This window comes from Zea mays, chromosome 3, assembly GCF_902167145.1.
Source record: "Zea mays cultivar B73 chromosome 3, Zm-B73-REFERENCE-NAM-5.0, whole genome shotgun sequence".
Taxonomy (NCBI): domain Eukaryota; kingdom Viridiplantae; phylum Streptophyta; class Magnoliopsida; order Poales; family Poaceae; genus Zea; species Zea mays.
Genome location: NC_050098.1, coordinates 234,928,035 through 234,988,982, shown reverse-complemented (window position 1 = coordinate 234,988,982; position 60,948 = coordinate 234,928,035). Strand labels below are relative to the sequence as shown.

Here is a 60,948-nt window from a genome sequence, read left to right as displayed (position 1 = left end):
TGATGGATACATAGGTTTTGGAACCGAGCATAACTAGACACATAAATGTGGTTTATGGGAACTACCTTATGTTAAGGCATTGATTCTGATGCATAACATTGACGTCATGCATCAGGAACGTAATGTTGGTGAAAGCATTCTAAGTACTTGCATGAATCTAGGTGACAAAACAAAAGACAATTTAAAGGCCAGAAAGGACTTAGCAAAACTTTGTAACCGACCAACCCAGGAACTCGACGAAAATGGAAAAAAGCCACGTGCTCAATTTTGTCTAAAACCTAAACAGAAGAAAGAAGTAATGGAATGATTGAAAAATTTGAAATTCCCATATGGTTATGTGGCTGGGTTTAGGAGAGCTGTGAACTTAAAGACAAATAAAATAACTGGATTGAAGAGCCATGATTATCATATAATGATGGAAAGGCTCCTCCCTATAATGTTCTGTGGGTACTTGAAAGTCAGTATCTGGCAGGCTTTAGCTGAGTTAAGCTACTTTTATAGGCAACTTTGTGCTAAAGAAATAAACAAAGATGTGATGGAGAAGTTGGAGGCAGAAATTCCTGTCCTTATATGCAAGTTGGAAAAAATATTCCCCCAGGATTCTTCAATCCAATGCAACATCTACTTGTCCACCTTCCATATGAAGCTAAGGTTGGTGGTCCTGTGCAATACAGGTGGATGTACCATATTGAAAGGGCATTAAAGAAGCTTAGTTCAATGGTTGGTAACAAAGGAAGAGTTGAAGGGTGTATAGCTGAAGAATTCAAATATAAAGAGGTAGCAGCCTTCACGAGTGTATACTTTGCAGACGAGCACAATATCAATGCCCCTACATTGAGGTATCATGATGACAAAGTAGGGACCCGCAGCAATCTCCAAATTTTTTAGATTGAGGGCAAGACTGTCGGAGCATCCACAGAATATCATCCTGAGCGCGAAGAAAAGTTGGACGCTTTGCTCTATATGTATGAAAATATGGATGAAATGACTCAATATTTCAAGTAAGATGACTCCATATTTCAATTTGTTTACTTGTAGTAATCGTGTTCCGCACCTCATTTGTTTACTTGTAACAGAGAATTCCAATCGCATCTTAATGAGAAATTGTCCTCGAGGCAGTATGAAAACGCGCTTCGAGGAAGACATGGGAAGCCCAATTTCATTAATTGGTTTTGAAATTATGTAAATAACCTAACACTCTTGTTCTACTTTATATATTTTGTTTTAGAAATCTAATTTCACCATCTGATTGGCAGTGTGACAAAATTCCAAATTTAGACGAGGACTTGCTTCAGATGTCTTACGCAATCGTAAAAGTCAGAAGCTACGGTCGTTACGACATTAAGGGGTTTCGTTTTCGTTCGACCAAATTTGAATGTACTCGTCCATTTGCGGCGACAAAAAATACTAGAGTTGTATGCAGGGCAATCGATGATCGTGGAAGAGAGATGAATTATTATGGAGTTATTAATGACATACTTGAGTACGACTTCGCCGGGAGCAAAAATCTTAAGGTGGTGTTTTTCAAATGTGATTGGTTTGATCCCAATCAAGGGACTGTAGAAAACTAATTTGGCATGGTAGAAGTCAAACATGAGCTCAAAACAAGTGCATGTAGCAAATTTGTTCTTGCTCACCAAGTTGACCAGGTGTACTACATACCGTATCCATCTATAAAGCTGGAAGCCACATGGGTAGTGTACAAAGTAAATCCTTGTGAACAGTTACACACCAAGGGTGAATGGTTCGAGGCGGAAGTTGAAGAAATTTACCAAGAAGATGAACTTCCGACCAATTTTAATATAGATACTGAGGTTTTGCCAGAATCATTAGTGGGAGATCCTGAAGATGTAGTAAGTCCCAAAAAACGGAAACGGAAGTCAAAGAAAAAAACAAATCGAAGAAAACAATTTGATCCTGATTTTGAATACGACTAAAAAGTAATTATATATTTATTGTTCATTTCAATACATTATGTTCATTTATATTATGTTCATTTCAATACATTATGTTCATTTACATTATGCTCATTTACTAATTTGATTTTGTTTTAATAACAGGATGTCTAAAAAGGTTAAGCAGCTCGCTAAGGGACTAGCGAGGAGAGCCTCCATTTTTGGGAGAAAGGAGGACTTAGTGTTCCAGGGCACTAGTTCAAGCTCGAGCAGGCGTAGAGCTTTGTTGGAGCATGTTCCAGAGTTGCAGGGTCAGGCAGTCGACGTACAGAGGAATGAGGTAACCAATATATTTGTTTTGTAATGTAATATTTGTATGAGTTCGAATAATTAAATTATTAATTTTGATCTATAGGATGAGCCTGAAGATGAGGAAGAGACAGAGGAGTGGAGACAAGTGGAAGATGTTGAGGATGTCCAGGGTAGGGAGGTGGAGACAGGGTGGGGTGAATGGCCCAATGATGGAGGGTCGGGAGTTGGGGGAGCTAGTGGGTCAAGTGAAGGGGAAGCTGGTGTTTCAGGAGGAGGTTCTGGAAGCGAGGGAGTTGGAGGGTCTTCACGGGTCCGGAAGCCGCGGAAGACTAGTTGGGTCCCCCCTCCTAAAGAACCAGTTAACAAGGTTGAGATAATCCCGAGTGGAGATGGGTAAGAGCATCTTTGCTTTGTTCTTATGTCTTACACATTGAGGATAAACAATTATTTTTTGAATTTAACAATTGTGCTTGTGTTGTTAGGGCTTGGCTGGATAGTAGTTTCACCGACAAAGATCGTGTAAGGCAAGTAAATAAACTGTTGGGCAATATCTGTCGTATGAGATGGCCTGGATTGGTGATTGAGGATGGTATTGAGGTCCCTGTCACAAGATGGGATCAATACGGCCTTGCGGTTAACTCGCAACATGGGAATGCGCAAGGTGCACTTTGGCACGACTTCTGGGTATGTTTATCTATCTTCTTGCCAAGTTATCAGCTCAATGATTGATTCATATTATGGATTCTTGACTATGTTTTTTTCAGAAACATTATAAGTTGCCTGATGGAGATACTCATACCGAGCATGCACACTCTGTGTTCCATAGGAACGCGGTAGATGTTGTTGCGGATATGATGTACTATGTTCGAATCCAGGTGATTAATCAAGCTATGTTGAGTAGTGAAGGACGACGTGCAGCCACTAAGAGCGAGGCGTCACAGTATGGACTTTCTATGACTGAGCAAGATTTTCTTCAGGTAATTGATGTTTGTGCTTGTGTTAGAAATTTTTTTGTTGCTTGTATATGATACAATTACTTGTAGTAAATGAATTGTGTTTCCGTAGCATTCGATTCCATGGATAGCCGCCAATGATGCTGCTTGGCGTGCCTTATGCCGTTATTGGGCTTCTGATGATTTCAAGGCAAAGTCTATGCGACAAAGTTCCAATCGTGGAACCGAGTCGTATCACAAGTATGGAGGTGATGATCACTTTTGTTTGGCAAAACGAATGGTAAGTGCAATTTATTTCATTTTTTGTTGATTGTAGTTGACTTGCTGTAATTTCTGATTATAATGTTTGTCAAATGTACGTACAGGAAGCTAGCAGTGGTGTAGTGCCCAGTGATGTTCAAGTATACCTGAGGGGGCACAGAGGACCAGATCCTGCAAACCCAGATGTGTTGTGTAGCCAAAAGGCAACAGATCGTCTCGTGAGTGTTTTGAAATGCTTAGTAGATTTTGTTCATATGAAATTTTGTATGTATGATGACATTGTTCTTTTGTATGCAGGCTGCATATGGTGAGGCGATGTCTAGTCAGCATGGATCGGACTATGACTGGAGGACCGCACCTATTGATCCTCAGGTTGTGTTGCGAGTGGTGGAAAACCCCATGGAAGGTATGGACTCTACATACCTTATCTTGTTTCATCGGTTTAAGTACAATACATTTATTTTAAATCTGTTGTGATGTTACTTGTTTGAAGGTACTCGATGATCGATAACGTCATCGACTCGAGCCAGGTGACGGTTCAGAGGGGAGGTTCGTCGAGGTCTGCTGCTCGTAGCTCCCGTCGCTCTACTCAGGATACTGCAGAAGTTGAGCGACTACGAGAAGAGCTTAGGCAACATCAGGAGCGGCAAAGGGTTCAGGAGGAATACTTGAGGCAACATGATGCGCAACAAGAATACTATGCTACTCAGTTTCAACAACAGCAAGCACTGATACAAGTAAGTTCAAAAAGATCTTTCATTTTAAGTTATGTATTGATTTAAAACACTGACATTAATGTGTTCGGCGATTTGATAGCAACTAGCACAAGCCCAAGGGATACAAGTTCCGATGGCCCCCCACCTCCACCTCCCATACATTTTCCTTGGCCTTCACCTCCACCTCCACCTACCAAACATCAGGTATGCAAATTTTTCATTATTTACTTGTTATATTATGGTGTAACTCCATGAATGTCATTTGTACAGGTATATGAGACCCCTCCAGCTACCTTGTCGGTGCAGCAACAACATGATGGCTTAGACTTTGTCGATGCGTTGTTCGCCAGTGGAGGTAGCGAGCATCACTTTTCGCTGATTCCTGATGTTGATCGACAGTAGTGGACTTCCATTCTATGTGTTTTGTGAGACTTGAAACTTGTGTCTTGTGAGACTATTATGTGGATGTAACTTGTGTCTTGTGAGACTTGAAACTTTGTGGACTGTTCTGGCCAGACTATTATGACTTTATATGTGACATGTGGTATATTGTGGCTTTTAAATATATTGTGGTATATTGTGGCTGTCATTTTTGTATATTGTGATATATGTGGCTGTCATTTTGATATATGTGGCTGTTATTTTGATATATGTGGCTGTTAATGTGGTGAATAATGAAAATTAAATTGCATTTTTGTGCTGGTCATTTTAACTTCCGAGAGGACAACTAAAAAGGTCGGAAGTTAGCCTTCACACGGCGTCAGCGCAAAATGAACGACGTCAAACTTTAACTTCCGAGAGAACTGCTTTGGCTCTCGGAAGTTAGCGTAACTTCCGAGAGGGAACTTTGGCTCTCGGAAGTTAGCGTAACTTCCGAGAGGCTCTCGGAAGTGAGCGTAACTTCCGACTAAAATCTTACGAGAGGATAACTTCCGACGGAATTATCTATCTTCCGACGGTTTACATAACTTCCGAGAGTTTAGCTCTAACTTCCTACGGTTTAGGCCCTAGGAAGTTAAGCATTTCGGTGGCTATTCCTTCTTATGTATTATTTTGCCCTCTTGGGGCATCTTGTACCTCCTTTTAAAGTTCAAGGAGGGAGACATTTACAATAATTTTATTTGGTAATGCATCAGATTTGCACTAAGATCCTTGCTAAATAGTTTGTCTTACCATCTAGGATATCTATATCTATATTTACATGTGGGTTCCTCTTGTCACTTGTTCTCAAATGTTGTGAGTCAAGAACAATACAACACAATTGTTAATCATTAAGGACCTTCGTCATTCGAAGCATTACTTCTTGGCGGATATAATGCTTCTCATACAAAGGTCAAGAAGAGCGTACCTTCATCATATCAATATAAGGATAGGAATGCAATAGAATAAGTATGATAATTATATCTTAGTAATTCATTTATTCTTGCATTCCATAAAACATATATGAATAACAACAATGTTAATATTACATTAATACCTTCGGCTTGCTCGAAGGTGAGGATGCGAGAGAGTCAATATAATCCAGCGTGAACAGTATGGGGGTATTGTTCATCTATTTATAGACACGGGACGCAACCCAGGTAAAATTACATTCATGCCCTTGAATATTTGTTTACAAACAACTCGAACTAATAAGGTCTATCTAGTCCTTTTTCATTCTTTACTTGGTCTGGGCTAAAGCTATTGAGCTTCGACATTCTACATTGTTGCTTCTACGCAGAGTCTTCGTCTTGAGGGGCTAGACCGAGCCTATGTATTATCTTGCAGAAGGTGTTTCTGCCTTAAGGACCTTCGGCAGAGAAGAAGACCCCCAACAGTTCCCTTAAGACGTGAGAATACAATAACTAGAAATCGTCTTGTTAGGAAAATTTAAACCTCTCTTGTGGGTTTTGGTGGGTTGGACAACCCAATTAAAGAACTGATGAAAGTCGCCTAGAGGGGGGTGGATAGGCGAAACCTGAAAATTAAAACTTTATCCCCCAACTAGATCCCTTGATTAGTGGTTAGAACAAGATATACAATTATCGGAGTATAAAAACTAAGTTCTTGCTTGTAAAGAGTATTGCTCTTAAATAATGCGGAATTGATAAATCAATACTACTAACAAGTCTATGAGAATAAAGCAAGAAGGCTTAGATGAGAAGAGTGATGACACGAGTTCTTTCTTGCAGTGTGTTTCTTCACTAAATGAGAATTTAACTTAAAGCAACACCAAATAAGGTTAGCAAAGAATAGTGCAAGAAAAACTTAGAGTGAGGGAAAACAAACAAATCACAAGCAATAAACACAATGGACACGGGTGATTTGTTTTACCGAGGTTCGGCCCTCGAAGGCCTAGTCCCCGTTGAGGAGTCCACTAAGGACGGGTCTTTTTCAACCCTTTCCCTCTCTCCACCGATCACTCAAGATCGCGAGCTCTTCTTCTTCTCAAGGATCACTTAAGACCCCGCAAGGACCACCACACTCTTTGGTGTCTCTTGCTAGCTTTTACAGGCCTCTAAAACTTTGGAGGAAGTTCAATGGGAGTCAAAACTCCACGCACAAATGATCACAAGATGTAGTGCTCACTAACTCTCAATAATTCTCACAAGGCACTCTTGCTAGATTCACACTAGAGGCTTTCTTTTGCTAGCTCTCTTTTGTGGCACTTGTGTTGGTTGTAGTGGCCTAAATCTTGCGCATAGGATGGATCAATGAATATATGTGGTTGGGAGGGCTTGAGTATGTCAACTAGATGACTTGGAATGTTGTTTGGGCTCCCTCTTCATTGAAGTGGCCGGTTGGGGTGGTATTTATAGCCCTCAACCACCCATATAGCCGTTGGGGCGCATCTGCCAGAAATTGCACTGGCGGACGGTCCGCGGCTAGGGCCCGGACGGTCCGCGACCCTCCTGAAAGGGAATTAGGCTTACACCTATTTCCTAAATGATTTTGGTGGTTGAATTGCCCAACACAAATAATTGAACTAACTAGTTTGCTCTAGTCTATAAGTTCTACAGGTGCCAAAGGTTCACAATAAGCCAATAAAAAGACCAAGAAAAGGGTTCAAACAAAGAGAGCTAGGGATAACCGAAGGGCTCCCTGGTCTGGCGCACCGGACTGTCCGGTGTGCCACCGGACAGTGTCCGGTGCACCAGGGAACTCCAAGCTGAACTCAACACCTTCGGGAATTCTTAGAGGCGCCCGCTATAATTCATCGGACTGTCCGGTGCCCCAGGGGAGAGCAAATCTGAACTCGCCAGCTTCGGGAATCCGCTCCGCTATAATTCACCGGACTGTCCGGTGAGTCACCGGACAGTGTCCGGTGCACACCGGACTGTCCGGTGTGACAGCGGAGCAACGGCTACTTCGCGCGCAACGGTCGACTGCAACGCATTAAATGCGCGCCTGCGCGCGCAGAGGAGCAGAGCACGCGCGGGTGGCACACCGGACAGCCAGGCGAACCCACAAGACAGAGCTCCAACGGTCGAACACCAACGGTCTGCTGACGTGGCTGGCGCACCGGACAGTGTCCGGTGGCGCACCAGACTGTCTGGTGCGCCATGCGACTGCAGCCTTCCAACGGCCACTTTGTGGTGGTTGGGGCTATAAATACCCCAACCACCCCACATTCATTGGCATCCAAGTTTTCCACCTTCCAACTACTTACAAGAGCTAGTATTCAATACAAGACACACCAAAGAGATCAAATCCTCTCCCAACTCCACACAAAGCTTTAGTGATTAGTGAGAGAGATTTGTTGTGTTCATTTGAGCTCTTGCACTTGGATTGCTTCTTTCTTTCTCATTCTTCTTGCGATCAAACTAATTTGTAAGCGAGGCAAGAGACACCAATTGTGTGGTGGTCTTTGCGGAAACTTTGTGTTCCGATTGATTGAGAAGAGAAGCTCACTCGGTCTAGGTGATTATAGTTGTGATTAACCCGACTTATAGTTGTGATTAAGTTTGTAAATTTCAGATTCGCCCTATTCACCTTCCCTCTAGTCGACTTTCAATTGGTATCAGAGCCGGTTAACGGATTTTTTTTAGACAAATGAAGTAATGCTAACAAAGAAACCAGTTCCCTATTATTATACCATGGGTAACACTAGACTTTCACCAATTCCCTTAATCAGCATAAACTATGCAAAACAGGAGGAGCTGCAAACAAAACAGGCAGGAAGGAGCAAGGGCAACCACTACAGGTTAATGCAGCCACCGTCGATCACAAGTCATATACAACCACCGACCAATATCATCATGTACAAGACACAAGAAAAAACAAGCTGCCATCAAGCCAAGCCCACCTAATCTTCTTCATCTCTTTCGCTCGCAAGTCACACCACATCCCATAATAGACATATCTCTATCTATTTCAACTTCAGCTGCCTTGTTCTTCTCAGGCACGTAATCTTTCTTTTCATTCAAGCTTCACAAATCATAGACGAGAATGAACCTGATCATCAACAAATAAACCAAAAGGAAGGTCAGTTTTCAACTTGTCTGTGAACCACCTGCTCTCACTAACCAAAAAAAAAACACTAATCAATGGCATGCATACCTGGTAATTCCAAATGGATGGACCAAAACTAAGGTTCATTTTGGTCAACTCCAACAGCAATAAATAGTCGTGTGCCAGCTCATGAGCACAACACCATTAACCACCTCAGGTATACTATGTGTTGTGCAACCAGTTACTTGCACAAAACGCCCCAAGTTGAACATGTCAGCTCAAAGTCGCACATTATCCCAGGAGACGATCACATTCCAAAGGCTCTGTTATGGACATCATTTGAACCCAGCATATGCAACTTGTTCACTTCACTTGGATATAATATCCTGGACATGTCTGACATAGGAGCGTTATTCCCTTGTCTCAAATCACTCCACCCGTCCCAGTGACCATTTATAACCTGCGAGTTTCTGGGTTGTTGCGGAATCTGCACATAAGGAGATAGAGGACCCTGGTTCTGAGCTAAAAATCTGGATGCCAGGTAATTATCGTTCATATGGTTCAAACCATCTTGCATAGGGTCTGTGAATCTCATGTTTTGACGAGACTGCACATTTGGCTGTACATGTAACTGAAATCTTGGATCACTACTTGCTGGTTGCAACTGTGCTTGAAAAGCAGGAGTATTTTTCATCTCCAGCCCTGAATCGCCAATTCCAGGCATCAGCCCTTTGCCCATGGCTAATATAGCAGGATCATCAAACTCCATGTCACTTGAGTGCCTTCCAAACTGAGATTGATAATGATTACTGTTGCCACCCTGAACAGTACCCCGGAGAAGATTTTCTGCGAAGCACCACAAAAGGCATGATGAGAAATCAAACTAGTTCTAGGAAAATAAGAGGCAGGAAACAAACCTGGGTTCGTTGAGCCATACGACTGATTAGACCCATCATGTGATGAAAATCCAGAAGAAAAAGGGAATCTAGAAGAGGGGTCAAGACCGTCCTGTGATGAAAATCTAGAAGAAAATGGAGAAGGCGGTCTAGTAGGAGGCTTAGACACTTCCTGAGTTGAAATTCCAGAAGAAAATGAAGAGAATCTAGGAGGGGGGATAGACCCGCCATGGCACAAAATTCCAGAAGGAAACACAGGAGTGGGGTTCAAACTATCCTGGGATGGAAATGCAGTAGAAAATCCAGGAGGGGGTACTCTTGTTGGTGCCGAAAATCCTGGGGGGGCAGATATTTTAGACATCGATGTACCTGAGAAAGCAAATTCTTCATAAAAAATAAATTTAACAGTGGGAAAAAATACATAATAAGCACCAATAGATCAACAATCCATTTGCATGAGTCAGAATATCTTTACCAATGCTCAATGAAAAATAAGTGTGGCACACAGAGTAAATTCATTCAAATTGCAGTACTTATCATTCTGCTCAGTCAGGCAAAGAAGTAAAAAGGTATAATAGCACTCACCAGTAGTTGCCATATCTAATACACCAGGAGAGTTATTGTTTGAAAATTCATTCTCTAGAGATTGGAATGCAAGGCCATTCTGGTAAATATTTCCTCGAGAATTCTGGGGTAGCAAACTGAAATTCTGCTCAGTACCAGTACCACAGTTTCTGAGAGATGAATCAAACAAGTTTCCTTGGTTATCCTGTCTAGCAAATGAAAATCTGGACTCTTTGATCCCGGTTCCTGATTTCCATGAAGGCGCAATGCAATGGACATCATTATTTTTAGATTCCCTAAGCATCCTAGCAAAATTGTTAGCAGTCGAATATGAATCATCCCATGGATTAAACTCTGACAACGTATCAGAAATTATTCTTCTTTCATACTTATTTACGCTTATGGTCTTGTCAAAACTTCCTATACTATTGTTTCTTAATGAACCCATTGCTCTATGGTGATGACTTCCCATTCCAGGATGTCCAGAAACATTGCCATGTGTATATACAGAAACATTATCATGTGTATATACAGTACCTAGCCCATCTTGACCTCCATTTAGCAAGGCATAAGTGTTATCAGTTGAAGAAAACCCTGGCTGCATCTGTGAAGAAGTTATATTGTCAATCGTCAATGCAGCGTTATTTTCTGTATCATTCCACAATGAGGTATCCACTGTACTAGGAAATTCAACAAATGATGAATATGATGATTGCTCTGAACCATCCAGCTGTCTACTATGAATTTTGTCAGTGAGCAGTGCAGAGTCCATTCTATCATTTAAAGGAGTAACGCTACAATTTTGCATCTCCAAACTCCAATCAAGACGCTTATCAGAACTATATTGACAAGAAACAATACTATCCTTATTTTCAGAAGGCAATAAGAGCTCGTCAGGATTGGGATGAGCTAGGTCTCTGCCAAAATTCTGATCCATGAGCACATCAACAGATGTGCATGGCATTACATCTGGTTGTTGATTTCCTGCCATACTCTGAATCTCGTCGTTGCCACCTAATGTTACTGAAGATATCTGAGCAGATAGCTTCTCCATGTCAGTGTCCTTGGATCCAATATCCTCCAACATTTTCTCCACAGCAGTATGACTAGATTGGCATTCTACAGCATTTGAAGCAAGGCATTTAGGAGTAATATTGGTGAGTGAGTGGTCACCATCACTAGTACTTACATCTGATTTAGATATTGCTGGACTTGATACAAAATCTGAAGGAGTTTTGCTGGTAATGTTCATTTTTATGTCTTTCTTAGATAAAACCAGTGACTTGGATGCTGGATGGGTTAGCTCACCATTTTTATTTGCAACTTGATTTTCATCACTTCCTTTTGGCATCACATCTGGTACTACAATGTCATCGTCATTCCAAGCTGAAGGTATTGTTGAGAAGTCTATGTCCAGTGATGACTCCAGTGATGATAAAGCTTGTGTTTCCTTTGAAATACCAGGCTTATACGGCTGCAAGGTTCTAGACTCTTTTTCTGACAGTTGCTGTCCTTCAGATATTTTTGCTGCTGTACTTGTATCATCATTCCATGAAGAGGGTGTTTTTGTACAGGAAAATACTGAAGAACTTGAAAATGGATTACTTTGTGATTCTGATTTTGGTTTTGTATGAGATTGTGACGATGTCGCTCCAGTAGCTGTTGTCCTGGCATTCAAATCACGCTGCCCCCTGCAGATAAAAATGGGGGGGGGGGGAAATCAGTGCATGGAAAAAAGGTAGCAGAAGACTTTTAGAGGTATCATACCATGAGGCAGCTGATGGAAGCGTGGACCTCCCAGAACTACTGTTTGGAGGTGAAAGTCTGGGCTGACTGGTGGTATTCTGCATGACAGCCAATTAATGGAGTATGTAAGCCAAAAACGTGATGAAATGCAAGAGAATAAACCTAGACTAGAAAGCAGCGTAGAAGTATAAAAAATTGACATGTCTTCCAGTGCATTTTGAATTTTCAGCATAAAGAACATACAAGTGTTCCATTCTTAAATGTATGCTTGGCTGAAACCACCGCACTGTAAGAGAAATCATCTCCTGGAGGAGGCAACACAGTGCCTGTGCGTCTTTGCGAAACACCAGATGCCATCTGAGGGACTCTAGTCCTGACAGAAATATAGAAGAGTGAATGAAAAGTAGCAATTGAAACTATCAAAATCGTTTTAGGCTTTAGCACAAAGTCCATCAAAGCATTACTTAATTTAATATAATAAAACATCCACATTGAAGCACACAAGAAACTAAGGTTCCACAACATATGTTAAAAATAGCTCAGTACTACCTTGTATATGCTGAGATGATCTCATCTTTAGTAAAACTATCCTCCTGACTGCCTACATCATGCAAATAGAGACAATCTGGATTCCCACATGTCTGGGAAAAGTCAAGAAATATTCAGGATAAGTGAACTGGGTAGTAGAGTAAGTAAATGAAGCTATGAGAACGAAGCAACAATTGTACCATGTTTCGCAGCCATGCATGGCAATACTTCGTAGTACCAAAACATGCCCTGCAACAGTCAACAACCATTTGAGTTACTATGTTGTGTAAAACTTAAAGAAGAGAACAAAGTATAGAAACTCACCTTAACACTTTCCCTTCCAAGACAAAATTGTGTACAGCTTGAATACACCGGATGGCCTCTTCTTCTTTGGCATAAGTAATATAGCTGTACACATTTGATCAGAATCAGTCGTTGCTTAAGCAAGAGCAGAAATTCTGTATCTAACTCTTATACAAACAGAACACTCCCTACCGTCACAAATAAGACGCTCACAGTCATTAATGTGTACCTTTGACTGCTAATTTCCATTGCTTGCAACAATTACAATGTACAGAAATATCACAACATTATGCAACTACTATTTGAGACAGATATGCTCATACCATTTTCACATATTCAATCTAACTGTCAAGAGGTGTTGATGATCAATGTTTAAATACTTTGACTGCACACAGTGCAAAAGGTCACTTATCTGTGACTCGAGGGTATAACTTGTGCAACAACATGCAAATAACACTAATGGTCCTTAAACAGTTTAGGACCATGATTACTAGATCCTCAACAAATCAGTAGGTAGTGTTAGCAGTATCTGCCGTGTACTAGGTCAGGATAGCAATCTGTGCTATTATGGATATAAACCAGGCTAGTTATGGTAGGAGAGATCCTGATTGGTGTAGGGGATCAATCTGTATCAGCCCACACTAGGAAGGCCTGATACTGATTGATAGAGGAGATCAATCTGGCACTATTTCTATAAGCCACACATGATCTCCTCTTCCTATAAATATTGTGACCGACTGGCACTCTATTCATTCAATACACAATAGCCTACACAGCATATCTCTCTCACATGGTATCACGAGTTCGGGACATTCCCGTTCCTTCCACCTTCCGCTGAAATCTGCAGTCTGCTGCAACTGCGCGCTGCACGTCTGCAGCTGCTGCACCTTTGCGCTGCTCCATGGCCAGCGACCAAGTTCCGCCCGCCCCACCCCTCGGCGCCCCAGTCGGCGCTCCGACCACCCCTGCTGCCACCATCACTGGCGCGGAGGAAGCCCAGCGTCTTCATGCGGCGCAGCTCGCACGTGCAGCTGCCCTTACTCGCACTCGCGACGCTGACACGAGGCCGCTGACGCTACTAGGGAGCGCGATGTTGCCGATGCGCGCATCCGCGACGCCCTGGTACGCGCCGCTCAAGCCCGTGTCGCGGCTGATCTCGACGACGACGTCGGGTCTCACCAGTCCGACCTCGACGCAGACTAGCACGACCTCGACACCAATCCTACAGTTCCTGATGCTCGCGCTACCCTTCTCATCCACGAGGCAGCAGCGCCCATCAACCTCCACGCTCAGGCGGTCGTCGTCCAGAACATTCGGGCCCTTGTCCCTGTGGTTCTGGACATCTCTACACTCTACACCAGATGGCGCGACTCCCTCCTCCTCGTCGGCAAGTACACTCTGGAGGACCATGTACTCACCGACACCTTCGCGCCTACTTCTCCTGACTGGGTTCAAATAGACTGTGTCGTCAAGTCGTGGATTGTCGGCACCATCACCACTGACCTTGCTGATGTTGTCCTCATCCACGACGCTATTGCTCGTACCGCCTGGCTCGCAATTGAGTCTCAGTTCCTCGGGAACCGCGAGACTCGGGCACTCTTCCTCGACGCGGAATTCCGCAATTTTCGCCAAGACGATCTCTCCATCACCGACTACTGCCGCAAGTTCAAAGGGATGGGTGACGCTCTCGGCGACCTTGGCGAACCCGTTCATGATCGCACCCTCGTCCTTAACGTCATCCGCGGTCTGAACGAGCGCTTCGCCAACATCGGCCTTCACCTTCGGCGCGGACGACCTCTTCCTACCTTCCTCGAGGTACGGAACGATCTGCTTCTTGAGGAACTCGCCTTCACACATCATTCCTCCCTGCCGGCCACCGCTCTTCTCGCCTCCGGCTCCGTCAGGCCTCCGCCCAAGCAGGAACAGGCGCCCCTGCAGCGGTCCTCCGGCAGCAACGGCAAGCGCGGCAAACGCGCCGAGAAGAAAGGCGGTCATGCTCCCAAACAAGCTGGGCAGGCCCCCACGTCTACCTGGCCCAGTTTCTACAATCCTTGGTCTGGGTCCATTCAAATGTGGGCCGGACCACGGATGGCGTCATCTACCCGCCCGATCATTCCTGCGCCGACTGCACCAGCTCCTCAGCTGCCCCAGTCCCTGCTCACGGGCATCCAGGGCCCCTGGCCAGGGGCGCAGCAGCAAACATGGACGTCGCCACAACCTCAACTGTGGTCTGCGCCACCACCAGGCTCCCCCCATCAGGTTGTTCCCATGCCATCATGGGACCAGCAATCGCTCGTCTCCAACTTCAACACCATGACGCTCCAACCCCTCAACAAAATGAGTGGTACTTCAACTCCGGGGCAACCACCCACATGTCCTCTGATGCCGGTACTCTCTCCCATTCCACTCCTTTACAACACCCTTTTCCCTCCTCTATTATTGTCGGTAATGGGAATTCTATTCCAGTTACATCCACTGGCTCTGCTGTTCTTACAGATTCTCTTCGTCTTAATAATGTTCTTGTTTCCCCAAGTCTTATTAAGAACCTCATTTCTGTTCGACAGTTTACCTCTGACAATAATTGTTCTGTGGAATTTGATCCTCTTGGTTGCTTTGTGAAGGACCTTCACTCTCGGAGAGAGATCGTCCGATGTGATAGCTCCGGTCCACTCTACCCTCTGCGGTTTCCGGCATCTACCTTGTCTCCACCACTCCGTCGCTCTGGCATCAACGCCTCGGGCACCCTGATCGTGAAGTTTTGTCCAAATTAGCTCACTCAGGGAACCCATGTAATAAATTTGCTAGTGATACTTTATGGCATGCTTGTAAGTTGGGTCGACACACACGTCTTCCTTTTCATGTGTCTTCATCTCGTGCCACTACAAATTTCCAGTTAATCCATTGTGATCTATGATCGTCCCAAGTATTTCTGGTTTTTAATATTACCTGCTCATTCTTGATGATTGCTCACATTATTTGTGGACGTTTCCTATGCGACTCAAATCTGACACTTTTTCTACCCTCACCAATTTTTTCTCATTCGTTCACACCCAGTTTGACGCCACCATCAGAGGAATTCAATGCGACAATCGCCGCGAGTTTGACAACTCCAGTGCCCGCACCTTTTTTCTCACCCATGGCGTTCACCTCCGGATGTCTTGACCCACCGCACAGCCACGTGCGGCCAATACTGCTCCCTCGACGCCCAACAGTCCTGACTGGTTGCCTGCTCCCGCCTCAACCCCTGGACGTACCCAGGCCCAGGCGTCCGTCGGCCCTGCATCACCTCTGGAGCACACCCAGGGCACGATCGTTGTTGCCCCTGGGAACACCTCAGCCTCGGCGTCCCCTCCTGACGACACTGTGCTTCAGCAGCCCTCCCTTGCAGCGGTCCAGCAACGACCATCTGCTAGGGCTGCAAAGGTCCAGCATCGACCACCTGCTGGGACTGGCCGCACCACGACCCAACAGCTACATCCACAACGTTTCGACGGTATCGTCTACTCCCACAAACAACTGCAACAGCATCCCCCTCACCGGAAGTGATTGCTCCTTCTCCACCGACAGCCACCTCTTCATCATCGGCTCCTCCTCAGCTGCCACTTGGGGCGATTCCGGTATCCCCGGTGGTCAATCATCACCGTATGACCACCCGTGCTAAGTTGGGATTTCGACAACTCGCTTTGTTTCATGCTGCAGCATAGTCTCCAGTGCCACAGACTTATCGCACTGCTCTTGCTGATCCTCATTGGCGTCAGGCTATGGAGGAGGAATTCTCTGGTCTACAGAGTAACAACACCTAGGACCTCGTTCTCCGTCCTCCCTCCTGCAATGTTGTTTCTGGCAAGTGGATATTCAAACATAAGTTCAATGCTGATGGCTCTCTTGAGCGCTACAAGGCGCGATGGGTTCTCCGTTGTTTTTCACAGCGTCCTGGAATTGACTTTGATGAAACTTTTAGTCCTGTTGTGAAGCCTGCTACTGTTCGCACAGTCCTCGCTTTGGCTCTAACTCGCAACTGGCTGATTCATCAGCTCGACGTTAAGAACGCCTTCCTTCATGGGACTTTGTCAGAAACAGTATACTGCTCTCAGCCCTCTGGTTTTGCTGATGCTGCTCACCCAGACTTCGTTTGCAGACTAAACCGATCTCTATACGGTTTGAACTAGGCCCCACGGGCTTGGTACAGTCGGTTTGCCACGTTTCTGCTCTCGCTGGGGTTTGTAGAAACCAAGTGTGATGCCTCCTTATTTGTTTTTCGCCGCGGTGATGATATGGTATATCTGCTGCTATATGTGGATGATATTGTTTTGACAGCTTCTTCCACCAGTCTTCTACGACGCACCATCACATCCCTCCAGAAGGAATTCTCAATGAAGGATCTTGGTGAACTCCATCATTTCCTGGGGATGCAGGTTCAGCGCACACCAAGTGGATTATTCCTTTCCCAACAGCAGTACATGATTGACATTCTTGACCGCGCTGGGAAGACTAAGTGCAAGTCCTGCTCCACTCCAGTTGATCTTAATCCAAAGCTTTCCAGCATCGTTGGGGATCCAGTGGCTGATCCTACAGATTTTTGCAGCCTTGCCGGGGCACTTCAGTATCTCACTTTCACTCGGCCAAACATTGCATATGCAGTACAGCAGATCTGCCTTCACATGCACGACCCTCGAGAGCCTCACCTTGTTGCACTGAAACGCATTCTTCGTTACGTCCGTGGCACTCTTCATCTGGCTTGTTGCTTCGTCCTTCTGCACAGACCGAGCTAGTGGTTTACTCAGATGCTGATTGGGCTGGTTGTCCAGATACCCGCAGGTCTACTTCAGGTTTTGCTGTGTTCCTGGGTGATAGTCTCATCTCCTGGTCCTCTAAGCGTCAGCAAACAGTATCCCGCTCTAGCGCTAAGGCTGAGTATCGAGTTGTTGCCAACGTCGTCGCGGAAGCTACCTGGCCGCGCCAGTTATTACAAGAACTCCATGCCCCACTGTGTCGCGCCACCTTGGTTTACTGTGACAACATCAGTACTGTCTACATGTTAAGCGTCAGCAAACAGTATCCCGCTCTAGCGCTAAGGCTGAGTATCGAGTTGTTGCCAACGTCGTCGCGGAAGCTACCTGGCCGCGCCAGTTATTACAAGAACTCCATGCCCCACTGTGCCGCGCCACCTTGGTTTACTGTGACAACATCAGTACTGTCTACATGTCATCCAACCCTGTTCAGCACTAGTGCACCAAACATGTGGAGATTGACCTTCATTTTGTTCGTGCGCGTGTGGCTCTTGGTGATCTTCACGTTCCGACATAGTCACAGTATGCTGATATCTTCACCAAGGGGCTACCTTCCTCGGTCTTCACGGAGTTCCGGTCCAGTCTGAACGTATATTCCCACGACGCTCCGACTGCGGGGGGGGGGGGGGGGGGGCGGGGGGGGTTTTAGCAGTATCTGTCGTGTACTAGGACAGGATAGCAATATGTGCTATTATGGATAGAAACCAGGCTAGTTATGGTAGGAGAGATCCTGATTGGTGTAGGGGATCAATCTGTATCAGCCACACTAGGAAGGTCTGATACTTTTTTTCTCGAATACGCAGGAGGACTGCGTATCATTATATTAAAGTAGAGGGAAAAAGGCCTGAGGCCTGGGACAAACAGAACACACAAAACACACACTCCCACCCACAAAACACACACACAACACAGACGCATACGACACACTGTTAGACATATATGGATAGTGCAGCCGTACATAGACTAGTATAGACTGATTATAGTCTTCCTTGTATAAGATTATAGTCTACGACATCATCCTCACCGCCTCTTCGTCAACTTTTCTCCAGCGCATCATCGACAGGCTCCACTCCGAGTTCGCCATGACAGATCTTGGGGATCTTCACCACTTCCTCAACATCTCCATCAAGCGCCTCCCCACCGGGATCTTCCTGTCCCAGCGACAGTACGCCGTCGAGCTTCTTCAGCGTGCAGGCATGGCCGAGTGTCACTCCACGACGACCCATGTCGACACTCATGCCAAGATCTCCGCGACTGTTGGTGCTCCAGTCGTCGACCCTTCCATGTACAGGAGCATCGTCGGTGCTCTCCAGTACATCACGCTGACTCGCCCTGATTTGGCATACGCGGTTCAGCACTTGTGCCTTTTCATGCATGACCCGCGCGAGCCACATCTGACCTTGCTCAAACGGATCTTGCGCTACTTAAAGGGCACGCTTTTCTTCCGGTCTTCATCTGGGCATCGGCCCCATTCAGTCTCTCACCGCTTACTCAGATGCGGACTGGGCTGGGTGTCCTGACTCTCGTCGCTCCACTTCGGGCTACTGCGTCTACCTCGGCGACAACCTCATCTCTTGGTCCTCCAAGAGACAGACTACCGTCTCCCGGTCCAGCGCGGAGGCTGAGTACCGGGCCGTGGCCCACGCTGTTGCTGAGTGTTGCTGGTTGCGGCAGCTTCTTGAGGAACTCCACGTGTCGATTACTTCTGCGACGGTCGTCTACTGTAGACAACGTGAGTGCTGTCTACATGGCAGCCAATCCCATTCATCACCGCCGCACCAAACACATTGAGATCGACATTCACTTCGTCCGTGAGAAGGTTGCTCTTGGACAAGTGCGCGTGCTTCATGTCCCATCCTCTCATCAGTTCGCGGACATCATGACAAAAGGCTTGCCTGTACAGCTCTTCAACGAGTTCAAATCCAGTCTTTGTGTCCGGGACCCTCCCGCTGCGACTGCGGGCGAGTGTTAGACATATATGGATAGTGCAGCCGTACATAGACTAGTATAGACTGATTATAGTCTTCCTTGTATAAGCTTATAGCTTTCCCTGTTTAGGAGATTGTATACTTGTACTCCAAGTTACTTTGGCTATATATATGAGAGATCACCCCCCCCCTCATTGGGTGTGGTGTCTTCCCAATTCTATCTCTCTACACACACCATCACCCCAGTCTTTCAATAGGCTACAAGACTTTCCTTTCTCTAGCCAGGGTCAAAAAGGGAGCGCATGTTCCTGACTCCAGCAGAAAACCACAATCTCATCTCGTCTTTGAATCCGTCCTCTAAGGTAGAAAGGCTGGGTCGAGCTCCTTCAAAAACACACCTATTTCGCTGCTTCCAAATACTCCAAGCCCCAAGGATTACCATACTATTAAACCCCTTTCTTTTGCTTTTAGGAATCTTAGTTGAAGCCTTTCTCCACCATTCAGCAAAGTTTGAATCTCTTCTCTTAGGACCCACAGAAGAGAGACCAATTGGAGTTAAAATATTATGTCAAAACTGTCTTGTGAAGACGCAATTAGATAGAATATGCTGCACAGTTTCGTCTTCTTGATCACATAGAACACAATTTTCAGGATGATCAAGCCCCCTTTTGAGTCTATCGGTTGTCCAACATTTGTTGTTTATGGCCAGCCAAACAAAGACCTTACACTTAGGGGTTGCCTAGCTCTTCCAAATTCTTTTCCAGGGCTCAAAGGATTCTGCTCCAATGAAAAAAAACTCTGTAGGCAGATTTGGAGGTGTACAGACCATTGCTGCTCAATATCCACACATGTTGATCATTTGAATTTCGAAGCTAAAAAGTTTCAAGAACCTCCCATAATTGTAGATATTGCTCAATCTCAGCCAGAGAGAGATTCCTCTGGATATCATGAACCCAGAAGTGAGAGGTAAGGGTCTGCTGCACAGTCCTTACTTCTTTAATCTTCTTCGGAACTGCAGCAGCAATAAGGGGAGCTAAATCCATAATAGAATACCCATGAATCCACTTATCTTTGCAAAAGAAAGTTGAAATACCATTACCAATGGTGGTAGACACTGCAACCTGAAATAAAGCTCGGGTCTGGGACGATATTTTAAGATCAAGGCCACTCCAAGGCTTAGAAGGAGCAGTTTTTTGTAGCCAAAGCCATCGCAATTGTAGGGCCCAGTTCATCTTGTGGAGATTAGGAATTCCAAGGCCCCCCAAATCAAGAGGCCGAGAGATTTTATCCCAAGATATAAGGCAATTACCTCCTCTAGCCTCCTTTCTTCCTTTCCACAAAAAGTTCCGTTGAATTTTATCAATGGCTTCGATAACCCATTTAGGAGCATTGAGAGCAATAAATAAGTAAACTGGGATGGCAGAGAGTATACAGATTTGATAAGAGTGATTCTCCCCGCAAGATTTAAAAGCTCAACCTTCCATCCTGGTAAGGCCTAATACTGATTGATAGAGGAGATCAATCTGGCACTATTTCTATAAGCCACACATGATCTCCTCTTCCTATAAATACTGTAACCGACTGGCACTTTAATCATTCAATACACAATAGCCTACACAGCATATCTCTCTCACAGGTAGCATAATCTCTTCAGGGAAAAACAAATTGGTTTATGTAACAGCATGTATTACAAGGATAGCTAAACCAAGGAATCACAGCAACATATCAAAACATGGAAGCATTATGTATAGAAAGTAAACCTGAGGAACAGTGTGTGTTCTAGAAGACTAGAACTCTAATTTCACATGTTCTTTAACAAAAGGACCACTCAAATACAATCCATATTAGACATGTTGCAAGCATGCACATTCAATATACACATCAAATTCTACACTAGAAAAAAATAGGCACCCTAACTACGTATTGGTTAATGTCTTAATGATAATCCCTAACTCAATTCTGGTTAAATATAAAAAATGCATTATGCATGTTTCTGGCATAACACAGTTTCCTAATACATCGAGGCACTCTTGGAACTTCCGAGAAAATCACCCAGAAACTAAAAACATCCCAGGAGAACAATATAAAGTACTCAAACCAAGAAAATCAGGCATTTCATTAAGAGGTGCATTTCATCTATATCTGGTATCTGCACATGCAGGATTAGAATCTGAACTTAGCCCAGAACAGATAACTTGCATCTATCTGATTCTTAGAATTTCACGCCAATAATACAATACATATCTTAATGTTGGCAATGAGGATACAAATGTTACTTTCAAGCACAGAGGCTGCAGGCAAATCACACAGCCGAGTAAACTTATATGACTGAGCTAGTTGCAAGAATATGGGCATAACTATCACATTTTCACTAAGTTCACTGGAAAACGAGTAACGAGATGGAAGTCTGGAATTTTTTTATAACACCAATGGTCTGGTATAACAAGGAAGCATTAGAAACTTGAAACATGCAATTGCATGGAAGCAGTGGATAAATATTTGATATACGACTAATTAACCAGTGAGGCAGTGATGACTGATGAAAGTAGAAATCTAACTGCATATGAAGTATGAACAGATCATGCATGTATAGTGTATGGTTCAGAGAGACATACACACTAATATTGCTGTTTGCTGATGCCTGCTGAGAGGGAGGCCCAGTCGGACGGGAAACTGAAACCTTCAAAATTTTCCCATATTGGCCAAAGTACTCCCTACACTCAAGTACCTAAACAAGTAATAATAGTAGAGCTGGTATGAGAAGTAAAATTTAAACATATCACACAACTTGATCAAATTTGGATGTGAACTCACGCTCTCATTGCATAAATGTGCAGGTAGCCCAATTATATACACCAGATTTCTCTGGATAACCCTGACACTAGCCAGATGCTTCTTAGATTCTACAGTTGATGTTGCTGCTGCTGAAGGTGCTGCCTTTGGCTTAACCTTTTGGGTCCTGTGCTTCTTCTCTGCATTTTTCTCTGCCACTGTCCTGCTTCCATCATCAGTGTAAAGTTAAGTTTGAGATACCTAGTGGCAAGGTCAACTTCAACAGATGGGACCAGTTAACTGAGACAGAAATAAAGGCTGAGAAGACCTACCTATTCTTATATGATATGTAAAAGGGTAATCAATTGCAAATGTTGTAGTATGCTGAAGTAAAACACAAATTGATTGGCAAAAGAGAAGCATTGTGATGGACCTGTCACAAGTGGCAGCCATCTTGACGATCCTGTCCTTGTCATAGCATGTGCGGCATGCAGGGCAGCGGCCCACTGTTTCCTCCTTCTCAGCCATGTCTATGATGTGGTGCCAGCACCAAACACAAATCTGCAGAGTTATGGCAGTTATTGTTAGATGATGGCACAAAGTGCATGCAAGGCAGGCTGCAATATGATTGATAGGATAGGAAGAAGATCAGTAGACATACATCATAACCGCATTTGCATGGCTTGAGCTGCTGGTCAGTGATGTCCATCTCCTCGGCACAGAGCGGGCAGGTGCGGTCACCATCGTCGCTCATGGTCGTCCTGGTGGATTGCAAGTCAGCCAGCGTGAGGAGAAACAACCACCAAGTCCCAAGTATTATGCACGCAGAACAATAAGAAGACGACCTAGACTCGAACAGGTAAGGCATCAATCAACAAATCCTTGAGGTACAGTGTCAGGAACTTGAGATGCCAAATATTCGAGCACACAGCACAGGAAGGATAGACTGTTCGAACCTTGTCCGATTCTAACAAATCAGCCATCCAACTTTAAATCTATCGGCAGAAAAAAACATATGACAGTCCTAAATACCACCGGTTGTTCTCTGCTACGGGGATACGCGCACGGGTCTGATATTATTAATAACAGCAATAATTACAGAAAAAAGAGGGAGAGGGCAGTGCAGCGAAATTCCCATGAGATTGTAGTGAATCGAGCCGAAAAGGGGAAGGTGGAGTAGCGGGAAGGAGAGAAACTCACATTGGAGGGCGGTCCGGGGGTCTCCGATTTCGCGATTCGCAGGAGCGGCAGGGAGAGGAAGGAGTGGGCGGTTGAGACGACGACGGCGGCGGCGGGATAAAGCAGGAGGGCAAGCGGAATCAAGGTCCGATGGCTTGACCCCGACCTGTTCGGCTGTTCCTTGTGGTTGGGGCGCTGGAAAGGGAGGGGGACGATGCGTTGTGCCTGTGCCTGTGCCTGTCGGGTGTAGAAGAGGGAGAGGAGGAAGAAGGGAGAGACGGGTGCGCCTGCGACCTGCGTGGTGGGAATTTGGGATTTTCTGTGCTCTTCCTTGTGGTGTGCCGCACCAAACTCATCCATACTTTTCTTTTGCGCTGATTAAGACTGATTCAAACATATCTCTATCTTATCTACCTCATCTCAATCTGAATCTCAACATAATATCCCTTCGTCCTAAAATATAGTTCTTTCTAGCTCTTTTTCTTCCACCTTAAATGTATACATAGATGCAAACTAGATTCATAAGTTAATTAATAAATATATGTTTAGTCTAAAACAAATTATATTTTAGAACCGATAGAGTATTAAAAAGGAAAAGGTTCCTTCCAACTCAGATTTTTTCTATTTCATAAACTCTTTCTTTATCTTGCCTTCTTACTTTCTAAAAATCTATAATCGCCTTCTCTATACCTTATACTCTCTCTGTCCCAAATTTAAAATTCGTTTTAGATAATTAATAAGTTTATACAATATTTGATATATGTGTTTTATATATGTCTAGATTTATTATCGTCTATTTATATAGACATAAAAATTAAGAGCTAAAACAAATACTATTTTAGGATGCGGAGAGTATATAACTTAGATTCATAATCATGCATGACATGTTTTACATCGTTATTATTTTAAAACAACAATCTTTTTTTTTTGTGCTACATCCAAGAGGTCTTAACTTTTTCTAGTGTCAATGGACCATAAAAATGCACATGTAAAATTGCATTGGTTCTAGGTTAGAAAGAAGAAAAGTGGTGGGGTATGTATTGGGGAGGAATAGAGGTTGGATTTAGCCTATGGCTAGGTAGAGGCATCAATTTAGCAAGGCTCTCTCCTTGTATTTTGATGTTAGGAAAGAAGGTGCATAGGGTTATTGTTTGTGATGATAGTAGTGGTTGTGGACACATCCATAGGCAGTGGCAGATTGACGCATGATGGGTCAATGGGTGGAGCCTATAACATGGGATGGTGAAAAAGGCATGGTAAGAGAAATATTTTCGCTTCAGATTAAAAAGCAGTTGTTTGGACTGCTACAGTTATAATCTATAGAGACAACGTTGTAGAAACAGTAGAAAACCCATATGGATTAAAGCCAGTCCTACTTGATCATGGGAGGAGTGGGAGGATGTATACTTGCATAGATTAGGGGCTTTCTTGATTTTGAGGGGTTAAGTAGAGGCCTTACTTGATCATCTATTTTTCTAGTCAAAAAATAAGGTGGGTTTAAGGCAGTTTTAGTAAAGTTTCAGGAGCATTAAATAAGCTACTAAACAAATATACACACATGATGAAGCGAGTGATGATTAAATAATGTTCTACGGGAATAAAATGAGCTTTATGACGATGAAACTAGTCCACGCAGTTCCAACATGAGAGCTTTGAAAATTGCAACATGAAACTAACACTAAAGTTGTTTTGTTCGTTACAAGACAAACACGCATAACCAGTTTACCACTTCTCTAAGATAGCAGCAATCCAAGCATCGTATCACTGCAAATGATTGGCATACAAATTACATGATACAGGGTCAAGTCAAGCAACCAGCTCCAAAGCCTTGTTGTTACTCGGCGCCATCCCCTGAATGCCTGCAAATTGAAGGCACACACCATACACGCATTCCATCACATGGTGTTTCCCGGCCAAAATAAAAGGCAATCACATTGGACACGTACACATTATTATGAGGGAGGGGCGATTAATCAAACGATGGCCCCACCTACCTCCAAGATGTTGGCAGATTCCGAGATTTGCGGTCTAGCTGAACACTTTCTAGAGCAGTCGATGCCCGTAGCACCTCTTCAGATATATCATCGGTGGTATCGTATCTCCAGTTGTACTCATCTTTCCTTGTGTTGGAAGCTGAAGATCCCCCTCTGCGATCTGAAAGTACGCACGTAGCAATTGTTTCAGAATTTGGAACAACACAGCTACATATCATAAACTGAAACAATCAACGGTGCACAAACCTGATGCCTGCTGCGACGAAGAGATTGGCCTGGCAATTTCAAAGTAATATGTCACACTCGCATCTAAATATATGATGGCCAAAAACAAATACATGCACATAACTACAATGGCACAACAGTATGGCATCATATGCTTACCTCCCCATAGGAGGCAGGTTCCCAGCTGACGATAATGGTGCCCTCCTCATGCTCCGATGTTCAACATTTAGTGATGGATCAGATTCTGAACTCATCATCCTCCTGCCGCCCATCCTTGTTTGAGACAAATTCTGACCAAAACAACACAATTAGATGACCAAAGCATGCTGAAGAAAACCAAAAAATTTAAGCTAGAGCATGTTGACTATATTTGGAGGTTAATAATAAAAGATGTTATTAATGAAGTATAATAGGAAAAAGCAACTTTACTTGCTCGAGGACAGTGAAAGTCAAGCTGGAAAAAAACAAGTTTTGTGTGTGCAGTGAACTAAGGTCCTGTTTGTTTCCTTCCAGGATTATATAATCTAACTTATGGTCATGGATTATATAAGCACCTAATGACCTGCCTATGGATTATATAAGCACCTAATGACCTGCCTATGGATTATCATAATCTAGGTATGTAGATTATATAATCCACCTAATAATTTGTGTTGTTTGTTTGTCTCTTATTTAAGCTGCATTATATAATCTAGAGGGTAAACAAACAGGGCCTAAAGGTCATAGGCAGAAAGCAGCATAAATGCAGCTCATACCCCAAGCATCACAGACCATCAAAAGGAGGCCTTGAGTACAGGCCTTCCATCAATAAGTTGAGATTGAAAAATCACATGTAAGCAGATCTCAGTACAATGATAATGATGATGCATTGTAAATATAAATCACATGCATGCAGTGTATCCATTCTTGAAAAGAGCATATCAATGTATATCCATTCTTGTTATTCCAAGAATCATTATCTACATTGCCAAAATGTTTCAGCTTTTAGAAAAATTACAAATTGTGAAGATGTGCTTGATCTTGATAAACCTATCTCCTTAATCTTCCAGAATAACAACACCTACTTTTTGTTCTAAGGTAACGCCTTGATGCGTATTGTAGTTTTGGCAGACAATCCAATTTTTGGACAGTTTGATTAAGCAAGACACCAATAATATGAAGGATTATTGCTCCAGCTCAATATAGTAATATACTATCTTTTCTGCATACAAAACATAACGCGTCAGAGGATCCATACTAGTTGCAGAGTTCCCATAAGGCTAATACCTGGCTATAGCAGGCTAAAACAGGGTAAGATGAATGGGGGTACAAATGGTGTAGTGCCTAAAACAGCTAGAACTGACTATAGTGGCAGCTATAGCTAGAGATTTGTTACCTTAATCCATACAGGACTACACAGTTTTCTAGGGACAAAAGAATTGGGCACACTACACCAGAAACTTTCCCCTTTTTTCTTTATTGGGAAACATAAAGAAACAAAAGGATGATTTTTGCTTCTGTTAATGATCATGCAAGAGATAAACCTCATATTTCAGATAACCTTCGAGAACATCTAAAAGCATTGGACCACTTTCAGCACTCCTGCTCCCTTCAGCTCCACTTTTGTTAGAGAAGTCTTTCAGTTCATTCTTCCAGAAGTCCTTGGGCTGATTTACAAACAGACAGGGAGACATTAATGGATGTTGATTTCCAAAATGCAAAAACGAAATATTAGGAATGGTCACCAGTTATCACTTACCAGGTTACACTCTGGCAAGTAAACTTTCATTGTGTGACTTAGTTGCGCCCACTCCAAGTATTCGCATACAAGTGCAGTTAGTAACCTACCTGCAAGCAACAGAAATCCTAGAATGAAAAACCATTCCATGTGATGTGCAGCTTGCAGAACACATGGCTAAACTTAGTACTGAAAATCATTTAAGGCCAGCCTAACAACCTTAAACATTTGAGATACCCTTAATGGGACTTAAAAACAACACAAACATTAACAACTAAATACATTAGGGGAATGCTTCTTTGAATTATCACCGGTACAGAAGTATTCAAATCCAAAGACTCATGCTAGTCATCAATCAGGAGAAAAAAAATGTGTATCTTTCAGGTTTAGTCCTAAATTGCTTGTTCAAAAATGACAGAATTTCCAGCAAGGGAAAGAATTATCATGCAGCAGAATATCAACCTTTGTCCTTCTGGAATATTCCAGAACTGTAGTATAAATTTCTACAGGTCAGTATATGAGAGAAAAGGTGTATGTGCATAGCAGCATCAGAGACAAGCTTCTCTCTCTTTTGTTTTCTTTTGTTTTGATAGCGAATCAGAGACAAGCTTTGCCTTCTTCAGACATATTCGAAACAAATGATTAGCCAGCACATTCGAAAAGCAAACCTGAAGGTGAAGCATGCAGTTGCTTAGCTCGGTCATTACAGCTACCAAGCAAAGCAGGGTTCCCTCCATCATCATTCTCCACCCGATCCTCCTCTTCAATGGCTTCAAACACGCTTGCTCTTAGCTCAGCCTAGTCATGCAGCCAGAAACATCATCAAGAAAGGTGGCGGAAGCAGAAGTATGTGCATTCGGTGGAGAATAGCATGATTCGATAGAGAAAAAGATTAAAAAAAAACCATGATAGCTGTATTTATCTATGTTATACACAATCTTTTGCACCCCCACCAAAAAAAACTCTAGACTGTTGTCGATTCTAGTAAGATTCCCTGACAACTGACATCATACCATTAGAGCCGAAACTCAAAAGAGCACTATAAATATAGGTACAGTAGTCACAACAAAAGATTTCCAGTAACGCAGACGTGTTTCCTCCTAACGACTGTGCCAAGAACGAGCACACCAATTGGTGATGACAACCAGACAACAAAATAATACGATGTGAGTCTTTGCTTCAGCATTGTGAGAACAATCTCATATGCTCCAAACGAGTTTTTTTGCCAAAATGGGCATACGAATTGGTAATGGCGACTAGGACAACAAACTGGACGTGGTGAAAAAAAAAACTTTTCTAGAGCAATGCGTGAGCATTCTTTCATATTCCTAAACAAGAACCTACCCAACAGAGCCAAGGCGCTCAGAATGTGCACACTAGAAATTGGAAAAAAAACATATGCGATGATTTTGGGAAGGAAATTGCGGAAGCGGAGGTGTAGATCCCCAAACTGGAGGGGATGAAAAGCTAGATCCGTGAGGCGTGGGTGAGGCACCGGATCAATGAAGGGATGGCGGAAACGAAGAAAATAAGTTGGAAGTACGAACCCTAATCTTGGCGAGGACGCCCTTCTTCTCGAGGGTGCGGGTGACGAGCGTCTTGAGCTCCATCATCTCCCGGGCGTAGTCGTCCATCCCGGCCTGAAATGAAGTCTGGGGATGGCGAGCGGGGCGCGGGGAGGAGCGGAAGAGGGAGCAGGGGCAGGCAGTTCTCCTCAAACAGCGAGAGAGAGGATGAAGGGAGATGGAGGAGATCGAAGATGAACAAGACTACGCCAGAGGTTGGGGAACGGCGTACATGCTAGCTAGAGGTTGAGTGGTTGACTGACATGTGGGCCCGACAATTTTGCCTTTCTATTTCATTAATCTCCGACAAATTATGTATATGGTTGAAAAAAATAATGTATTATACGGTAAACATATTGTTTACATAGCGAAGTTTTTTAATAGTGAATAGGGAGCAGGGGCCGACCAGAGGCGAGTCTCCCCGTGACGTGAGGTTGACGCCGAGGTTCCACCTTACCTTACCACCAAGTGATGTTTGTTATTTCGTATATATGTTTCATACTAATTTTTTACTCCCGTGGCAACGCACAGACACGAACCTAGTGAGCATCATAAGTCACACAAGTTGTTTACTAATGATAGAATCTAGTCGGTCACAAAAACTCAGAGAAGCAATGTTAATATAAGTGTAGGGAGAAATGTGTTCACTAAAAAATGACTACGATAACAATGATCTAAATGCATGGACGGCTACATCTCCACCTCTAACCCCCGCGTGTAAAAAGCAGAGTTGTAGCAAGAGCAAGATAATGTTTGAGAGCCTATTAATTTCAAAGCGCAGGTATCAAGGCTCCCAAAGCAATAACACTTTGTGTTTACCTTTTTCATGTACAATTCAATGACATTGCAGAGGTTAGTGTGACATATGTAGTTGTCAACGAAGGTCCCTTTAGCCTTTAGGTTCTCATTTGAGAAATCTATTTGACGAGTCTTGAATTGAGCATCCTTGTGTGGCATACCCATCAACAAAATAACACTTGAGCTCTAGATTTAGATTGAGCAGAACTATTAAATAAAATTTAATCTAAATAGAAGGGACTATAAATGATAGCAACAATGGATGTGTTTATTCATACGTCATGCCTTGCATCATGAAATATTTAAATTTCTCGGCTATAGTGTTGATGCTACCGACACGCGACACACTCCACACTACAGTTAACCTATGCATTAGTAATCTCAAAAGTACCTAAAACGTCACTAATGTGTTGTTTGGTTTATAGGGACTAATTTTTAGTCTTTTCATTTTATTCTATTTTTGTCATAAATTACTAAATATAGGAACTAAATTATAGATTTAGTTCCTATATTTGGTAATGTAGGACTAAAATGGAATAAAATAGAGGGACTAAAAATTAGTCCCTAAAAATCAAACACCCTCTAAATTAGATATTATAGTCACATTTTGCATAAATCATCGTAGGTTAGCTCAGGTAAACAAAGAAACTTTCATTGGATTGTTGGTGTCAGTGTACGGAGAAGGTCAGATCCTAAGATATTGGAAATACTCTTTTCGATATCCTGCAATTGAAAATTGATAGAAAAATCATTCAAAATGGTTTAAAATGTTAATTAAGGCTTAAAGGTGTCGGTCATCCCGTGAAAGATCACCTGGAGTTGGCATACTTTGGAAAAGGATTTTCCGCTGTGCTTTTGAATTATAATTGTGTTTTGGATCACCTATTAAATGGATTATGTAGACCTTTGAATAAATTTTCCGGAAAGTCCAAGATCATCAAAATTGTAGTTTAGATGCAGAAGTTATGGATGTTTTAGGTTGAAAAAACATGATGTGTGTTGCTCGGAAATCTCGACCACCTCACAAAAAAATTGAACCTTGATATTCTAGCATTGTTTCCGTCTCCCTCAGAAATTTCACCCCCTCGAAAATTTTTTACCAACGATGATTGGAAAATTCGAACCACCACATTTTGCAGAGATAGTTGTTCTTAAACTGACAAGCGCTTTCTACGATGATTAGGTCTTACTAACCTTCAGAGTTTTCAAATGATGGATTATTACTCTTAGTTACCCACCAAGGTGTTTTTTATGCACGAGAAAAAGTCCATTAGGGTCCACCAGAGAAAAATGCAATGCAACGGAGAAAGGAACAATTAACCGTTGGTTGTTTGCAAATGATCGGTCAGACAATCAAGATAGACCGGTTCGATCACTAGGGTACACAACAACATGATGATGGGTGTACTGGATATATTATCTCTCCCTTCTATATGTAGTGGGTAGCTCGATCTGGGATTCTATTTTGGCACTCCATATGCTTCATACACCCACTAAAGAACACCTCTCTATAGCCATCCGCACTTGAGGTCAACTTTGTATGATATTGTGAGGTCATCATTGGCTTGCTCTCTATTACACTTGCAATTACTTTATTTTACTTATGTCTGCATAAGAGCTTGTGTAGTTTATGCCTTTGTAGTGTAGCTCACTAGTCGTATTTAATGCCTCTAGTAGAATGAGTGCTTTAGTTTTAGTTGTTCAACTTTATCGGTGTTTCATAACTCGACTAGGAATTCTAGTCTTTGCGTGTCTTGTTGCAGATGGTGTGCAAAGTGAACACAAGGATTTTATACTAGTTTGGGACAAATGTCCCTACATCGAGTCGAGTAACTGTGTTATCCTACACTAAGTTTGCGATAGGGGGTTGCAAACAGTCAAGAGAGTGAGGAGCTCCCAAGTCTCTAAAGAGTAAGCAAGCAAGGTGGTGAGTGCTCCATGTGAATACAAGTGTTCTAGCTACTTGTGTGACTGGTTACCCCTGCCTTAGACCGAGATTCTTCCCTCCCTTTTATAGTCTAAGGCGAGAGAAGGACTCATAATCTCTACTACTTATTAAGGCGGTAAGGGGTAGACTGTCATTCCGTGTTCACGCACAAAGCTCATTCCCATTCCCGGCTGCCATTCCGTGTTCTGCCAGTGTTCTGTCATTCCCATTACCCCCTCCCCGCTTGTCTTTCACATTCCCCCCTCCCCGCAAATGTGGCTCCAATGGGATTAAAAAAGAGCTACCACTACATCACACGTGCATCCCACGCCTAGCTAAAATTAAATTAAAAAAACACAAATGTGGCTCCAATGGGATTCGAACCTCTCAAGCAAATGTGCTCGTAGCTACCACTACACCACATGTGTGTTTATGTCAATATATGTTACAGTAAAAATATATACTACATCTCTCCCAAAGTCCACCTGCTACCTTTGCACAATGTGTAGTAGTAGATAATTATCAACGAGATTACTGAATTATATTTTTGGATGGAGGGAGTAGTATTTAAAAAAGAGCCTTGCATGCAATTTCTTTTGTTTGAATAATATTTTTAACTTAAATTCTTTTTTATATGTGTGACATTTATTCTCCGTAATATTTTCCATGGCTCTGACTTGTGAGTCATTTTCATAAACCAACGTCATAGATTAATCCATGTTTCTTACTTGGAAACCCCAAACAAACACCACTGGCAGGAGGCGCTCGCGTTGGCGTCGCTCATCGACGACGGAAAGAAGCTTGGCGACTGCCAGTTCGACCTCTGGAAGCAGTACTACGTGACTGCATGCGTCGCTGTGTTTGGCAAGCTCCGGCGCAGCCGCCGCTTGGACGCGGTCCAGAGCGGCTGCACCGCGCTGTCCATCTTCAAATAGGGGGACCTCATGGTCGTCGTCAACGCCGGCGACTCTCGGGTTGTTCTGGGCACCGCATCCGACAACGACGCCGTCACACCGTCCAGCTCATCATCCACCTGAAGCTCAACCTCCCACGTAAGTCACTACTGACCGGCCATGAATTCTTGTGCGCTGGGACGACGGTCGTTGCTGACGTTGTGTGAGTGTCCTCGAACAAGATTTATGTAGAGGAGGGGGTGCACTTCGTTTGGCAGCCCAGCCAAGAGTCATTGGTACTTGCCATGTCGTGCGCGTTCGACGACTACTATATCAAGGACTATAGAGTCATCTTGGCACCAGAGGTGACGCAGAGGAGGACCGACAACAATGACCACTCGCCATCGTCAGGGTAGCTTTTGTGTCGGCCTGCCTTTAATTCTCTTCGCAAACACATACACTTGCTTTTTTTGTTTAAGCAAGCGTGTATGGTGGTGCGTACCTAATGACTGACAATGTATGAGAGAACTTCTACCGGCATGTGTGACACGTGATCTTCAATGATGAGACCATACAAATCGTGGCATATATCAAAGTCTGCATGATACTGATGGTTGCAATGGAGTAGTGAAACAGCTAAATTAAAATAACAAAATTTATGTATGGCTAGGATTACAAATGGACTATGAAATATTTTTTATAACAATATAAGACACATTTTGTATATAAGTTATTATGTTATTATATGTTCCCGTTGCAACGCACGGGTATTCACCTAGTACAAGTTATAAGGGTCGACCGAAATGAGCAAGGGTCAAATCTTGTTGTGTGGCTCCTTGTCCTCCGGAGTTCTTGCTGATCGAAGGACCTCTTGGATGACTCCTTCTGTTAGGGTACTGTAGCGACATTATTATTATATTGTAGCATATTGTTATGGGTTGTCTTGTCTCACGGCAGTTGATCCAATGTCCTTTGTTGATTTCCCTATGTTAGGGTGGTTGGACCAGTGTTAGGTGTCATGCCATAATAGGTGATGCATGCTCCCCAACACACCAAACCCCATGTCATCATTTAGGTCGCACGCTTTGTAAGAGTTTGACATGCATGCTCCTACGTTCGTGGTGTCAAAGGTAGTGCTATCCTGACAAATCAAGAACCCGTGGGGTCAGGCAAAGTGTCTGACCCCGTGGTCAGGCAAGACAGATTTCTGCTCATATTCCTATTTTAGCTCAAACTAGCTCAAAAAGTATGACTTTCTAAATATGAGCTCTCCAACCTCTATAAGGGTATCAAATATGTTCCTAGGGGTGTTTAGACTTATCCAAAGTATAGAACTAGACATATTTCTTCTATTCCAAGTTTTACCCCTTTATGGTTGAAGTTGAGCTAATTCTGGCATAGAAACTAAACTTATGAACTTGAGAATCAAAGACTAGACAAACTAGTTAGTCCATAAGGTTGTGATGATCATCAAGCACCAAGATCAATATAAGAATGGATTAAGGTCGTTAAAGGCCATTACCCTTTTAGAATAGTAGCCAATGTCACAAGATTTATTACATATCGAAAATGTCTTACAAAATAACTGGAATAAAATAAATTGAGCTAAGGTAACTGCTCCATAGGCGCAATTGAGTGGGAGATGATGACCTAGATCTCATCGAACTCATCATAGTAGTCCTCCTCCGGCGGTACCTGCTCTTGACTAGGGTAGTGATTATAGCAAGGGTGAGCTCCTATACGGTCATCGCTCAACAAGTGTGGACTATAGAGTAAAAAGTGTAGTGTAAGGTTTACCAAGAATAAGTGTGAAGGCTAAGGATATGCTTTTAATTAAGTTGGTCAAAATTTTATTAGCAATTACTAAGTATAAGTAAATATCAACCTAATTAAATAAGAGATCATAAATGTAACTCTGCAATGCAATGCATGCCAGGTTAAGTTTAGTTCCATCATTTAATCATGCGAGAGGTCGAGTCACTCTTGACCGTGAGCACGACTGAGATATCAGTTTTACATCCTGCAGAGGTGGCACAACTTAACCCACAAGTCGTGTTTTTTGCGTTGGATTATGCAGACCCTTAAAAACTTCCAAGTGAGTAGGCAAGGGTTCATTATGAGGCCTTTACAAAGTTTCACTAGCATGAGAAACCCCACTATGATTTTAGGTAGAGGGGATATAGGAATCCCTCGTCTGAAAATCTATCACAGATAGATCAACCCAAGAACCTCCCTATACTTGCACAACTCCTCCCAGCTTGCCCCTTTAGGGTAAGGTTCTCACACACCGGCTTTCTAATTGATTATCCAAGACCAAAGCCATAATAGTCTTGTAGTAGTACTATTTTCTCGGGTTGGCGCTCCATGTACCAATTAAACATAATAATCATATCATCCATAATAATAAGCCAACAATAATAGTAAATCAAGATCATAATTCAAGTGTATCATTAATCCCAAAACCAAGTAGAGCAATAGCAATTATGCCCAACAATATGTGCCATATATCAGAAGGCATAGGGTAAACAAGACTAGGTAACCTATTATGTTCCCCAACATTTTAACTGAAGAGTTCATGCATAGTGATAGCATAAAAGTTAATATTATTAGGTCAAGAATGTGATCAAGGACACACTTGCCTTCAAATGTGATAACCTGTTGAAAGTCGCCTAGAGGAGAAACCTGAAAAGTATAAACTTTGAACACAAACTTCACCCGAGGTTTGCATTAGAACGAGTAATAATAAAATCAGAGTGCAGAAGATAGTTCTTCTTGCCACGAGTTTCTCAATCAATGCGAACAACTTTGGTAGCTAACTCAAAATGATTGCAAGCAAGCAAACTTAGAGAGAGGAGAGAGAAAGAATCAAATCGCAATGAAGATTAACACAAAGACATGAGCGATTTGTTTCTCGAGGTTCGGTTCTGAAGAACATACTCCCCCGTTGAGGAGGCCACGTAGGCCCCTTTTCCCTCTCTCAAACGGTCACTCAGACCAGTTGAGTGCTTCTTCTTAATCTCGAGGTCACTTACACCCGCAAGGATCACCACACAATTAGGTGTCTCTTGCTAGCTTTACAAGTCAATGAGAATTTAGAAGGAGAGGAAGAAAGCATGATCAAGAAAACCAAGCAAGAAGAGCAACGAGAAAATCACAAGGTCGCACTCTTTCTAGACTTTCCAATGCACTAATCACTAATGATCACTAGTCAAAATTATGGCACTTGGAGGAGCTTGGGAGCTTTAAGTGTGTCTTTGAAAGGGAAATGTGCCCTTGGGACAATTTCTATTGGTGATTAGATGCCCAACACATACTATTTGAGTTCCTATATGCTAAATGTGTGAGAAGTGCAAATCAAAGAACAAGGTATGTTTCTAGACTTAGTAAACTGTTTTTTGAATACTAACATGTTTATCTAAGTTCTAGAAACAGTGCCAAGAAAAGAAGAAAGGACATGGAGAAGAGTTGGCTCTGTTCAGCCAAAACCAGCTCGAGCCTGGCACACCGGACTGTCCGGTGATGCACCGGTCCGGTGCCCCAGGCTGCTCGACAGTGAACTGGCTGCTCTCGGGAATCGGCCGAGCGATGTGGCTAAAATTTCACCGGACTATCCGTTGAGCCTTCAGCGCCCGCGCCCGAGGTCTTCGGCGACGAACTCGTCGCTCTCAGGAATTCACCGAGGACGCCACTAGGGATGGCAACGGGCACATTTTACCCGCGTGCCCGCGGGTAAAAACCCTATAGGGTGCGGGTTTGGGTGTGAGTTTGTACCCGTGGGTACGGGTACGAGTTTGATTCTCAACCCGACGGGTTTTTTCTCGTGGGTATGAAAATGTTGTACCCGTGCCCGCAAACCCGCATACCGCGCGCGTGTGTATATATATATATATGTATATATATATGTATGTATATGTATATATATGTATGTATGTATATATATATGTATATGTATGTATATATATATATATGTATGTGTATGTATATATATATATATGTATGTATGTGTATATATATAAATAATATGACAACTTGTGGGTACTGTGCCCGCGGGTGTACCCGCGGGTGCCATAAACCCGCGGGTAGCGGGTTTGGGTAACATACACTACCCGTCGCGGGTAGCGGGTGCGGGTACGGGTTTAACATTAATCTCGCGGGTACGGGTTTGTAATCTCTATACCCGCGGGTTTTAAACCCGTTGCCATCCCTAGACGCCACAGCTATAATTCACCGGACTATACGGTGGTGCACCGGACTGTCTGGTGAGTCAGAGCCGCCCGAGCCAACGGTCGGCGGCGAAATCAGCGGGTGACACGTGGCCCGAGCCAACGGTCGGTTGGGCACACCGGACTGTCCAGTGTGCACCGGACAGTGTCCGGTGCGCCAACGAGACCGCCGGCTCAACGGTCGGATGCGCCAGGAAAGGAAAGAAATCGCGCACCGGACTGCTATAGTAGCTGTCCGGTGGTGCACCGGACTGTCCGGTGCACCATTCGACAGAAGGCAGGAATTGCCTTCCAATTTGGTCTCCAACGGCTCCTAGCTGCCTTGGGGCTATAAAAGGGACCCCTAGGCGCATGGAGAAAATAACCAAGCCTTCTCTAAGCATTTGAAGACTCTCAAACTTCGCCTCCACGCATTTGATCTATTGTGTTAGTGATTTGAGCTCCGTTTGAGTTGCAAACTGAAAGGGAATTAGGCTTACACCTAGTTCCTAAATAATTTTGGTGGTTGAATTGCCCAACACAAATAATTGGACTAACTAGTTTGCTCTAGTGTATAAGTTATACAGGTGTAAAAGGTTCACACTTAGCCAATAAAAAGATCAAATATTGGATTCAACAAAGGAGCAAAGGGACAACCGAAGGCACCTCTGGTCTGGGGCACCGGACTGTCCGGTGTACACCGGACAGTGTCTGGTGCACCACCGGACAGTGTCTGGTGCACCAGAGGACTCCAACTCAAACTTGCCACCTTCGGGAATTTCCAGAGGCACTCCGCTATAATTCACCGGACTGTCCGGTGTACACCGGACAGTGTCCGGTGCTCCAAGGAAGAGCGGCCTCCGGAACTCGCCAGCCTCGAGAAAATGCAGCGGCTGCTCCGCTATAATTCACCGGACATGTCCGGTGTACACCAGACTGTCCGGTGAACCAGCAGAGCAACGGCTACTTCGCGCCAACGGTCACCTGCAGGCGCATTCAATGCGCGCCAGAAGCGCGCAGAAGTCAGGCACGCCCATACTGGCGCACCGGACATTGAACAGTACATGTCCGGTGTGCACCGGACATCCAGGCGGGCCCAGAAGACAGAAGCTCCAACGGTCGGAATCCAACGGCATTGGTGACGTGGCTGGCACACCGGACATGTCCGGTGTGCACCGGACTGTCCGGTGCACCATACGACAGACAGCCTCCACCAACGGTCATGTTTGGTGGTTGGGGCTATAAATACCCCAACCACCCCACCATTCATGGCATCCAAGTTTTCCAGCTTCCAACCACTATACAGGAGCTAGCATTCATTACAAAGCACACCAAAAGAGATCAAATCCTCTCCCAACTCCACACAAAGCCTTAGTGACTAGAGAGAGTGATTTGTAGTGTTCATTTGAGCTCTTGCGCTTGGATCGCTTCTTTTCTTTGACATTCTTTCTTGTGATCAAACACTCACTTGTAATTGAGGCAAGAGACACCAATTGTGTGGTGGTCCTTGCGGGAAGTTTGATTCCTAAGTGATTTGAGAAGAGAAGCTCACTCGGTCCGAGGGACCGTTTGAGAGAGGGAAGGGTTGAAAGAGACCCGGCCTTTGTGGCCTCCTCAACGGGGAGTAGGTTTGCGAGAACCGAACCTCGGTAAAACAAATCCGCGTGTCACACTCTTCATTTGCTTGCGATTTGTTTTTCACCCTCTCTCGCGGACTCGTTTTTATTTCTAACGCTAACCCGGCTTGTAGTTGTGTTTATATTTGTAAATTTCCGTTTCGCCCTATTCACCCCCTCTAGGCGACTATCAATTGGTATCAGAGCCCGGTGCTTCATTAGAGCCTAACCGCTCGAAGTGATGTCGGGAGATCACGCCAAGAAGGAGATGGAGACCGGCGAAAAGCCCACTACAAGCCACGGGAGCGCTTCATCGGAAGAGTCCCGCACCAAGAGAAAGGAGAAGAAAGACTCCTTAAATGGGAAGGAGAAGAAGAAGGACTCCTCCAAAGGGAAGGAGAAGAAATCTTCTTCACACAAAGAGAAGAAGGAAAAATCCTCTTCTCACAAGCCTCGTCGGAGTGGGGACAAGAAAAAGAAGATGAGGAAAGTGGTCTACTACGAGACCGACTCTTCATCAACATCCACCTCCGGCTCCGACGCGGCGTCCGTCACTTCTAAGCGCCAAGAGCGTAAGAAGTATAGTAAGATTCCCCTATGCTATCCTCGCATTTCTAAACATACACCTTTACTTTCCGTCCCATTAGGCAAACCACCAACTTTTGATGGTGAAGATTATGCTAGGTGGAGTGATTTAATGCGATTTCATCTAACCTCACTCCACAAAAGTATATGGGATGTTGTTGAGTTTGGTGCACAGGTACCATCCGTAGGGGATGAAGACTATGATGAGGATGAGGTGGCCCAAATCGAGCACTTCAACTCTCAAGCAACAACAATACTCCTTGCCTCTCTAAGTAGAGAGGAGTATAACAAAGTGCAAGGGTTGAAGAGCGCCAAGGAGGTTTGGGATGTGCTCAAAACCGCACACGAAGGAGATGAGCTCACAAAGATCACCAAGCGGGAGACGATCGAGGGGGAGCTCGGTCGGTTCCGGCTTCGCAAAGGTGAGGAGCCACAAAATATGTACAACCGGCTCAAGACCTTGGTGAACCAAGTGCGCAACCTCGGGAGCAAGAAATGGGATGACCACGAAATGGTTAAGGTTATTTTAAGATCACTTATTTTTCTTAACCCTACTCAAGTTCAATTAATTTGTGGCAACCCTAGATATACACTAATGACTCCCGAGGAAGTAATCGGGAATTTTGTAAGTTTTGAGTGCATGATCGAAGGCTCGAGGAAAATCAACGAGCTTGATGATCCCTCCACGTCCGAAGCTCAACCCGTCGCATTCAAGGCGACGGAGGAAAAGAAGGAGGAGTCTACACCAAGTAGACAACCAATCGACGCCTCCAAACTCGATAATGAGGAAATGGCGCTCGTCATCAAGAGCTTCCGCCAAATCCTCAAACAAAGGAGGGGTAAAGACTATAAGTCCCGCTCAAAGAAGGTTTGCTACAAATGTGGTAAGTCCGGTCACTTTATAGCTAAATGTCCATTATCAAGTGATAGTGACAGGGGCGACGACAAGAAGGGGAGAAGAAAGGAGAAGAAGAGGTACTACAAGAAGAAGGGCGGCGATGCCCATGTTTGTCGGGAGTGGGACTCCGACGAAAGCTCTAGCGACTCCTCCGACGACGAGGACGCCGCCAACATCGCCATCACGAAGGGACTCCTCTTTCCCAACGTCGGCCACAAGTGCCTCATGGCAAAGGACGGCAAAAAGAAAAAGGTTAAATCTAAATCCTCCACTAGATATGAATCCTCTAGTGATAATAATGCTAGTGATGAGGAAGATAATTTGCGTACCCTTTTTGCCAACCTTAACATGGAACAAAAGGAAAAATTAAATGAATTAATTAGTGCTATTCATAAAAAGGATGACCTTTTGGATTCTCAAGAGGACTTCCTAATTAAGGAAAATAAGAAACATGTTAAAGTTAAAAATGCTTATGCTCTAGAAATTGAGAAATGTGAAAAATTATCTAGTGAGCTAAGCACTTGCCATGAGACAATAAACAACCTTAGAAATGAAAATGCTAATTTGTTAGCTAAGGTTGATTCTCATGTTTGTAATGTTTCAACTTCCAATCCTAAAGAATAATGAAGATTTGCTTGCTAGGATTGAAGAATTGAACATTTCTCTTGCTAGCCTTAGAAATGAAAATGAAAAATTGCTTGCTAAGGCTAAAGATTTTGATGTTTGCAATGCTACTATTTCCGACCTTAGAACTAAGAATGACATGTTACATGCTAAGGTTGTAGAATTAAAATCTTGCAAACCCTCTACATCTATCGTTGAGCATGTATCTATTTGTACTAGATGTAGAGATGTTGATATTAATGCTATTCATGATCACATGTCTTTAATTAAACAACAAAATGATCATATAGCAAAATTAGATGCTAAAATTGCCAAGCATAACTTAGAGAATGAAAAATTTAAATTTGCTAGAAGTATGCTCTATAATGGGAGACGCCCCGGCATCAAGGATGGCATTGGCTTCCAAAGGGGAGACAATGTCAAACTTAATGCCCCTCCTAAAAGATTGTCTAACTTTGTTAAGGGCAAGGCTCCCATGCCTCAGGATAACGAGGGTTACATTTTATACCCTGTCGGTTATCCTAAGGACAAAATTAGGAGAATTCATTCTAGGAAGTCTCACTCTGGCCCTAACCATGCTTTTATGTATAAGGGTGAGACATCTAGCTCTAGGCAACCAACCCGTGCTAAGTTGCCTAAGAAGAAAACTCCTAGTGCATCAAATGAACATAGTCTTTCATTTAAAACTTTTGATGCATCTTATGTGTTGACTAACAAATCCGGCAAAGTAGTTGCCAAATATGTTGGGGGCAAGCACAAGGGGTCAAAGACTTGTGTTTGGGTACCCAAAGTTCTTGTGTCTAATGCCAAAGGACCCAAAACCATTTGGGTACCTAAAGTCAAGAACTAAACTTGTTTTGTAGGTTTATGCATCCGGGGGCTCAAGTTGGATCATCGACAGCGGGTGCACAAACCATATGACAGGGGAGAAGAAGATGTTCTCCTCCTACGAGAAAAACCAAGATCCCCAACGAGCTATCACATTCGGGGATGGAAATCAAGGTTTGGTCAAAGGATTGGGTAAAATCGCTATATCTCCTGACCATTCTATTTCCAATGTTTTTCTTGTAGATTCTTTAGATTACAATTTGCTTTCTGTATCTCAATTATGCAAAATGGGCTACAACTGTCTCTTTACTGATGCAGGTGTCACTGTCTTTAGAAGAAGTGATGATTCAATAGCATTTAAAGGTGTGTTAGAGGGTCAGCTATACTTAGTAGATTTTGATAGAGCTGAACTCGACACATGCTTAATTGCTAAGACTAACATGGGTTGGCTCTGGCACCGCCGACTAGCTCATGTTGGGATGAAGAATCTTCATAAGCTTCTAAAGGGAGAACACATTTTAGGACTAACCAATGTTCATTTTGAGAAAGACAGGATTTGTAGCGCATGCCAGGCAGGAAAGCAAGTTGGAGCCCATCATCCACACAAGAACATCATGACGACCGACAGGCCACTTGAGCTACTCCACATGGATTTATTCGGCCCGATTGCTTACATAAGCATCGGCGTGAGTAAGTATTGTCTTGTAATAGTGGATGATTATTCTCGCTTCACTTGGGTATTCTTTTTGCAGGAAAAATCTCAAACCCAAGAGACCTTAAAAGGATTCTTGAGACGGGCTCAAAATGAGTTCGGCTTAAGGATCAAGAAAATTAGAAGCGACAACGGGACGGAGTTCAAGAACTCTCAAATTGAAGGGTTCCTTGAGGAGGAGGGCATCAAGCATGAGTTCTCTTCTCCCTACACGCCACAACAAAATGGTGTAGTGGAGAGGAAGAATCGAACTCTATTAGATATGGCAAGAACCATGCTTGATGAGTACAAGACTTCGGATCGGTTTTGGGCGGAGGCGGTCAACAACGCGTGCTACGCCATCAACCGGTTATATCTACACCGAATCCTCAAGAAGACATCCTATGAACTCCTAACCGGTAAAAAGCCCAACATTTCATATTTTAGAGTCTTTGGTAGCAAATGTTTTATTCTTGTTAAAAGAGGTAGAAAATCTAAATTTGCTCCTAAGACTGTAGAAGGCTTTTTACTAGGATATGATTCAAACATAAGGGCATATAGAGTCTTTAACAAGTCTTCTGGACAAGTTGAAGTTTCTTGTGACATTGTGTTTGATGAGACTAATGGCTCTCAAGTAGAGCAAGTTGATCTTGATGAGATAGGTATTGAAGAGGCTCCGTGCATCGCGCTAAGGAACATGTCCATTGGAGATGTGTGCCCTAAGGAATCCGAAGAACCTCCAAATGCACAAGATCAACCGTCCTCCTCCACGCAAGCATCTCCACCGACTCAAAATGAGGATGAAGATCAAGTTGATGAAGTAGAAGATCAAGCAAATGAGCCACCTCAAGATGACTGCAATGATCAAGGGGGAGATGCAAATGATCAAGACAAGGAGGATGAAGAGCAAAGACCGCCACACCCAAGAGTCCACCAAGCAATCCAACGAGATCACCCCGTCGACACCATCCTCGGCGACATTCATAAGGGGGTAACAACTAGATATCGTGTTGCACATTTTTGTGAGCATTACTCTTTTGTTTCCTCTATTGAGCCACACAGGGTAGAGGAAGCACTTCAAGATTCAAATTGGGTGGTGGCGATGCAAGAGGAGCTCAACAACTTCACTAGGAATGAGGTATGGCATTTAGTTCCACGTCCTAATCAAAATGTTGTAGGAACCAAATGGGTCTTCCACAACAAGCAAGATGAGCATGGTGTGGTGACAAGGAACAAAGCTCGACTTGTGGCCAAAGGATACTCCCAAGTCGAAGGTTTGGATTTTGGTGAAACCTATGCACCCGTAGCTAGGCTTGAGTCAATTCGCATATTATTGGCCTATGCTACTTACCATGGCTTTAAGCTTTATCAAATGGATGTGAAAAGTGCCTTCCTCAATGGACCAATCAAGGAAGAGGTCTATGTTGAGCAACCTCCAGGCTTTGAAGATAGTGAGTACCCTAACCATGTTTACAAACTCTCTAAGGCGCTTTATGGGCTCAAGCAAGCTCCAAGAGCATGGTATGAATGTCTTAGAGATTTTCTCATCACTAATGAATTCAAAGTCGGAAAGGCCGATCCTACTCTATTCACTAAAACTCTTGAAAATGACTTGTTTGTATGCCAAATTTATGTTGATGATATTATATTTGGGTCTAGGTCTACTAACAAGTCTACATGTGAAGAATTTAGTAGGATCATGACACAAAAGTTCGAGATGTCTATGATGGGGGAGTTGAAGTACTTCTTGGGATTTCAAGTGAAGCAACTCCAAGAGGGCACCTTCATTAGCCAAACGAAGTACACTCAAGACATTCTCAACAAGTTTGGGATGAAGGATGCCAAGCCCATCAAGACACCCATGGGAACTAATGGGCATCTCGACCTCGACACGGGAGGTAAGTCCGTGGATCAAAAGGTATATCGGTCGATGATAGGTTCCTTACTCTATTTATGTGCATCTCGACCGAATATTATGCTTTCCGTATGCATGTGTGCAAGATTCCAAGCCGACCCTAAGGAAGCTCACCTTATGACCGTAAAACGAATCTTGAGATATTTGGCTTACACTCCTAAGTTTGGGCTTTGGTACCCTCGGGGATCCACATTTGATTTGATTGGTTATTCGGATGCCGATTGGGCAGGGTGTAAAATCAATAGGAAGAGCACATCGGGGACTTGCCAGTTCTTGGGAAGATCCTTGGTGTCTTGGGCTTCAAAGAAGCAAAATTCGGTCGCTCTTTCCACCGTCGAAGCCGAGTACATTGCCGCAGGCCATTGTTGCGCGCAATTGCTTTGGATGAGGCAAACCCTGCGGGACTACGGTTACAAATTAACCAAAGTCCCTTTGCTATGTGATAATAAGAGTGCAATCAAGATGGCGGATAATCCCGTCGAGCATAGCCGCACTAAACACATAGCCATTCGGTATCATTTTCTTAGGGATCACCAACAAAAGGGAGATATCGAGATTTCTTACATTAATACTAAAGATCAATTAGCCGATATCTTTACCAAGCCTCTTGATGAACAAACTTTTAACAAACTTAGGCATGAGCTCAATATTCTTGATTCGCGCAATTTCTTTTGCTAACTTGCACACATAGCTCTTTTATATACCTTTGATCATGTCTCTTTCATATGCTATGAATAATGTGTTTTTCAAGTCTATTTCAAACCAAGTCATAGGTGTATTGAAAGGGAATTGGAGTCTTCGGCAAAGACAAAGGCTTCCACTCCGTAACTCATCCTTCGCCGTCACTCCAAGCAACTCTCCATTTTTGGGGAGAAAACATGAGCATCAAGCAAAAGGACTCCATCTTTGGTATAATCTTCACTCATTTATTTATGACCAAAGGGAGAGAGAGTAATTCAAGGGCTCTAATGATTCCGTTTTTGGCGATTCATGCTAAAGGGGGAGAAAGTATGAGAGCCCAAAGCAAAAGGACCGCACCGCCACCAATTTCAAAAACTTAGTTTTTCAAAGAGTATTTTCAATTGGTATCTTATTGTGTTCAAAAGGGGGAGAAAGTAGTATTTCAAAAAGGATATATCAAAAACCCTCTTGAACACTAAAAGGTGGATCTCATTTAGGGGGAGTTTTGTTTAGTCGAAGGAAAAGCTTTTGAAATAGGGGGAGAAAATTTCAAATCTTGATAATGTTTTTCAAAATCTTATTCATTTACCTTTGACTATTTGAAAAAGAACTTTGAAAAGGATTTACAATAGAGTTTGCAAAAACAAAACATGTGGTGCAAGCGTGGTCCAAAATATTAAAAACGAAGAAACGATCCATGCATATCTTGTAAGTATTTATATTGGCTCAATTCCAAGTAACCTTTGCACTTACATTATGCAAACTAGTTCAATTATGCACTTCTATATTTGCTTTGGTTTGTGTTGGCATCAATCACCAAAAAGGGGGAGATTGAAAGGGAATTAGGCTTACATCTAGTTCCTAAATAATTTTGGTGGTTGAATTGCCCAACACAAATAATTGGACTAACTAGTTTGCTCTAGTGTATAAGTTATACAGGTGTAAAAGGTTCACACTTAGCCAATAAAAAGATCAAATATTGGATTCAACAAAGGAGCAAAGGGACAACCGAAGGCACCTCTGGTCTAGGGCACCGGACTGTCCGGTGTACACCGGACAGTGTCTGGTGCACCACCGGACAGTGTCCGGTGCACCAGAGGACTCCAACTCAAACTTGCCACCTTCGGGAATTTCCAGAGGCACTCCGCTATAATTCACCGGACTGTCCGGTGTACACCGGACAGTGTCCGGTGCTCCAAGGAAGAGCGGCCTCCGGAACTCGCCAGCCTCGGGAAAATGCAGCGGCTGCTCCGCTATAATTCACCGGACATGTCCGGTGTACACCGGACTGTCCGATGAACCAGCAGAGCAACGGCTACTTCGCGCCAACAGTCACCTGCATGCGCATTCAATGCGCGCCAGAAGCGCGCAGAAGTCAGGCACGCCCATACTGGCGCACCGGACATTGAACAGTACATGTCCGGTGTGCACCGGACATCCAGGCGGGCCCAGAAGACAGAAGCTCCAACGGTCGGAATCCAACGGCATTGGTGACGTGGCTGGCGCACCGGACATGTCCGGTGTGCACCGGACTATCCGGTGCACCATACGACAGACAGCCTCCACCAACGGTCATGTTTGGTGGTTGGGGCTATAAATACCCCAACCACCCCACCATTCATGGCATCCAAGTTTTCTAGCTTCCAACCACTATACAAGAGCTAGCATTCATTACAAAGCACACCAAAAGAGATCAAATCCTCTCCCAACTCCACACAAAGCCTTAGTGACTAGAGAGAGTGATTTGTAGTGTTCATTTGAGCTCTTGCGCTTGGATCACTTCTTTTCTTTGACATTCTTTCTTGTGATCAAACACTCACTTGTAATTGGGGCAAGAGACACCAATTGTGTGGTGGTCCTTGCGGGAAGTTTGATTCCTAAGTGATTTGAGAAGAGAAGCTCACTCGGTCCGAGGGACCGTTTGAGAGAGGGAAGGGTTGAAAGAGACCCGGCCTTTGTGGCCTCCTCAACGGGGAGTAGGTTTGCGAGAACCGAACCTCGGTAAAACAAATCCGCGTGTCACACTCTTCATTTGCTTGCGATTTGTTTTTCACCCTCTCTCGCGGACTCGTTTTTATTTCTAACGCTAACCCGGCTTGTAGTTGTGTTTATATTTGTAAATTTCCGTTTCGCCCTATTCACCCCCCTCTAGGCGACTATCACAAACTCTCTGTGTTGTGTTTCGAGCTCAAGTCTTGGCTTGTGTGCGTGGGTGTGCTATGGATTTGGGTCTTGCGTGTGTTGCTCTCCCATCCTTACTCTTGTGCTTTCTTTGTGATCTATATTGTAAGGGCGAGAGGCTCCAACTTATGGAGATTCCTCGCAAACGGGAAGAATACTAAAAGAGAAAAGACCGTGGTATTCAAGTTGATCATTGGATCACTTGAAAGGGGTTGAGTGCAACCCCCGTCCAATTGGGACACCACAACGCGGAAGTAGGTAAGTGTTACTTGGCCGAACCACGGGATAAAAATCACGTGTCTCTTGTGTTGCTCTTCTGTGATTGTGTTGTTCGCAAGAGATCGCTTCATAGCAACTTGATTAACTCGCACTAACTCTTGTATAATCCAGTTTGTGGCTATTTAGTGTTTGATTTTACAGGATCACCTATTCACCCCCCCTCTAGGTGCTCTCAATTGGTATCAGAGTCGTACTCTTCATTTAAGGGACTAACTGCCCGAAAAGATGGTTCCTAAGGGTAAGGGGATGGTGGTCAACGACAAGGAGAAGGAGTCCCTCTTCAACGAGCCAAGAGACGACAAGCCCACTGACTCAGGCTCGAGTCACAAGAAGAGGGACGGGAAGAAGAAGAGGCGCATCAAGAAGATCATCTACTACGACAGTGATGCCTCATCTTCTTCACCAAGGGACGACGACGACTCCTCGTCCAAGAAAAATACGGTTAATCAAAACTACTCCTTTGATTATTCCCGTATTTCGTATAACTCAAATGCCCATTTACTTTCTATGCCTCTTGGAAAACCCCCTCACTTTGATGGAGAGGATTACTCATTTTGGAGCCATAAAATGCGTGGTCATTTATTTTCTCACCATCCTAGCATTTGGGAAATTGTGGAAAATGGGATGCATTTTGATAGTACGGATAATCCTGTTTTTATAAATGAACAAATTCATAAAAATGTCCAAGATACTACTGTCTTGCTAGCGTCACTTTGCAAGGATGAGTACAATAAAATGAGTGGCTTGGACAATGCTAAGCAAATCTGGGATACCCTCAAGATATCACATGAGGGCAACGACGCCACCATGATCACCAAGATGGAACTGGTGGAAGGCGAGCTGGGGAGGTTCACGATGATCAGGGGAGAGGAGCCAACATAGACTTACAACAGGCTCAAAACCCTGCTCAACAAAATCCGAAGCTATGGAAGCACAAGATGGACGGATCATGACGTCGTCTGACACATGCTCAGGTCATTTACAGTGATTCACTCTCATCTTGTGAACCTTATTCGTGAAAACCCAAGGTACACCAAGATGACGCCCGAGGAAATCCTCGAAAAATTTGTGAGCGGGCGCATGATGGTGAAGGAGGCGCGATACGTGGACGATGCGCTAAATGGTCCACTGCCCATCTTCGAGTCGCAGCTCGTTGCTCTCAAAGCAACTAGCAGCAAGGAGGCGCTACCAAGCAAGGTAGCACAAGTGGAGGCTGCTGGGCTCAATGAAGATGAAATGGCGCTTATCATCAAGCGCTTCAAGACCGCGCTAAAAGGACGCAAGGAGTACCCCAACAAGAATAAAACAATGGGAAAGCGCTCCTGCTTCAAATGCGGTAAGACTGGTCATTTCATAGCTCAATGCCCCGATAATGATACTGACCAGGGACAAGAAAAACATGGGAAGAGGGAGAAGAGGAAAAACTATAGGAAGGCGAAGGGCGAGGCGCACCTAGGAAAGGAATGGGATTCTGACTGCTCTTCATCCGACTCCGACGATGAAGGACTGGCCGCCTCGGCCTTCGACAAATCTTCGCTCTTCTCCAACGAACGCCATACTTTCCTTATGGCTAAGGAGAAGAAGGTACATATTCGAGATACCCCCAAGTACTCTTCTTCTAGCGATGAGGAATCATCTGATGATGAAGTAGATTACACTGATTTATTTAAAGGACTAGATAGAGCTAAAGTAGACAAAATAAATGAACTAATTGATGCTCTTAATGAAAAGGATAGACTTCTAGAAAAGCAAGAGGACATTTTGTATGAGGAACATGATAAATTTGTTAGTGTTCAAAAATCTCTTGCTTTAGAAATCAAGAAGAATGAACTTCTATCTTCTGAAGTGTCTACCTGTCATTAATCTATATCTTGCTTAAAGAATATAAATGATGATTTAAATGCTAAGCTAGAGAGTTAATAAAACTAGTTCATGTGTAGAGCATGCCATTATTTGCAATAGATGTAAGGACTTTGATGTTGATGCCTGTGATGAACATCTTACTTCCATTGCTAAATTAAACAATGAGGTGGCAAGTCTTAATGCTCAACTTAAGACTTGCAAAGTTGATTATGATAAACTAAAATTTGTTAGGGATGCCTACACTGTTGGTAGACACCCCTCAATTAAGGATGGACTTGGTTTTCGAAAAGAAACCAAGAACTTAACAAGCCAAAAGACTCCCGTTCTCAACAAGGAGAAAGGGAAGGCCCCTATGGCTAATAGTTCTCAAAAGAACCATGCCTATATGTATGATAGGAAATTTACTAAGCATAGTCATAATGATAGATGCTATGATCATGTTGTTTTACCTGGTTATCATACTTCTCATGCTATGGTTTCTTCTAGCTCTACTTATGCTTATGGTAGAAATAGGCCTAGGCGTAATCATGTTGTGTCTCATGCGCCTAGGAGAGCTTGTAATGGTCCTACTACTGTTTTCCATACTTGCAATACTTCCTTTGTACTTTTATGTAAGAATGCAAAAGTAGTTGCTAGGAAGTTGGGATTCAAATGCAAGGGAGACAAAACTTGCATATGGGTTCCAAAAACTATTGTGACTAACCTTGTAGGACCTAACAAGAGTTGGGTACCTAAAACCCAAGCTTAAATTCCTTGCAGGTTTATGCATCCAGGGGCTCAAGCTGGATTATCGACGGCGGATGCACAAACCACATGACGGGGGAGGAGAAGATGTTCACCTCCTACGTCAAGAACAAGGATTCTCAGGATTCGATCATATTTGGAGATGGGAACCAAGGCAAGGTCAAAGGATTGGGAAAGATAGCCATCACATCCGAGCATTCTATCTCTAATGTGTTTTTAGTTGAATCGCTCGGGTATAATTTGTTATCTGTGAGTCAATTATGTAACATGGGTTATAATTGTTTATTCACAAATGTAGATGTATCTGTCTTTAGAAGGAGTGATGGTTCATTAGCTTTTAAGGGTGTATTAGATGACAAGCTCTATTTAGTTGATTTTTCGAAAGAGAATGCCGATCTAGATGCATGCTTAATCGCTAAGACTAATATGGGCTGGTTGTGGCATCGCCGTCTAGCACATGTTGGGATGAAGAACCTTCATAAGCTTCTAAAGGGAGATCATGTGTTAGGACTAACCGATGTCTGTTTTGAGAAAGACAGACCTTGTGCAGCATGTCAGGCCGGGAAACAGGTGGGAAGCACTCATCACAGCAAGAATGTGATGACGACTTCAAGACCACTGGAGCTTCTTCACATGGATCTCTTCGGACCCGTTGCCTACCTCAGCATCGGAGGAAGTAAGTATGGTCTTGTAATTGTTGATGATTTTTCCCGCTTCACTTGGGTGATCTTTTTATAGGATAAGTCAGAAACCCAAGGGACTCTAAAGCGCTTCTTAAGGAGAGCTCAAAATGAATTTGAGCTAAAGGTGAAGAAGGTAAGAAGCGACAATGGGTCCGAGTTCAAAAATCTACAAGTTGAAGAGTTTCTTGAGGAGGAAGGCATCAAGCACGAGTTCTCCGCTCCCTACACACCACACCAAAATGATGTGGTAGAGAGGAAGAACAAGATGCTAATCAACATGGCAAGAACGATGCTTGGAGAGTTCAAGATGCCCGAGCAGTTTTGGTCGGAAGCTGTGAACACAGCGTGCCATGCCATAAATTGGCTCTACCTACACCGTCTCCTCAAGAAGACCTCCTACGAACTCCTTACTGGTAACAAACCCAATGTCTCTTATTTTCGTTTATTTGGGAGCAAATGCTACATTCTGGTGAAGAAAGGTAGACATTCGAAATTTGCTCCCAAAGCAGTAGAAGGGTTTTTACTAGGATATGACTCAAATACAAAGGCGTATAGGGTCTTCAACAAATCATCGGGATTAGTTGAAGTCTCTAGCGATGTTGTATTTGATGAAACTAATGGCTCTCCAAGAGAGCAAGTTGATCTTGATGATATAGATGAAGAAGAAGTTCCGATGGACGCAGTGCGCACAATGACGATAGGTGGTGTGCGACCACAGGAACTACAGGAACAAGATCAACCATCTTCCTCGACAATGGTGCATTCCCCAACTCAAGACGATGAACATATACCTCAAGAAGAAGGGTAGGATCAAGGGGGAGCACAAGAAGAGAATGTTATGGAGGAAGAAGCACCACAGGTTCCTCCAACTCAAGTCCGAGCGACGATCCAAAGACACCACCCCGTCGATCAGATTCTGGGTGACATCAGCAAGGGAGTAACTACTCGCTCACTATTAGCTATTTTTTGTGAGCATTACTCGTTTGTCTCTTCTATTGAGCCTTTTAGGGTAGAAGAGGCCTTGCAAGATCCAGACTGGGTGTTGGCCATGCAGGAAGAGCTCAACAACTTCAAAAGGAATGAAGTCTGGAGCCTAGTGCCACGTCCAAAGCAAAACGTTGTGGGAACCAAGTGGGTGTTCCGCAACAAGCAAGACGAACACGGAGTGGTGACAAGAAACAAGACTCGACTTGTGGCAAAAGGTTATGCCTAATTCGCAGGTTTGGATTTCAAGGAGACTTTTGCTTCTGTGGCTAGGCTAGAGTCAATTCGGATATTATTAGCCTATGCTACTCACCATTCCTTTAGGCTGTTCCAAATGGACGTGAAGAGCGCTTTCCTCAATGGGCCAATCAAGGAGGAGATATACGTGGAACAACCCCCTGGCTTTGAGGATGACAGGTATCCCGACCATGCATATAAGCTCTCTAAGGCGCTCTATGGACTTAAGCAAGCCCCCAAGAGCATGGTATGAATGCCTTAGAGATTTCTTAATTGCTAATGCTTTCAAAGTTGGGAAGCTGATCCCACTCTTTTTACAAAGACTTGTGATGGTGACCTTTTTGTTTGCCAAATTTATGTCGATGACATAATATTTGGTTCTACTAACCAAAAGTCTTGTGAGGAGTTTAGTAGGGTGATGATGCAAAAGTTTGAGATGTCAATGATGGGCGAGTTGACCTACTTCCTTGGATTCCAAGTGAAGCAACTCAAGGACGGCACCTTCATCTCCCAAACGAAGTACACTCAAGATCTTCTAAAGAGGTTTGGGATGAAGGACGCTAAGCCCACGAAGACACCGATGGGAACTGACAGACATCTCGACCTCAACAAAGGAGGTAAGCCCATTGATCAAAAGGCATACCGGTCAATGATAGGTTCATTACTTTATCTTTGTGCTAGTAGACCGGACATTATGCTTAGTGTATGCATGTGTGCTAGATTTCAATCCGACCCCAAGGAATGTCACCTTGTGGCCGTTAAGCAAATTCTTAGGTATTTAGTTTCTATGCCTAACGCCTTGCTTCGGGATCTGGTATCCAAAGGGGTCTACCTTTGACTTGATTGGATACTCAGACTCCGACTATGCTGGGTGCAAGGTTGATAGGAAGAGTACATCAGGGACGTGCTAGTTTCTAGGAAGGTCCCTGGTGTCCTGGAGTTCCAAGAAACAAACATTTGTTGCCCTATCCACCGCTGAGGCCGAGTACGTTGCCGCAGGACAGTGTTGTGCACAACTGCTTGGATGAGGCAAACCCTCCGGGACTTTGGCTACAATCTGATCAAAATCCCACTCCTATGTGACAATGAGAGTGCAATCCGCTTGGCGGATAATCCTATTGAACACAGTCGCACTAAGCACATAGACATCCGGCATCACTTCCTGAGAGACCACCAGCAAAAGGGAGATATCAATATTTATCATATTAGCACCGAGAACCACCTAGCTGGTATCTTCACCAAGCCTTTGGATGAGAAAACATTTTGCAGGTTGCGTAGTGAGCTAAATATCTTAGATTCGCGTAACTTGGAATGATCTATAGCATACATGTGTTTCATGCCTTTGATCATATTAATTTGAGCATTGACAATCATTTATTGTTTATTTGTGGTGCTCAAGTTGTACAAGTCATCCTCGTACCTCACAAGTCAGTATGCAAATGATGCACATATTTAGGGGGAGATGAGCTACAACTTGACTCTTTTGAGACTAACGTGTTTGTTTGAGTACACTTGAAGCAGTCTCGAAGGACCATTGAAAGGGAAAATGAACTTGGGCGATGAAAAGACTTCCACTGCACTCCGGTATAAGTGTATTTAAATTCCAAGTTCATACTAATGCTCTCATTGCCTTTTTGCTCTTAATTGACATTTTTGTGAGGCAATGGGGTTAAAGGGCCAAAAGTCTTCCCGTTTTGGTGCTTAATACCAAAGGGGGAGAAATTAAGGCCAAAGCAACTGGATCAGCCAACCACTTGTGAATTTCAAAAATAGTAGAGTTAGGATTTGCATTTTGAACAAATGACTCTTATTGCAAAATTTGGTCTCTTATGGGGGAGAATTTTGATTACGGGAAAAAAGGGGAGTTGTTGGTAACTGATCAATTTTATTCTTGGAATATCTCTCTATTTGCCCAAACAAGTGTGTTTGACTTAGAGATAGGAAAAATAATTTGATTTGCAAAAACAAACCAAGTGGTGGCAAGAGTGATCCATATATGCCAAATCCTATGTGAGTAAATTTGGTCTTCAATTTGCACTTTTTAGTTGCTTTTTAATGTGTTGGCATGAATCACCAAAAAGGGGGAGATTGAAAAAGAAATGTGCCCTTGGGACAATTTCTATAATTGTTTTGGTGATTAGATGCCCAACACATATTGTTTGAGTTCCTATATGCTAAATGTGTGAGAAGTGCAAATCAAAGAACAAGGTATGTTTCTAGACTTAGTAAACTGTTTTTTGAATACTAACATGTTTATCTAAGTGCTAGAAACAGTGCCAAGAAAATAAGAAAGGAGATGGAGAAGAGTTGGCTCTGTTCAGCCAAAACCAGCTTGAGCCTGGCACACCGAACAGTGTCCGGTGCCCCAGGCTGCTCGACAATGAACTGGCTGCTCTCGGGAATCGGCCGGGCGATGTGGCTAAAATTCACCGGACTGTCCGGTGAGCCTTCAGCGCCCGCGCCCGAGGTCTTCGGCGACGAACTCGTCGCTCTCGGGAATTCACCGAGGACGCCGCGGCTATAATTCACCGGACTGTCCGGTGAGTCAGAGCCGCCCGAGCCAACGGTCGGCAGCGAAATCAGCGGGCGACACATGGCCTGAGCAAACGGTCAGTTGGGCACACCGGACAGTGTCCGGTGCGCCAACGAGACCGCTGGCTCAACGGTCGGATGCGCTAGGAAAGGAAAGAAATCGCGCACCGGACAACCAGTCCGGTGCACCACTCGACAGAAGGCAGGAATTGCCTTTCAATTTGGTCTCCTACGACTCCTAGCTGCCTTAGGGCTATAAAAGGGACCCCTAAGCGCATGGAGCAAATAACCAAGCCTTCTCTAATCATTCTAAGACTCTCAGACTTCGCCTCCACGCATTTGATCGATTGTGTTAGTGATTTGAGCTCCGTTTGAGTTGCAAACTCTCTGTGCTATGTTTCAAGCTCAAGTCTTGGCTTGTGTGCGTCGGTGTGCTGCGAATTTGGGTCTTGCGTGTGTTGCTCTCCCATCCTTACTCTTGTGCTTTCTTTGTGATCTATATTGTAAGGGCGAGAGGCTCCAACTTGTGGAGATTCCTCGCAAACGGAAAGAATACTCAAAAGAAAAAAAGACCGTGGTATTCAAGTTGATCATTGCATCACTTGAAAAGGGTTGAGTACAACCCTCATCCAATTGGGACGCCACAACGTGGAAGTAGGCAAGTGTTACCTGGCCGAACCATGGGATAAAAATCGTGTGTCTCTTGTGTTGCTCTTCTGTGATTGTGTTGTTCGCAAGAGATCGCTTCATAGCAACTTGATTAACTCGCACTAACTCTTGTATAATCCAGTTTGTGGCTATTTAATGTTTGATTTTACAGGATCACCTATTCACCTCCCTCTATGTGCTCTCTGTCTTAGAGTCATGTGCTTGCTCTTGTATTGAATGTGAATGAATGGAATGCTTGGATTACTTGAATGGAGGTGGTTGGGGTTGTATTTATAGCCACCAACCACTTCCTAGCTATTGCCACTTGCGGACAGTTTGCGCCCTAGCCCGAACGGTCCGCCCGTGCACATTAACGGATGGATTCGCAATGCTCAGCAGTAACCGGTATATCAACGCATATAATGCATTAAATGTGTCGTCAGATGTCAGATAAAGCAGTCGCAGATGGTCGGGCGTGTGCCTCAGATGGTCTACGTGGATGCTAAAAATAAATTTTGCCGAACGCGACACCTTCGGATTTTCTGGTTTTATACAGTCGAAGGGTCCGCTCTTGGCCCCTAACAGTGCTCTTCTCTCCTTCTGAAAATTTGTAGTAGAAGATTGATTTTCAACATCGTTCCTGTCCGAGGCATCGTAGACGGTCCACCATAGGGCCTAGACGGTCCGCAATAGGCTGATTTCAAGGTTGAACTTTCTTGAAGTGCTTTTTGAGATTTCTGAGTTCCTGAAATCACAACTTAGCAAAACTAGTTATCTCAATTGGTTGTGATGGTCATCAATAACCAAAAAAGTGTGGAAAAGGTTTTTAAGCCTATTTCCCTTTCAATCTCCCCATTTTTGGTGATTGATACCAACACAGACCAAATCAAATGTAAAGTGTAGTAATGTAACCAGTTTGCAATTTTGTCAAGAATGCATAAGTTACTGAAATGAAAGCAAAACTACTATGTATGTTTTAGACATAGTTAAGATTTTGGACCACATTTGCACCATTTTAGCTTGATTTTGCAAATCTTTTGATAAAAGCCTTTTTAAATTTATTTGCATTTTGCCAAAGGGGTAAGAATGGAATTTTTAGAAGCATTTTTAAGATTGAAAGATTCCCACCCCTTTTCAAATGTTTTTCCTTTGACCAAACAAAAGTGCCCCCTGAATAAGTTCTCCATTTAGCATAAATGGATTCTCTCCTCTTAGTTGTAAAATGGGTTTTAGCAAATGCAAAAGTACCAATTTGGAAGATAAAAAGTTTTTTTCCAAAACAGGGTGGTGGTGCGGTGTAACACCCCATCCAGTCTCGGACCGGCGGTACTTACTCCTGGCAGTCCTCTAGGATCATAGACCATCCCCATAGACTAACACATGTCTTTTGTGTGCGATTTGTCCTCACGCATGCGCACCCGAGAAGACTTCCCGGTCGGTCTCCCATCCCAATATTGCTCTGGGCCAAGCATGCTTAACCTCGAGGTTCTTTCGGACAGACTTCTGAAAAAGAAGATGCACCTTGTTGGTGTGAGTACTCTATTAATTCTATTATGCCTTGGGTGAGGATATCACCATCCACCGAGCTAGGATATCACAATTCCCTTAGAAGATAGACGTCCTCATCGGTCAACCCTAAGCCAGGAACCTCCCCTCTTGGCCACATCTGTGTATCCAGTGTCGTCATATGTCATGCCATGTGACCACTCCAGACCCACATGTGTCATGCGCCATATGCCCGAACCCCTAGCCCACACACGCCCGTGAAACCGCGAGGGTCGGCTCTGATACCATTTGTAACACCTCATCCACTCCCGGACCGACGATACTTATTCCTGGCAGCCCTCTAGGATAATAGACCATCCCGACAGACCAACACGTGTCTTTTATGCGCACTTTATCATTAGTCCTCACTCATGCACAGCTGAGACGATTTCCTGGTCAGTCACCCATCCCAATATTGCTCTAGGCCAAGCACGCTTAACCTCGAGGTTAATTCGAGACAGACTTCCAAAAAAGAAGATGCACCTTGTTGGTATGAGTACTCTATTAATTCTATTATTCCTTGGCCCACGATATCACCATCCACCGGGGTTAGGATATCACATGTGGTCCTTTTGCTTTGGCCTATTAATTTCTCCCCTTTGGCATTAAGCGCCAAAAACGAATAAATCTGAGGCATGTTGCAAGAAACATAAGAATTAAAAAAACATGAGTTATGCAAGGAGTGTTTGATACTGTACGAATATGCAGTGGAAGCCTTCCCTTTGCCTGTGACTCCATTTCTCTTTCAATCTAAGACTAAGTACAAAAGTATACTTGGAAGCACATTAGTCTTAGCCTTGGCACAAGAAGAATAATAAATATGTATTTGTACCAAATGAAAGAGACATGATATGATCAAAGGTACATAAAACGAGCAATGTGTGCAATATTTCAATCTAGGTTTTGAGAATCTAAGACATTCAACTCACTCATATGCTCACAGAACCTATTTTCATCTAGGGGCTTGGTGAAGATATCAGCTAATTGTTTGTGAGTGCTCACATGGTCAATAACGATATCTCCCCTTTGAGAGTGGTCTCTTAGAAAGTGGTACCGGATGTCTATGCGCTTAGTGCGGTTGTGTTAAACGGGATTCTCCGCCATGCAGATAGCACTTCATTGTCACATAGGAGTGGGACTTTGCACAATTTGTAGCCATAGCCACTAAAAGTTTGCCTCATCCATTATAATTGTGCACAACAATGCCCTACAACAATGTACTCGACCTCGACGGTGGATAGAGCTACTGAGTTTTTCTTCTTTGAAGCCCAAGACACCAGGGATCTTCCTAGAATCTAACAAGTTCCTGATGTGCTTTTCTTATCAACCTTACATATGACATAATCATCATCTAAATACCCAATTAGATAAAGGTAGATATGTTAGGGTACCATAGCCTAAAGTTAGGAGTATGAATTAAGTATCTTAAAATTCTCTTCACGGACCTTAGGTACATTCCTTAGGGTCGGCTTGGAATCTTGCACACATGCATATAGAAAGTATAATGTTCGGTCTAGAAGCACATAAGTAAAGTAATGAACCTACCAGACCGCTTTGGTCCTCAAATTTCTCCCCTTTGCAATCAAACATCGGAAAGGAAGGCATTTTAAAGCATATAGGAAGTGTGATCCTCTCAAAAAGATTTTCTCACGTAGAGAAAGTTCTCCCCATTTGGCGAACTAATCCCCCAATGTGAAAAAGATATACTCCCCTTGTCGTAAAACTCTCCCCCTTTGGAAAACATTAATTTAATAAATGGAAGAGGAACCCAAGACATTTTGACAAAATGATGAATAGATTAGACTCCCCCTTTTTCTATGTGTATTTAAATGATGAAGGATATTCTAGAGATATCAAAGGACATTTAAAGCATATGCATAATGGAAACATGAGGGGTATATAAAATCTAGCAGATTAGCATAGTCTATTCAAGTGGATAGGACATGCAAATGATACAAAATAAAATCTCATCATAATAAAGACAAATTGAAAAATCAATCAGTTATACCGAATGAAGAAATGTCATCTTTGTAGTAGAAGTTTATTGTCTATCTCCGGGGACTCTATTTTCCTTCAATGATACTACTACACACATGATAAACTTGAAAGAGTGTTAGTCTCAAAGAAATAAAACTATAGAGTAACATCCCCCTAAAAGTGCGCATACAAGTTTTGAATACTTGTAGGAGACATGCACTTGAACTTTTAAGGTCAAGATATCACTTGAAAAGGTAATGTCGTGAGAGCATTACCATGGGTGATACTTAGGGGCAAATTATCTATAATTTGAACTTTGGCACATATAATTCAAAATGATACCAATTAAAAGATAGACTTATAAGATGTCAATTTGAAACAACAAATGAGTTATACCAATTTGAATTTAAGCATGAGTATCATTTATCTAGGAGTTTAATTAAGTTATGTGCCATGCTTAATTTTACGTTTTCAAACCATGTAGGTTTTGCTCCAAGAGTATGAATTAAAAGAGAGCAATACTACCATATAATTTACCTAGAATGCATGATATTCAATTGAAAGTAAATGCTAATTGAAAATCCATGATTGCAATCATATAACGTAACAATTGAAAGCAAAACTAGGCATGAAAGGTAAACTAGATGCTTAAAAGTAGATATGCATATCAAAATCAAGGAATAATAATAAATATAGTTACATTAGCATGGGTGGGGAACTTGGGTCCATTATGTTCACTAACCCACTTGGCAACAATCATGATTCAATATGATGTACCCCATGATATACATCCATACTTTGCTAAGTCTCCAAATTCTCCGAAGTATGTCGGACTTCTCACTTTGCTTTCGGGACCCAAACATTTTTGGTTCTTTTCATGTTAAAGATGATATCCTTAGGCACCCAAATTCATTTGGCTCCTTTACCCTTGTTAGCTTTTTTGTTCACCTTGATGGCTATCACCTTTCCATTTTTATTCTTCTTGATTAAGTAAGGTGTTGTAGCCTTTTTGTCCACCTTGTTGGTGTAGGTGTTAGAGATCTTGCTTGTTGGCTTCTTCTTTTTATCTCCCTCGGTATTCACCTTGCATTGGTAAGACTTATGGCCTTCCTTGTGGTATAACCAACAAACCACGATTTCACCATCATCCAGCTTCTTCACTCCCATAGTGGTGTTATCCGGATGATGTTGGGTTTGTTTGGCTTTGCCTTTCTTATCATATAAGGACTTACCAAGGAGAGACACTTCTTGATATCAAGAATTTCAATTGTAGGAGCATCTGGGGTGTTGTTGATGCTTTCTGGCTTAGTTGCTAGCTCATTGTTGTGAATATAAAGAGTTTCCAGTTTATGTAGCAAACTTTCATAAGCATCAAGAGAGATAGCTAACTTAGCCTTAAGTTTTTCATTCTGCTTGATTGGGCTTTCGTCGATAGTTGAGGAAGGTGCACTATATTTTAATTGCTCAATTTTAGTTGTTAGCTCAACATTCAAATTTGCAAAGGTTTCAATTTTTCTAGCAAATTTTCATAGTCATTTTAAGAGCTAACCAACATAGATTTTAGAAAAAATAATTTGACTTTTTGTTTAGTGCATACATCCTAAAAAAACTTAAAGACATACACAAGTTTATCTACAAAGGGCTTATAATCATTGCTATCACCATCACCATCACTATCACTATCACTATCACTGTCACTATCATCATCACTAGATGATGGATCATTTGTGTTACCTCTTGCCATAAGCCATTTGTAAGATGACCGCAATGAAGAGTGTGATGAAGGGCAATGGCCATGGCTCCTCGGTGGTTCATCTTCACCCGAAGAATCATCCCAAGTCTTGATGATTCTGAGTGTGTTGCATTTGCTCCTCTTCTTGGTTGCGGCCTTATTGGGTAATTATCCCAATAGTGACCCTTCTCCCCACATGTGAAGCATTCTCTTTTTCTTTATTCTTTCCTATCAATGTTAAATAGAATATCCTCGACCTGAAAGGCCACACCCATTAGATTAATCTTTTGAATTTTCCCCATTACCTTTCTAACGCGTCGGACTATTTCTTTGTCCTTGGAGGATAATGTAGATGGTTGATCATCTTCTTATTCACCATATTCTTCTTTGGATTCTTACTCTTCAATTGAGAAAATTGATCTTCCCACCTTCTTCTTGCCTTTCATCTTTTTTATTCTCATCACAAGTGAAAGTATATGGCCTTAATGAAGTCAGTTCTTCTTGGCCCATCTTTCGTGACATTTTAAATGCCACAAATTTGTCGATCAATAATGTCAAAGTCATTTGGCTGAAGTCCTCTAAGTTGTAAAGGATGGTGATGATGCTCCCATATTTTTTGCCATGGTAGACGTAAGGCTGGTAATGGACAATAGATTTTATAGTATAAAATTTAAGGATCAAATCAGATTAAGATCAAGCTATTCCTATTTATTTTTGAACTAAAATTAATTAAGGATCCCAACTATTTGTGAAGAAACATTTGGACCACGATCCATTACCACCCCTAGGTAGAAGGGAGATGATCTTTCTCACATTGTTTGCATCACCTAACTTATTGATTTCAATAGAATTGAACTTATTAACAATAAGATTCAAACGAGAATGCATATCCCTAACAAGCTTGTTTTATTTCATTGTAAAATAATTATAATCATTTAAAGCAGGCAATATTTTTGCTCACAGATATGAAGTGTCGTCATGGAGCTCATTTAATTTAAGCCAAATCTTATTAGTAGTTTTCAAGGTAAAGACTTGATCGAAAATTTCCATGCTAAGAGATTTATAGAATTCAAAAGAATTTCTTTTTCTTCACTGGTGGTGAGCCTATCG

At 43.2% G+C, this 60,948-nt stretch overlaps 2 protein-coding genes across 5 annotated transcripts; both read right to left on the bottom strand.

Moving 5' to 3' along the window:
* Positions 1-8,175: 8,175 nt before the first annotated feature.
* On the bottom strand, positions 8,176-23,681 carry LOC100381591 (uncharacterized). Of its 2 annotated transcripts, none has more exons than XM_008674846.4 (14): positions 23,296-23,681; positions 22,757-22,856; positions 22,529-22,656; positions 22,138-22,318; positions 21,939-22,051; positions 12,627-12,710; positions 12,503-12,551; positions 12,324-12,415; positions 12,018-12,147; positions 11,796-11,872; positions 10,050-11,719; positions 9,486-9,833; positions 8,677-9,414; positions 8,176-8,571 (listed from the first exon to the last, which is right to left on the bottom strand). In XM_008674846.4, coding segments are annotated over exons 1-13 (3,513 nt in total). In that variant the 5' UTR covers positions 23,298-23,681; the 3' UTR covers positions 8,176-8,571; positions 8,677-8,875. The 2 variants fall into 2 exon arrangements, with proteins under 2 accessions (XP_008673068.1, XP_023157681.1); XM_023301913.2 differs by having other exon boundaries at positions 12,324-12,399; positions 23,296-23,616.
* Positions 23,682-24,851: 1,170 nt separating this feature from the next.
* LOC100274116 (uncharacterized) lies at positions 24,852-29,003 on the bottom strand. 3 transcript variants are annotated; one of them, XM_008674288.4, is made up of 8 exons: positions 28,758-28,986; positions 27,879-28,008; positions 27,232-27,320; positions 27,017-27,139; positions 25,653-25,783; positions 25,515-25,543; positions 25,221-25,428; positions 24,852-25,133 (listed from the first exon to the last, which is right to left on the bottom strand). In XM_008674288.4, exons 1-7 carry the CDS (start codon positions 28,842-28,844, stop codon positions 25,265-25,267), a joined length of 753 nt encoding a protein of 250 aa, XP_008672510.1. In that variant the 5' UTR covers positions 28,845-28,986; the 3' UTR covers positions 24,852-25,133; positions 25,221-25,264. The 3 variants fall into 3 exon arrangements, with proteins under 3 accessions (XP_008672510.1, XP_035821649.1, NP_001347464.1); XM_035965756.1 differs by having other exon boundaries at positions 24,865-25,133; positions 25,265-25,428; NM_001360535.1 differs by having other exon boundaries at positions 24,887-25,133; positions 25,269-25,428; positions 28,758-29,003.
* Between the last annotated feature and the right edge of the window lie 31,945 nt (positions 29,004-60,948).

Bases quoted from the DNA above. Each gene is read 5' to 3' on its own strand.
- LOC100381591 (XM_008674846.4), bottom strand. The intron at 12,416-12,502 runs GTACAATTGTTG...GACTTTTCCCAG, and splicing joins ATGCATGGCTGCGAAACATG to ACATGTGGGAATCCAGATTG. The intron at 12,148-12,323 runs GTAGTACTGAGC...TATTTCTGTCAG, and splicing joins ATCATCTCAGCATATACAAG to GACTAGAGTCCCTCAGATGG.
- LOC100274116 (NM_001360535.1), bottom strand. From the start codon at position 28,844: ATGGACGACTACGCCCGGGAGATGATGGAGCTCAAGACGCTCGTCACC. The intron at 27,140-27,231 runs GTAAGTGATAAC...TTTGTAAATCAG, and splicing joins ACTTGCCAGAGTGTAACCTG to CCCAAGGACTTCTGGAAGAA. The intron at 25,784-27,016 runs GTTTATCTCTTG...TGTTTTGGTCAG, and splicing joins AAGGTTATCTGAAATATGAG to AATTTGTCTCAAACAAGGAT.